The sequence below is a fragment of the Python bivittatus genome, unplaced genomic scaffold (assembly GCF_059951505.1).
Source record: "Python bivittatus isolate LINGU-HERP-01145 unplaced genomic scaffold, Pbiv_v1 ctg000980_np1212, whole genome shotgun sequence".
Lineage (NCBI taxonomy): Eukaryota > Metazoa > Chordata > Lepidosauria > Squamata > Pythonidae > Python > Python bivittatus.
In genome coordinates this window covers 33,314,268-33,386,356 of record NW_028277125.1, presented here as the reverse complement: position 1 = coordinate 33,386,356, position 72,089 = coordinate 33,314,268, and positions in this window count along the sequence as shown.

Sequence of the window (72,089 nt, the reverse complement as noted above, 5' to 3'; positions counted from 1 at the left end):
TCAAGTGAAGTATTTTAACTATGGGAGCCCTTGTGCTCTCAGTGAGCTCCTGTATTTGCTCTGTATTGAATTCACATCTCTCCCTCTCCCTCTCCCTCTCCCTCTCCCTCTCCCTCTCCCTCTCCCTCTCCCTCTCCCTCTCCTTCTCCTTCTCCTTCTCCTTCTCCTTCTCCTTCTCCTCCTTCTTCTTCTTCTTCTTCTTCTTCTTCTTCTTCTTCTTCTTCTTCTTCTTCTTCTTCTTCTTCTTCTTCTTCTTCTTCTTCTTCTTCTTCTTCTTCTTCTTCTATAGCATTATGCAAATGTGCCTCATCTGGTGAAATTAATGGAACAATCTGTGTGTATAAAAGAGTTCTATAGTTATCTAAAAGTGTACAGCTAGGAAGGGAAAGGAGATAAGAGGCTCAGGTAATAGATTTATATTCACTCCAGATAAATAAGCTACCCCATCCCTTTTTTTCAACAGTACTTCAGTTATTTTCAGCCTCTTAAATCTACAGTTTTGAGCTTCAAATGTCAAGACTTTGGTCTAAATAGAATCATGGCTACCAGACTCAGATATTAGCAACAGTAGTCAAGATTGAAAGTCAGTGTAGCTTGCTTAGATTTCTAGTTTTTGTCAAAGACTTTGAAAACTCCTACTGGCATTTTTATGTGAATATGTGACATTAAAATATCTCCCAAAGGACTGAAAAGAAACATACTCCCCAGAAATATATTTTGTCATGGAAATTGCCAAAGTAAGGAGTGTAACACTGAGAAGAATGACCATGTTTATTGCAAGGATAATTGGGTGCCTGCTTTACAAGAAAGAGGGGCCCTGAACAATGGAAAAGCAAAGATTTTTATAGAAATTGAGAGCTACAAGGTGGGAAATCTTATGGATCTGATTCACTGGCCAGTTAGACAGGTCCTTGCCGGTATACCTGGGGTGAGTTCTACTGTTGGGGAAAATGAGCCTTTCAAGAAGGCAACAGAGCTGAGGAAATCTATTGTTTAAGGAGATGGTATGTTGAGGTCATCAGCTGATGGAAACTGGAGGGCTGGGGTTTCTCTAGGTTGCAATTTCCTTATAAGGGCTGCCCTTGGGCTGTGCTGTGAGCTGGTAGTGAGGAGGCCTCTATTCTTTGGTTTAGATGGGATTTCAGGAGGGCTTTTTCTGGGGGCAGGGAGGTTCAATTTGCATCTGATGGAATTATGCAAAGAAATCCCAGGGTTTTGACTCTGGTCAAATCCAAAAGACCGGGGGTGTGGGTGGGGTGGGATGGTTGGGAGGCAGAGAGGGTGCAGTCTCCATTTTGTTTGCTAGGTTTATTTTCTCTACAACATATTTAGCCTTCATATTTTTTTCTTTTATAACAAGGTAAACCTAGTGGAATGACACAGAGAATGAACATTTGTCTTCTAAGGTGTCAGCCCCACCCACAGATCAGACCAGGAAATCAGCTCCACAGGAAGGCTAAAACTACTTAATTGAGAGCATCTATAATTAACAGAATCTTGTAAGTCTGTTTGTGCTGTACCTCCTCCCCCTTCTTATACTCCTGTGACTTAGGAAGATGTCTATCTGAGTGTCTTTCAAATATTTTCTATCCATTGTGGACTTAAAATATGTTTCATCCCTTGTTGCCCTAGAAACAGATCTTGTGTATCTCCATCAAGGTCATCTTCCTTACTTTCTACATAAGGTAACTTTCTCCGACCTAGTATCCTACCTTCAGTTCCAATGCTGGCTAGAAATGATGAAGCTGATGATGAAATATAATCAGAACACTCTCATTTATAAGTTTTTTGGGGCAGGAGAGTGACAAAATGTGTGTTATTATGACATCACAACACAAAGCCAGTGATGCAAGTTCAAAAGCCAGTTTTTTCATTGTGATGTCACACTCCACACACAGTTGTACCAGCCAACTATACATCCATTTGCTTTGTGGAAGATTATAGCATTTAGGACAATTGAATTAACATTACCCTTACTAAGAAACAAAACATTTTTTTTTAATGTTGCAGGTATATCCATACCCACATGCAAAAAACAGGCAAACAGATCCTAGATTTTAAAACAGAACCATGATGATCCAAGCTACAATCATGCAAGGGAAAAAAACATATTGGAGTACAGTATGTTCATTGCACTGGTAGAGATAAATTACATTTTTTCAGTAAAGTTTGGTTTCTAATATTTGTTAGAATTGCCAACTAAAACTATGTTCTGCCCTTTTCTCTAACTCTAGGTTTGGTATCTTCAGAATTTTCCAATTTGTCTTTTATAAATGATTAACATTAGTGAAATTTGCTGGAGAGTTTTCTTTTTGCACTCAGAATTCATCTAGAGTAAGACTTATTTAATGATCACATTCTGTGTGCTATACTAGTTCTATAGCTTAATCTTTATTAAAAAGATATCTTTGAATCTCTGCTTCCCCTGTAAGATGTCATCAGCACAAGCTCAACTAGGGGTAACATTATCCAATGATATTCAATCTTTTTTCAATAACATGGAACTGTTTTGCCTTCTTTGGAGATGCTTTGGAATTTCTCAGACAACCCTGGGATTTTCCACTGGTGTCCCATCCAAGTCCTACCCAGCCTAACCTTGCTTAGCTTTAGAAAGCAGATGGGCTGGCCAGGTGATGCTACTGATGAACTCCTGGGATAGAAAGGGATGAGAAACTTTCTTAGAATTTGCTTAAAATAATTCATCATTAATGGTGTCTATTATTGTCATACTAATTGGGTAAAGAATAGGAGTTGAGAGTAATGGATAGTTCAGTGTGTGGTACACTGCCAATGACTTCACTGTCTATGTTTGTCATACTTTCTGACACAAAATAGGAGAACAGTAACTGCCGTTGGACCAGTAACTCTCACTGTGGGAAGAACAGAAGAATCCACCCTCTCTGATTCTCCTGCCCTGTCACTACTGCTTATTTTAAAATATAAGCCTTAAACTGGAGGTAATCCTTGGATATGAAACAACAGGAAATTCTTCAGCAGCTAAATTTTATAAACATAAGACATTTGTAAAATGAAGCAGAGTAATTCATTGCATCACCTTCAGTAGGAAAAAAAAAAGGTATAACACACTTGTACGGGTGCATGCTTAAGATTAATTAAAAGTAATTTCTTTTGGGTTGTGGGACCTGTCTGAGACAGAATTCATTAAAAGCTCCATTTGTCTTAGTAATGCACCTATTCTTATGTTAATGTTGCTTTCATTTCTCATTCCTAGTAACGAATTTATCCCATTCCCTTTTTTAAAGTCATTAGACTGATGAAAATCAAATGGTTTATTATTTTATTTTATTTTATTTTATTTTATGATTTTATTTTATGATTTTATTTTATTTACAAATGATAACATTAAAACATTTCTACCTAAGTCATTCTGATATAAGACAGTATTTAGTAAGTACAGTGGTACCTCTAGTTACGAACACCCCTCCTTACGAATTTTTCAAGATATGACCAGCTCCGGCCCCAAAAATTTACCTCGACATGCGAACTCCGCCTCAAGCTACAAACCGGATCCACGGCCATTTGCCCTGCTGCCACGCGGTCGCGGCTTCCTGTGGGGGAGATCGTGGTAGCAGGGAGATGTTTGGTGAGGCATGTGATGTGTTTTGTGGTGTTTGGAAGGTTTTTGGTGTGCTTGTCAGCATGACTCCAAAGAAAATGCAGAGCAGGCTGGCAACTGACTTTAGACAGGTTTTTCCCCAGAACTGACCCTGCAGCTAAGAGGCAAAGAAGAGAGGAAACCCCTGAAGGAGATTTCCCCGATGTCCCTTTGGAGGGGGACTCTCCCTCCAAACAATAACTGCCTCCCCACCCCATTCTCCCTCTTCATACTGTGCTGTACTGTACTTTTTTTCATGTATTTGAGGTTTAAAAATAAAATGCATATGTTTCAGAACTGTTTAGCCATATTTACATTGAACCTTATGGGGAAATTTGCCTCGTGGTGCGACCAAATTCAGAGGGCGGAATGGATTAACCGTATTTACATTGAACCTTATGGGAAACTTTACCTCGACTTGCAACCAACTCGAGTTGCAACCAGAGTCACAGAACGGATTAAGTTCGTAACTAGAGGTACCACTGTATAGTATAGTATAGTAAGATAGTATCATCACCATCATCCAGGCTACTAATGATAGATTCGTCTGTTCAACCACTGCTCTAGATCGGAACATCAGAGGAATTCTACTGGTCTGTATTTCTTTCATTGTGTACTTCTACAGTCCTAAGCAACCATGCAGAAGCAAAACACAGCTGAAGTAACAACTGGTGAAATGTTTGCTTATTTAACAGGCAGAGTTTGGGAATTATGATTTCTATTTCTTTATGTCCATCTGATCACAAATAAATTATCTCCTGCCATAAACCATAGACCTTCTGTTTTTAATTTACTATTAATTGTATTTAACTTCATTCAGACTACTTTATTCATCTGTAATTAATTGTTTGAAGTAGAAGTGCTGTTAAGCATATTTATCTACAGCCTCATATTAGCCAATAATTTCTCTTACAAATGGAAGATAAAATGAACACACTTGGATTATCACTGTCCACCTTTTTACATTGAATACTTTTATCCAGTAGTAGTGAGTTCAGTTTGTTTCAGTAGAGTTATTCATAATTATATTTTCTTCTTCCAGAGTAATTTCCATGATTTGAGCTTACTACCTAGTAAGTCTCAGAAACAAAATCTTAATACATAACACTTTTAGCCCACTAAAGGGCTTAGATCACTACTGAAGTCTTTTAGTTAGCAATATATGAACTCCACTGAAAAATATCAATCAATCAATCATACCTAACATTATTATTAAACCTGCTTTATAGTGAGTTGTAATCAGTTGTGCATTTGCCTTGGCAGAAAGTGTGTCTTTCTAACAACTCAGAATATCCAATCTTCACTAGTCCTCTCTACTAGTGGTTTCCTTTGAGCCACATGCCATTTTTAGAGCTACCACTCTGGGCTCCAAAAATCCAGATTACCATTAGATGGACGGAAAGAGTGAACATTTTCTATATTTCATTGCTCCCATGTAGTGGCCATTTATAACCCAGAACTATCCTTTCTGTTCCTGAACACCCTCTCTCAGGGACAGCTTTAGGAAGAGAAATATGATTTTTTCCAACTGGTATGAATAGAAATTCTTTCTACTAAAACAAATGTTATCAGAACCAACCCTGGGTTGGATCCTGCAAACTGGAACTAAACAAAGTTTTGATAATTGACTTATTTCCATGTAGTGGTCCAATTTGATTTGGAATCATATAATGGGAGCACTGTCAAATAACTTCAAGACCCTACTTAAGCAGATGACTGTATCTAAAGACAAACCAATCTGTCAGCTGCAGATTTGCTTGGTTTCTCACTTATCCAGTTCTCAATTATTCCAATTTCTATCATTGCTATATTGATTTTTCTACCATGAAAAAACTAATGCTTTTCAAATACATTTCTCATAATATAGACATTTTTCTTAGCAAGTTTGCTTTTCCGTAAATATATATTCTTTTGTACTGATTTTTAAATCATTTTTCCACTGAATATATTTTTATGTGCACGCTACCTCTAGTAACTTTTTTGTATGCATTCTTTATATGCAGGACTAAAATTCTGAAAGATACAAATATAAAAAAATAATTGTATTCACGTATTGATTAGCAAAAGAAGCAAATTCTAATCAAAATGCAAACTTCATTAAACATGCAACTCAGAGATTAGAATGAATAAAATACTGACACTTCAGCATCCTTAGAGACATTTAATAAAATTCCTCCTCCAGAATTTTCCTTCCATTTTGGAGTTCCAAAATTGATTAGGAATTATGTCTTTTATATACATAAATCCCTACTACCAGGGATGGAGTCCGGGTTGTAATGTGGAGTTGGTCTATCTCAAGTTGTGAGAGCAGCTTCCTCTTCACTATGTTGAAGCGCTGGGTAACTAGTTGTTTAGTAGGAGTGGAACTACCAGTGGGCCACATAGCAGACATAGAGACCAGCTATAAATACCTTGGTGTCCCACAGTCACACGGGAACCTTGAGGAGGAGGCAAGGAAGACAGCAACATCCAAGTACCACCAAAGGATAAGACAGGTCCTGAAGAGCCAGCTCAATGGGAAGAACAAGATCCATGCCATCAACCTGTATGCCCTGCCAGTCATCAGATACCCTGCCGGTATAGTGAGCTGGCCAAAGGAAGACATGGAGGCTGACGATGTGAAGACCCGGAAGCTCCTCACAATGTATGGAGGTTTCCACCCCAAGCCCAACACCCAGAGACTGTACACCAGCCGCAAAGCGGGTGGGCGGGGTCTGATGAGTGTCAAAGCCACTGTCCTGGATGAAACCCGGAGTATCCAGGAGTACATCAGTAAGATGGCACCCAAAGATGAGCTGCTGAGAGAATGCCTCAGGCAGCAGCAGACATGGGAGGAAGTTCAAGCGGAGGAAATACCATGGCAAGACAAGCCCCTGCATGGGATGTACCATCAACAGATAGCTGAGGTGGCTGACATTGGGAAATCCTATCAGTGGCTGGAAAGGGCCGGAGTAAAAGACAGCACTGAGGCACTGATCATAGCAGCACAAGAACAGGCACTAAGCACCAGATCCATAGAAGCAGGGGTCTACCACACTAGACAGGACCCAAGGTACAGATTGTGCAAAGAGGCCTCAGAGACAGTCCAACACATAGTGGCAGGGTGTAAGAGGCAGGCAGGAACAGCATACACTGAACGGCACAACCAAGTAGCTGGCACTGTGTACAGGAACATCTGCACAGCGTATGGGCTAGACCCCCCCCAAGTCCAGATGGGACATTCCACAGAAGGTCATGGAGAATAACAAGGCTAAGATCCTGTGGGATTTCCAGATCCAGATGGACAGGACAGGCAGCCAATCAACCAGACATTGTGGTAGTAGACAAAGACCAGAAGACAGCAGTAGTGATAGATGGAGCAGTGCCAAGTGACAGCAACATCAGAAAGAAGGAGCATGAGAAGCTGGAGAAGTACCAGGGCCTGAAGGAGGAAATAGAGAGGATGTGGAAAGTCAAGGCCAAAGTGGTCCCAGTGGTGGTAGGCGCACTCGGGGCCGTGACTCCTAAGCTGGGAGAATGGCTCTAATAGATCCCAGGAACAACATCAGAGCTCTCTGTGCAGAAGAGTGCAGTGCTAGGAACAGCTAAGATACTGTGCAGAACCCCCAAACTCCCAGGCCTCTGGTAGAGAACCCGAGATTGAGGAAGACACGTACCACCCATAGGTGTGAGAGGGGAATTTATTTTAATTTATACCCACACACACACCCACACACACACATATACGTACTGTATATATCTATCTTCATGTCTTATTATAGAGTATATATTACTTTTTCATATTAGCTTTCATGACTTCTCTCATTCTAAATAACCTAAACAACAAATAAACCATAGCTTCTCCCAAAGGAATTTTCTTATTTATTTGATTGTATGCATAATTTCAACAACATCTGTTCAACATCATACTTTACTAATTAAGTACAATTTAGTTACTAGATTGTAGTTATTAAAGTCTAATTGCATGCTTTGTGGTAGTATTCATCATAGGGTAAAGTGGAGCCCTTCAGTCTTCTAGCATGATATACCCATTTCTTACTGGATACAGTGTGACCAGTTAATCAAGCAGCTATTTTTTAAAACAAAGTAAGGAAGCATACAGAGCATCAACCTTTTGCAACACCTTTATCAACAGTGGCAACAGGAAGCATTTGTTCTCTAACAAAATAGCATATAAGTGTGTATTCCTGCCTTCTTCTTATGTTGCAGCTGTATGTATTTCCCATGTGTGCACTGGGAAGCATGCAGGCTGGACCACATGGCCAGGAAGGAGAAGGGAGGCAGCTTAGAATGGAGAAGTTAGCAATATTTCCCAGTCATTTCCTACCTGCTTCTCCTTGTACAGATGCATTGAATTTGTTTTTCTTCTGGAATGTTGTTTTCCACAGCCCTTGACTGGATCCAGCTTAATGATCTTTCTTTTGCTGGCTTTTTCCCAATCCAAATTTGTGCCATTTTGTTCAATTTTTGGAAAGTTATACTGCTGATGGACAGATAGGTAGACAAGGCCAAAGCTCCTTTACATTATTTTCAACGTTCTATTAGGTTGGAAAGGATAATGGAAGAAATGTTTTGCTGCACTGCATATTTCACCGAAGATATGGAGACTCTCACTAAATGCCAGTGGCTTCCACCTTCTTCCACATGACAGAAGTAGCACCTAGAAAAGCTATAATCTTCACAATGAGATTCTATTGTGCAAACCTAACACGTTGCCTCTGACAGTGTGATTAATAGGGATGCTGGAGAATTTCATTGGGTCCACATTGTTAAGTAAACTAACAGTACAGATCAGACCACATCTTCTATAACTGCAGATCTTGCAATGCAATTCTCCTTAAAATGTGTTTCTTAGGGAAAGATGCATTCAAAGCAGCCATGTGAAAGAAAGTTGAGGCTGAAAGTAAATAATAGGGGATTTGCTTTTTCTTTAAGAGTCCAGGTTTTGAGTTACAAATTTAACAGGATTAAGATTGAATATAGGCAAAAGTGGACTGGATATAAAATTCATAGTGATATAAGGCTAATTTCATGATGAATTATGCTGGTAAAAGATAAAAGACTTATTGAGACTCAGGCAGCATACAAGTTTAATAAATAGCAGTATTATTACAATATATCATTCTATGGCATATTCAGTTATGATAGGCTAATACACTCCTAGTGTACCCTCTCAAAGAGCTGATTTGAGATCTTAGCAATTTACTTCAAATCTATTTCAGATCTTCACACTAAATGCAGAGATGCATGCATGTATGTGACAGTCATGAGCATGTTAATATTCCCATTCTCGTTTTATCCATCTTACATTACACGTTAAATGGTTGATAGTGGTAGTATATTTGAATTTTCAAATTTGATGCATTAAAAATGGAAATTTAGTAACTATTCAGTACTTATTCCTTATATGGAAACATATTCCCAACCCAAGTTATGTATTAATGAAAACAATCTCAGTCAGGAAAGGACAAAATAACAATTCTGTGCATGAAGAAAATAAATTTCGATGTGTCTTACAAGGATATAGAGGATTCCTCCTATTAAACTAAGAAGTGCTTACTTTTAGGTGAACATGCATTGGACTGGGTTGTAAGACAGACAAATTTTAACAGGTGCTTTTCAAGTTATCTTATGTTTGATGGTAGAACTTATTTTAGAAGTAATTCCATTGCACTTCGTTAGTATTTACATTTATTGTTAAAAAAACCCCCTCTTTAATACTGTATGAATGAAAGAGAATTAAGTAAAATATCATAGAAATTCCATCAGCTGCTTTGAAGTACAATTTTTATTCAATTTTTTTATTCCATTCCTATTCCCATATTTGATTTTAGGGCCACACAAAAATTGTATTGAAAAAATGAATATAGAGTCAGCTTTCAATAAATGGTGAAATATGCAGTGGTTTAAGGTGCTTATTATCTAAATTCAAGTGAATATTTATACTTCTTTTTATTCAAGAAGTACATTTCATATTTTATTTCAGAGTTTAGCTTGATGTTGGGTCTTCTCTGTCAGTGAATGATGTTGATAGTATCTATTATTTTTCTTCACTTTCCATTTCCTCTTCTTAAAGTGTGTTTCTGTAAAACTACCATAGCAAGATTTTTTGGCATTTCAATAATAGGGCTTATATAGCAGATCAGCTTCTGGAGTCCAATCTGAAAGAAATATGCAGGACTGAGAATGAACAAAATAGATTGCAATAAAATGCTTGCAGACAGGCAGAACTTTTAATTCTTAGTCAATCTTCAGTATACCAAGTTGGGAAACAGTTATCTCATCCACAATGCCCACAATGTTGCTGCAAGACATGGTGGAAAAATAAAATGGTAGCTTCCCATTTCAGTGACACAGCATCACAATACTGATTTTCTTTATTATAAGCCAAAGGAATAATCCTACTTGCTCTCTCTCCTTTTTCTACAGCCTGATTAATATTATTATTGATATAATTTATTACATGCCTTTCTCAAGGTACAATAGAAATCAGAAAAACAGTAATTACAAACATCCATCCAATAAAATGAATTCATAGCTTAAGGGCTAAACCAGTAAACATTAACGATTAGGACAAACCAAACACAACATCCATACATATTTATTACACTCTGCAATATGACCATGTGTGTCATATTTTAATTTAACCATACTTTAATTTAATCCATAATTAAAACAAACAGGTACCAGGAACTGCCAAGATTAATGACAGTAGGTAGGATAATCAGGTCGTATACTAAGGCTCTAATCAAATGAAAAGATATTTAAATCCTTTTTAAAGGTCATCAAACTTTTTCAGAAATGAATGGAAGGTAGGAATTGATTCCAGACTCATGGACCATGGAACCTGAAGGTTATCACCCTGGAGCAAGGAACTGAAAGAAACCCCTGCTCAGAGGAATGTAAGGAGCAAACCAGATTGTAAGGAGAAAGAAGGGGAGAGGACATGACCAAAAGGTTCTAGGCACAAACACCAATAAACTAAAACACTGTAATAAGGCATGATAACAATGTGAGTGGTTCAGAACAGCCAAAATGGCGCTGTTATAGATTAAGATCGGGGAACAGAGGGTGTATGTTTAGACTATTGCAATCTAGGAATAAATGGGGAAGTGATAGTCAGAGAAAGACAAAGTCTTCTGAAGTTGGCTTCTCATTTGGACCAATAGTGGCTAGAAGCCAGATGTCATGAATCAGTCTGGGTGGCTGTTTCATCCAAATATAATTTCATGGCTGTTGCAATATAACCCTAACTGTTTTATACTCCCAGCATTTTTATTTCTATTGCTTTACTTGCAATCTTATGGTTGTTTTTATTATAGCTTTATTCCCCTCTAGGTTTACAGAGTTTATTCATTTATTTTTCTGTTGTTACTTATATTCTGATGAACGACAACAAAAAAAGATAATTACAAATATGAATTCTTAATATGAAATTCCTCTTTCAAATTTCATGTAACAACGCTCAATAATTAATCAGAGTTCAAATATTTGTATTGGTTCCATTCAACTTGTTACTACTGAGTTGCCATTAAGCTTGAGCAGCTCGGCCTAGCAGATTTATTAGTCAGGAACTAGAGCTGGGATTCCAAATGACCAGAGCCCCTCCAAGACTGACATTAAGCTGCTTGTGCCACCCAACTTTTATTTCTTTAATTCTAACACTGAAATTATGGTAATGAAAAAGAAGACAAAAAGGGTGTTTCAGGGTGAAATGGATTGTGCAGCTATTTCACCTTCTCCTTAATAGAAGAAGTAATTGGAGAATATGGGAGATTTACAAATGAAAGAAAAAATTGTGTGAACCCAGTAAAACTTCACGAATGAAGTAGGTATAGGGTAAAAACTGATAAAAAATTATCTGCCATTTAATGGCACTATACTGAAATAACAATAGCAAGATAGCGCATTTAGCTTTCATGCCTATTAACCATATCAATGGCTGTGAGAGCTGGACCATAAAGAAGGCTGAGCACCGAAGAATTGATGGCTTTGAACTATGGTGCTGGAGAAGACTCTTAAGAGTCCCCTGGATTGCTAGGAGGTCAAACCAGTCAATCTTAAAGGAAATCAACCCTGATTGCTCATGGGAGGATTGATAATGAAGCTCAAGCTCAGATACTTTGGTCACCTAATGCGAAGAGAGGACTCTTTGGAAAAGACCCTGATGCTGGGAAAGATTGAAGGCAAAAGGAGAAGAGGATGGCAGAGGATGAGATGGTTAGATAGCATCACTGAAGCAATGAGCATGAGACTGAGCAAACTCAGGGAGGCAGTGAAGGACAGGAAGGCCTGGCGCAACATGGTTCATGGGGTCACGAAGAGTCGGACATGACCTAATGACTGAACAACAACAACAACAACCATATCAATCATACATTCACACATGCTCAAGAGTCTTTTCAGGAAAACAGATAATCTCTCATAGCACAGAGTTCTCCTGCTTCTGGAAGCTCTCCATGTGATTGAAGACCCTCCAAAATCTGGATCCTGCACTGCATGGAGATCATTTGTGGACCCAAAACTACCTTCTGTTTGGAAGGTAATGCACAGAGACTGGCCTGGAGTATACAGCCGCTGATTTTCTCAACACCTGAAGAGAGCTAGTTTTGGGTTTTAAGGTCCTAATAAAATTAGATGTAGAATCTAACCTCACTATATTCAAGAAATATATGGTCCAAATGTACTTGGTTTCTGTATGTGCAGATTTTGAGTATGAATACTCTGTAACCTAAGAGTCAGGAAAACAAATAAGCCTTTCTTTTTTTCAAGATTCTTCATGTTCTTTATCAGAATTGTTTTGACATTTTTCCTGAGGTTTGTGAAATTCAGTTTCATCTTATTTCTTCTTCACTTTATTTTCATTCTCACTTGAGTTTAAAAAAATCCATTACTCAGGAGTCAAATGGAGGAAAAGACAAGCTTGAAAGTGTAATATTGAATTTTTGTTCAGCTGATTACAGATGAATAAACAAAAGTATTTTTTAACAAATGCCAGTGGTGATTTAACTTGACCTTGTGAAGATGTTCTATTATGTGCCAAGGCTGATTTTAATAATGTATCAAAGCTTGCTTAAATGATTGGTATTATTTCTACAGGAAAATTCTATAAGAAAAGTTATGCTACTGGAATTCATTGTTTTAATTTGGGAATCTTATTTTGCTATTTAGCCAACTTTAATTGTGCCCAGGCAATTTTTGGAAAGCAAATTATAGTGCTCAAAAGGAAATTAAATGAGGCTTCCTGCTGAAGCTATTTACTTTTCACCAAATCCAAGGAAGGAAAAAAATATATTTAAGAACTTCTTATTAGTGTGGCTCAGATCCATATTCTAAGCCAGTGTTTCTCAACCCTGGCAACTTGAAGATGTTTGGACTTCAACTCCCAGAATTCCCCAGCCAGCCATGGGAAATTCTGGGAGTAGAAGTCCACACATCTTCAAGCTGCCAAGGGTGAGAAACACTGTTCTAAGCCTTAAGGTATATCATTAATCTTTGCACAAAGTGGTATTTATAAAGTCATTAGTTTGACTTTGATATTGTGTCATTAAATGGAGAATCAGGTAGTAGAGGGACTACTACTTTTGGTAAGCAAGTACTTCTCTTTTTTTAAAGATTTCATGTTAATTCACAGAATTGCTGCTCATTTTGTTATTTTTGATGGGTTTGTTTTGTTATTTCTTAAATGGTTTGAAGATCTGGAATAGAAACAGAGTTTATACCTTCCATGAAGATAATGAGCCCTGAGCAAGATGTCCTCCAATGTCACTGATATCCCAAATCATTGGAGATGCAGCTCTTTACCCCTTTATCCAATTGACCATTAGTGGCCTTAGGAGTAATGAGAACAAGCAAGGTACTTGCTTTTATTCCATATTTTGCCTTTGCTCTGCCTTTCCATGATAGGAAGACTGATCATCTGGTGCTCTCCCTTTCTACCTGCTTCTTACGGGAAAGAGAGCTCACCCTGGCTTTCTCTCAGAACATGTAACTTACTTAACTTACCTGTACTTTAGGACCTGTTTCTAGATATTTTTTTAATGAGCTTGGTTCTTCTTGCAGTCATATGCTCTGCTAAATACTGATCCCAATGAATGAACTGGAAGATTCTAACCAGGGTTACCTCAAACTTTTCTCTACAAATGTAATCTTACCAGAGACAGAAAGTTGGGCAGTTCACAGCAGGAGAAGAATTCCTGCAGGGACTGACAGAGGTATCTCTTCAATTATCCCACTGAAATGAGATATGAAGGGTCATATCTCATCAGTACTACCCTCTTCCTTGCCCTTAGAGTGGCTGCAGGTGGTGGCTGCAGCGGCGTGGCCTGACAGTTGCTTTTTCCAACATGCATTTCTAGGAGCAATGAGGAAGGAAGGAGAGAAACAAAGGCATTTTAAAATCTAAGTTCTAATATTCTAAGTTTGAGATGATGTTTAGTTAGATCATTCTGAAGATATTCCTGTACCACATTTAATGCCTTTTCTCAGTTCGTTAAATAACAGAATGCAACATTACATTGGATTAAAAGAAAACAATGAGGAATTATATTTATGCACATATATTTACCCCATTATGGAAACCATTGTAGTCACTCAAGCAAACATTGTTAACAGATAATTAACTAGCCAATGAATAAAATAAATTTGTAATTAAGAAAGTCATAAAAACATGGTATTAGGGGATGATTGTCTTTAGATAATATAAGAAAATACGGTTACGTGTTTTAAGCATTATGGCCATTTATGGACCCTGTAAAACTATCCCCCCCCCATGTTATTTCCATAAAGCAAGATGTGAGCTACTGTATTGTTTTATAGGAACTGAGTGTTTACAATTTAGATAGACAGAAGGCAGAAGAGATTTGAGAAGGAATTTCAAAGGTAATTATTACTTTTATTGGAGAATAGCTGCTATATTTTACAAGAATGCTAATTGCCAATAATGTGCTTTTATACAGCATTTGCAGAATGTTGCATGTTCATCAGAGTTATTATTACTTCCAAGACAAAGGTAGTCTCATTAAATATATTTCTATATTCCATCCTGGACTCAATACAAGAGGCTCTTCTATTAGAGCCTTATTAAATCCAAAAGTGGTAATGCTTGAAAAAAAAAATCCTTCTTGAGACTCAGGAGATTCATTCCATGTCAGGTATACAAAGCAGATAGTTCTTGGGATATGATGGCAATTCATAAAGTGCAACGTCATGTGATTGCATCACTTAGCAATGGCAATCCCAGCAGTCACGGTTGCTGTTATAACCGCAGGACTTTTAGTGGGAAGAAGCGGGACTCCAAGGCAAGCAGGCCCATGGGTGTGCTGTCCTCCAGGGGGTGAAGGGTGCCACAGGCAGCTGTTCCAGGATGCAGGCAGGTGCACAGGTGCTGCAGGGTAGAGGGAGGGTGCCGTGGGCAGGCATTACAGAGCACAAGTGGGCAAAAAAGCGGTGGGAGTAGGAGTGACTTCCAACTTCCTGCCAGCTTCCCCATTGACTATGCTTGTGGGTAACCAGCATGTCAAAAATCACGATCACATGACCATAGCTTGCTGTGACATAATTATGAGCTGGGCACTGAGCACCCAGATCATGATCACGTGATCATGGGGATGCTGCAATAGCCAGAATTCCAAAGACTGGTTGTAAGTATCCCTCATACAGTGCTGTTGTAACTTTGAACAGTCAGTGAATGAGTGGTCATAACCTGAGGACTACATGTAAATAGTTTTATTTGCTAAAAGCCAGTTTCCTATGCCTTATTTATTAGAATATGACATTTTCTTTCCTTCTTCCCTTCCACTGGAAGGAATTGGAGCATTCACCATTTTTAAATTTTGTAAAGACATGTATTATAAACCAAGGTACAGTACATTCTCTTCCCTGTATTATAGTTATGCTATTTCATCCTGTTCTCTCTCACAAGTACAATTGTTCAGTACTTGTGGATGCAGAATACATGAAGGACCTTGGAAAACATATTGACTGGAATCAGAATTATAGAATTAGAAGGGATGACAAGAATCATCTATTCCAACCTTCTATAATGTGCAGGCAAACTAATTAAACCATCCTTGAAAGGTGGCTGTCCAGACTTTTCTTAAAAACCTCCAGATATGGAAAGCCCATAACTTCTACGGATAGACTGCTTCACTTTTATACAGATCTTAGCATCTGGAAGTTTTTCCATACATTTAAATGAAATCAAGGTAGCTGCAACATATATTATTTCTGGGCCTAGTTTCTGACCATCTTCCCTGTGGCATCCTTTTATATACCTGTACACTGATAACATGTTTTCCTCCAGTCTTCTTTTCTCCAAACTAAACATCCCAAGTTCCTTTAGCCTATATTCATATGGCCTGAGCATTGTACAAACTTTGTCATCTCCTCTGGCGCTGTCAATATCCTCCTGGAAATGTACAGGGTTGTACACAGTAGTCTCACCAATGCAGTTGAAAGGGGTAAGGACTTCATACATCTTGAGTAACAATGTTTCTTCTAATGCAGTCCAGAACTGCCTTAGCCTTTTTATCAATTGGCTCACACTGCTGGCTCATGTTCAGTTTGTTGTCAGTGATGATACCCAAACCCCTCTCTGATGCAGTGCTTCCAAACCATGAATACTTTGTCTTGTACCTGGGCTGTATTTGTTTCCTCCCTAACTGTAATACCTTATACTTTTCCCTGTTCAAAACATCTTTTTCCTCTCAGCCTAGTGTCTCAATCTTGTTTTGTCATCCTAGGTATTAACCATACCTAATTTTGTGTCATCCACAAGTTTGATAAACTGTCAATCTAGTTATCCAGGTCATTAATAAAAATGCTGGATAATACTAGCCCAAAAACAGATTCCCAGCTTTGATCCCAAGACTACTGTTCCTTCCTTTGTTCCTTCTCCTGTCTGTAATATGATCAGTATCAGCCTGAAAAGGTGAGGAAGGCATGTATTAGTATGTGCATGTAGGTTTCCCTCTATGAGGATGGAGGCAAATTAGGGCTATATTTTGAAACCTTCCATTTCACTGTATTTTCCTTGTCAATGTGCCAAAATGAATAATCAGAAATGGGCATCCTTTCCCATTTAAATAAAGGCTAATACATTTCTCTGACTTTCTACTCATTTGGAATCCATTAGATTGCCTGCTCAGAATTCAGTGGGACTTACTATCAGACAAGGAGAAAGAAAGAAAGAAAGAAAGAAAGAAAGAAAGAAAGAAAGAAAGAAAGAAAGAAAGAAAGAAAGGAAGGAAGGAAGGAAGGAAGGAAGGAAGGAAGGAAGGAAGGAAGGAAGGAAGGAAGGAAGGAAGGAAGGAAGGAAGACGGAAGGACATTCTGGGTAAACAATTTTGGATCTAGTTAATTATTGTGGTATCAATGCAACATTAAAACCACACTATCTTAACATTACACAAATATTTCTGATTTTTATAGCCTAATAAGCTATGTAATTGTGGAGTGCCAAATGATACATAGAAAGAAATAAATAAGGTTAACCGAATGGGGGAAAACTATTCTTTTTCTGATAGTTATCAAATTCTGTTGTATTAATCCACAGGCTTTCTACTTGAATGCCACCCTTACATTCTCTTGTTGATATTTTGGAATAGTGTTGACCCATACATTCTGTTATTTCAGTTCAAACCAATACAAAGGTTTATATCACCACATCATAGATTGTATTATGGCTGCATGCTGCATACTCACAGAACTGCAATGTGCCCTTTAGTTTGCCATGAATTCTGGAAATCCTTATAATTTTAATTCTTAGGGTCAGAAAATATTCTCATCTAGCATTAAAAAAAATTCTTCAAATTTTTGTGTGTGCAAACTTATTTTTAATTACAATTTTATTTCTAAAAAAAAATTAAGGGAGACATTTCCAAGCTACTATCATGTAATTTGTGGAAGACAATGAAAGAAGAAATTGATTCAGAAGTCCTGGAAAATCCTTTTAGTATCCTCCAGGGCAAAGTGTAGCCATAGCATCTCTGGCTCTTTCTTATGAGCAGAGATTACATACATAAAGATAGAGCAGGTGGAGAAAGCTTAATCCAATCATGAGAACACTTTCCTTAAAGAATGGCAGAAATATAAATTTAATGGGGCGGGAAGATTGTTCACCCAAGTAAAAGGTGTCTCCCACATGCAATAAAGGTAGATTTAAGATTCTTTAGTATGCTACTGAACTGCTTGCTTCCTTTACTCAGTAATGAGGTTCCTGAGGCATTACCATACATAATGTATCAATGATCTGTGCTCATCCTTCCATTTAGTAGAAGGTATTTGAAAAGTTCATCATAGGCTGTCTTGTGACAACTTAGTGGGCCAGACTTTTGCAAATGGGAATTGCTGAGTTGCTCTTATGAACTGTGAATGTTCATAATGCCTGCAATTCTTGATAGGTTTGGTTTGAGAAATCAGCACTGACTGGTTTTTCTTTTACTTTACACATATGGTATATATGGTATAATAGTTAGAATAGCTTAATTTTTATTCTCATTTAAAAATTGAAAGAAAAAAAACCATCTGGGTCATTGGTTTAATACGCATGTTGTCTGTTTGTCCAGCCATAATTCATAAGGAACCAGAGCTATTCAATCAGGCTGAATTTCATGTCCTTTAATGGCTTGCCACACCTCCTCAAAGCATAGCTGCTAGGCTTTTGTGACATCAGACTGTAAATGTTGGTAGCTATATGATACAGTTGTCCCGGAACTTTAAAATAATTGTACTTGTAACATTGAATGATAAGGTCGACGGGGGCTGCGACGGCTATGGCGGTGGCGGTGGGAGAGTGCTGGTGGTGGCTGCCGTGGCTGTGCTGTTCGAGCTGAGAATGATGCCCGGGCTCGAGGAGAGTGACACTGGAGATGAGAGTCGATCCAGCTGGGTTGGGAATGTCAGCAGAGCTGGTGCCTAAGCCCAACGCTGTTGGTTTCAGCAGTAGTAGTGCTGGTGGTGGGAACACCGGCGATGGTGGCGGAACGGTGGCAATGAGGGCGAGGCTGAGGTGGACCCAAAGGTGGAGTGGAGGCCAGAGCTTGAGGCCCCACAGTACCTGAAGCCCACAGAGACATTGGGACCTTGGGGGTTGTGGGTTTTATCCCCTATGTGGCAAGGGGCTTCCCTACCCCTAGAGAAGAGGCTGGGGGGACTTCAGTGGTTGTGAGGTGTGTGGGTGGATGGTGTGTGCTTGAGTTGAATGGGCTACTCTCTGCCCGGGTGGGAGACGGGGAGAGGGTAGGAGTGAATGTGGCCTTCCTGTCCCTGGCCAGTGAGAGAAGTCAGTGGAAAGAGGGTGAGTGTTTGAGAAAGGGGTATTGGGGTGGTTGAGCCCCTGTTGGCGCTGACAGCAGTTCACTGAAGTGCCACAGGGGCTTGTTTCCCCACCCCCTTTTTCCCTTCTTCCCTGTATGGTGTAGTGTATGGCAGGCCCCTTAAGTCAGAGGCCAGGACGGTGGGGGGAGGAGTACCTTGGGCGGTTCAGGGCGGGTATTCAGGTGGTGATGGGCATGGGTGGTATGATGGGAACCAGAGGGCAGGTGGTTTCAGGAGAAGATGCCCCCAATGTGTTATACTGGTGGTGTGTTCCGGTGCTCAGGGCTCAAGCCCAGACCCTGGTCAGCAGGCCTACAGAGGCCCAGGCTTTTGGCTGCTGCTGCTGAATGCCAGGTTGGTCAATAATAAGGCCCCCCTTATTCACGACCTTATTAGGGAGAAGCAGGCTGACCTGGCATGCATTACTGAGACTTGACTGGCACCAGAAGGGGGGGCGGTAGCCCTTTCGGAATTGTGTCCAGCCGGGTTTAGGGTTTGGCACCAGCCAAGACCCCAGGGCAGGGGAGTGGGTATGGCAGTTGTCATCAGGGAATCTCTGTTGGCCTTCAGGGGCTCTGCTTCACAAGTTGCTGGATGTGAGACCCTGTTCCTGAGGTTGGGCACACAGGATCAGTTGGGAGTCTTGCTATTGTACCAGCTTCCCTGCTGCATAGCATCCTCCCTACCTGAGCTGCTGGAGGCCATCTGGGGGTTGGCAATGAAGTTCCCCAGACTTATGGTCTTGGGGGACTTTAATCTGCCATCCCTGGGGTTGGCCTCAGTGGTGGCTTGGGAGTTCATGGCTACCATGGCAGCCATGGGCCTATCCCAGGTCATCAGTGGCCCGATTTGGGGCAGTGGTCACACTCCAGACATGGTTTTCTTGTTGGAGCAGTGGCAGCGTGATCTGGTGGGAAATTTTATATTATCCCCTCTGTCATGGTCAGACCACTCCCTGGTGGCTGTGAGATTCTCCTATGCTGCCCCCCTCCTCAGGGAGGCAGAACCTATTCGAACGTGACTGATGGACCCACAAGGGTTCCAAAGGGAGCTGGGGTTTGTTCCTGAGGCCTTGCTGCATGGTCCAGCAGAAGCCCTGGCTGCAGCCTGGAATAAGGAGGTGGCTGGGGCCTTGGACAGGATCGTGCCTGTGTGGCCACTCTTGGCCCATCGCCCCCGGCGTTCCCCATGGTTTATGGAGGAGTTAAGGGAGCTGAAAAGGGCTAAGCGATGTCTAGAGCGCCGCTGGTGGAAAACTAAAGACAAGTCTGACTGAACATGGGTTAGAGCCACTATTAAGGCCTACATAGTGGCAGTAAGGGCAGCGAAACACCAGTATTTCTCCACTCTTATTGGATCCTCAGAGTGTCGCCCTGTTTAGGGTCACTTGGTCCCTCCTGGGTAGGGAGGGCTCAGAGGACTATTTATAGGGCCGTGCAGAGGAATTTGCTGAACACCTGACAGATAAAATCGCTCAGATTGGTTCTCAGTTGGAGGCCAAGCATGTGGCGGGTCCAGTGGAGTTGCCCAGGGAACATTCTTACCCAGTTATCTGGGAATGGTTTGATCCTGTTGGCCCTGAGGAAGTGGACTGGGTGCTTGGGGCTGTTAGTGCGGCTACCTGTATTTTAGATCCTTGTCCCTCCTGGTTAGTTAAAGCCACCAAGGAGTTGACCTTAGGGTGGATACTGGCAGGGGTCAATTCATCCTTGCAGGAGGGTGTGTTCCCGAAGCCTTTTTAGGAGGCTTTGGTACACCCCCTTCTCAAGAAACCATCGCTAGATCCCACCCTTCTGGACAATTTTCATCCAGTCTCCCACCTTCCCTTTCTAGGAAAGGTGGTGGAAAAGGTGGTCGCAAGCAGCTTCACAGTTTCCTCTCCTGGAGGAAACAGATTATCTGGGCCCCTATCAGTCAGGGTTCAGGCCCAGTTATGGGACAGAAACAGCATTGGTTGCACTTTTGGATGATCTCTGGTGAGAGTGGGATGGGGGTAGTGCATCCATCCTTGCTCTTCTTGACCTCTCGGCAGCTTTCGATACCATCAACCATGGTATCCTTTTGGGTTGGCTGCAGGAGTTGGGGCTGGGTAGCATAGTGTTGTGCTGGTTCAGCTCCTTTCTCCAAGGTCAAACCCAATCAGTGTTGATAGGGAGTGAGAGGTCCAACCCACGGCCCCTACTCTGTGGGGTGTCTCAGGGTTTGGTGCTTTCACCACTCCTATTTAACATCTACATCAAACCGTTGAGTGAGATCATCTGGCACCATGGGATGAGGTATCATCAGTATGCTGAGGATACCCAATTATACATCTCCATCCTGGGTGACCTAAGTGATGCTGTGACTACCCTCTCGCAGTGCTGTGGGGGCCTGGATGGGGGCCAACAGGCTTCAACTGAACCCTGGTAAGACAGAGTGGCTGTGGGTATGGGGAGCCTCAAGATCCAGGAGTTTATCATCTTTGGTCCTTGATGGGGTCGCACTACCCCAGACAGACCCAGTGTGTAATCTGGACTCACGACTCCTGTTCGAAGAGCAGGTGGCAGTTGTGGCTAGGAGGGCCTTTGCACAACTTCGTGTTGTGTGGCAGTTACGCCTCTTCCTTGATCAGGAGGTCTCTGCATGGTCACTCATGCCCTGGTCACCTCCCGGTTGGATTACTATGATGCGCTTTACATGGGGCTACCCTTGAAGAGTATCTGGAAGCTACAGCTGGTGCAGAATGCAGCGGTGTGGACAGTTCTGAATGCCCCTAGGAGGGCACATATAACACCACTGTTATGCAAGCTGCATTGGTTGCCATTTTGCTTCTGGGTCCAATTCAGGGTGTTGGTCATCACCTTCAAAGCCCTTCATCACACAGGACCAGGTTATCTGAGGAGCCATCTCACCCTGGTTACTTCATCCCATTCCACTTGGTGCAGCAGAAGGGGCATGTTGCAGACCCCACTGGTCAAGGAATTTCGACTAGGCAAAGGGCCTTTTCTGCTGTGGCCCCCGCCCTATGGAACAATCTGCCTTCTGAGGTCTGGTGTGCCCCCACTCTCATGGCTTTCAGGAAAGTGGTGAAATCCTGGCTGTGCCAGAAGGCCTGGGGGCCGGATGGGGGGTCGCACCAGTGGATATGGCTTGTGGGGTGGTGGACCTTGCCCACCCCGTCATCTTGAATGTTTTTAGTTTTTATGTACAGGGTTTGTTGTTTAGATTTTATTTTTAATGGATTATATATTTTAACTATTTATGGGAGATTTTTAATTGTTGATGGGGTTTCTGATTTTATAACATTCTACAATTTATACCAGAATACAAAACTAATGAAATAGCAGCTTTATAATGCTGAAGTAATATATATTTTGTTGGATTGAGTTTAAAATACATTCCACTGTAATTGGTGGAACAAGTCAGTTCTGACTGAGTTCCATTGATTACCAAGGGATGTTAGCTTACCTGACAGGATCCAATTCAAAATCTGCCCAAAAATACAAGAACCTGGGAAGGTCATCTACATGAAAAGAAAGTACCACTTCATTTAGTGCACTTCTGCATGAGGATTTTGCACCAGTTTGAAAGCAGATCCAGAGCTTTGTGTTCCCATGACACTAGCACTTAACTACAATATAGCTGAAACTATTGTGGGATAATGGTGTAGTAATTCTGCATAGTTTTTATAAAAGTATCAATAGCTTGACAGCCTCGCATCTTCCTCTCAGCAGCCCAGACAAAATGAGCAGACAGGAAATTGATAAGTGTTGTCACTTTCTACATTTTTAGCGAGGGATGAGCTGGCGGGCAAATTACCAAATTTGCCAGACTTCTGTCAAAGTGGTAGTGTCAAAGTATCTTTAATTTCTTCTTTCTGGGCATACATGCATTTCTGCACAAATTTCTCATTTCTAGCATTTATTTTGTGCTCAACTATTCTTGAACTCCCTTTACAGGTGGCATAAAATTCACCTTCTTGTTACTCTTAATACAGATTTATGAAAGTGTTTTATCCCTTTTCTTCCCTTTAAAATGTTTTGCTTTTCTTCTTTTGGTTATTTTACATCATTTCCAAAGTATCTCTTTTCAATTTTAATGTCACTTTTCCAGTTCATTCATTCATTCTTTTCCAAGATATTTGAATTCATTGCAAATAAAATTTCTTCCAAGTTCTTCTGCATGGCTATGTTCTGTTAATCTTACAAAAAAGATTATCTTTCTTTTGCTTTTTTATGCCCATTGCACTTGTTTATTCCTTTACCCACTTGACTATCAGTTTCTTCTTCCTTTCCTCCTTCAATGTCCTTTTGATTCTTTCTCTTCTTTTAAATCTGAAAACTGCTATGCATCCAATTATATATCCTGTGTGTATGTATGTGTGGGTGGGTGGGTGGGTGGATACACACACACACACGCACACACACACACATGTATTCCACTACATCCACTATGTCTATTAGGCAGCCAGCAGACTCCCTAGCAAACATCTCATATCATTTGCTCCTTCAATTCTTTTAGCTAGAGGTGAACTTAGGGATTTGGTTGAACAAATTGCTGATTTCCACCAATATTTCTGCCTGGTTGCAGAGCTCACTTTGAACATCATGCATAAAATATTATAGTCTTCAGACAAAATTTTGCTCCATTATATCTTCTGACTATCTTCCTTCCCAATATGACATATAATTAACACAATGACATGGGGCTCAACATCTAACTAAATGTGTTGGAGGAAGACATTTGGAGTTTTGAAGTGGAATATGATCTGTATGCTGACTTTCAATTTGATTGTTTCTTACCATGCAATTCCAAGAAAGCCTACAGTACTTTTCAGGGTTCCTTATTGTGATAATGGATTAGGTGAAGGAGAAAAAGAAAAGAAAAAAGAAATGATATCCAGACAAAATGGAGTGGCTGTTGTTAAATAATAAACCGGACTTGGGGGACTGATGCTCAGCTTTTTCTGGATGGGGTTGCCTTACCCTTGAAAGAGCAGTTCAGGGGTGCTGTTGTATCTTCAGTGGCAACTGGATTTGTAGATGGCAATTTTACTGAGGAGCATTTTTTCCCTACAAATATGCCTGGTGCACCAGCTGCAAAACTTCTTAAATCGGTCAGATTTGGTAACAGTTATCCATGCTTTGATTGTTCCCATCTTGATTACTACAAGTGCTGTATATGGAGTTACACTCATTCTGTCCTCTGCTATAGAAAATGGCCAAGAAAGAATCCAAGTAAAGCCATCATGAATTATGACAAAAACAGCTTGGTACTTCTATCACATATTGTTCTTATTGCATTTAACAACCGAACTTAACCCATATTCAGGTTAAATATTCCATCATTTGAGTCTATTCTCTAAATTAACAAACCACAGTACACTTTCTTTTTCACATGGTTACCATTCCTAGTGACTTGCTGAACTACAAAGATGTGGCCTGCACATTTCCTGCCCAGCATAAAACTGTACTGTACTTCTGAATTTGGTCATTGTCACCTCTTCTGCCTATTTGATCAGAATTCTGCCAAATATCTTCCCAGGCACACTTAACAAACAAACCCCCTTGTAGGTTTTGCATTCGCTCTTGTAACCTTTCCCCTTGTGCAGTGGAACAATGATGCCATTCTTCCATTTATTTGGCACAGTTGCAGTCTCCATGCACTTGTTAAATTACACAGCCATTCCCAAAACAAATCACATCTATATTTTAACATTCCTCCAGTTACATCTGCAACCTTACAATTTTTAAAATATTTTGACAGCATGTATGACTTCCACTTCATCATTTTAATGGGATAATAATATTTATAGCATTTGTTTCAACTTTTTAACATATCATTGTAATTCCCATACGGATCTCTAAAAATACTCCAGCATTTCCTTACTTCAATGTCATCCCAAATCATTTCAGAACCTTTAATTCCACTTACTCTGCTGGAAGCTCTAGAACAATGTTTTCTTTTTTCCAACAAAATCACTGTGCCTTTTCTCTGCCACTTTTAAATTTCTTGTTCTCTATGACTACATTCTTTATCATTATCTTTGTATACATTAGGCAGTATTTTTCTTTCATCCTCATTTTTTGCAGCATTCACATATAGATATTTTTCTCATCCAGAGCCACCTTCATTTTATTATTCTAAGCATCTTTTTTTTTCATTTTTCCCATTAGTTTAGCTCCACATACATCCTTGCACCCTGTACCATAATTCTTTTCACTCTCTTCCCAGAAGCTTCCATGTTTTCTATCCTTACATCAGTTTTATATTTATTCTATCAGGGTATTGATCAATCTTATAACACTTTTTTGTACAGGACTCTATTTTTTGTGCACTCGTTCTATTTTCACTCTAATTTCTTTCCTGTTCTTTCCTGTTTGTTTTCCCTAAGATCAAAATACAGACAATATACAGACAAATACTATCAACATACAGATAATATGTTGGTTTGCAAGATACTCTCTAGATTAGAATCCTAGCTTGCATAAAAAAACATGGTTATATTTGGGATAAAACTGGGTTGTGTTATACTGGCCAAATATGTCTGGTAATTATACCTTGTCTATCTTACTAAACGCTTTATTTATTATTATTCAAGTTTACTATTCTAATTATGAGTTACTAACAACCTGAAACCATTAAAATGGTATTAAAATGTTATTTTATTGTATGGCACCTTTTATTTCCCAAGTCTCAATAAAGCCAAATAAAAAGACTTGAGACGAGGCTTCTTTAAGATAACAGATGTATTTTGATCAAGACACAGCTGGGTGACCCCAATCAACACATTCACAAGAAATGTTGATGAAATCACACCTCACAACACAAACATCAGAGACTTTATAGACATGTAAATCTGTAATCAGATAGTACATCCCCTCACACCCATACAAGGGATTTTTGGGACGGTCTGAGCAAGTGAAAGGTGGTTCTTAGGAAGGTAAACGTAAATGTAACTTTTTCTTCTGGTTACCAAGAGAATGGCATACAAGATTTTTCTTATCTCTCTCTCTGGAATGCAGGGCCCCACAACTGTTGCGAAAAGCTTGGTACAGCAAACAGCTTGTACTTGGCTAATTGCTTATTCGAAGACAATCGGGCATTCAGCAAAGAGATAGGGGGGGGGGGAGAAGAAGAAGAAGCCAGTGCTCTTTACAAAGCAAAAGCAAGTTAACCCTTTAGAAATAAAATAGAGTGCACTGTTACAGGTATGGTTAAACATTATGTGAAGCATATATATATACTGTATATATATAAAATATAAAATTGTGTATATATAGAATATAAAATTGTGTATCAAAATAATGCCCTTCATTTCCTCCCTTTGCTTTTGAACATAAGATGCTTCTTATGTAGTCAGTTTCACAACTTGGGTTGTGACCAAGCCAGCACATCTAGATGTTTGTGTGGCTGGTAAAGCCTATGGTTTCAAATCTTCTGTTCCTGAATTAGGCCTCTACCGGTGGACCTAATTAGTCCTTGAAAAGATCTGCTGGTGAAGCTAGAGAGCGCTGCAATTTTAGTTTAAGTCCATCAACTGAGGAAACTTGCCAGGTATCTGGGGGTTCCTTCACCTGCTTGATCCTGGATCCGTGCACCCAAGCTTTGATGCCTTCAACTTTTACAGCAGTGGGCGTGCTCAGGAGTACTTGCTTCGGCTCGGACCACTTTGGATCAGTGCAAGATGGGAACAGCTCCTTCACTCTGACCCACTGGCCTGGCTGGGCGATGGGTGGTACATCAGGAGCAACTGGCAAGGCGTCTCGAACCTGTAGTGAAATAAAAGATAGGACGTGTGCCAGCTTCTGCAAATATTGAGAAATGTTCTTTTCACCTGTCCATGCAGTTAGCACTTCATGAGATACAAACGGTCTCCCATAAAGCATTTCAAAAGGTGACAGCATCAGTGGCCCTCTGGGCATGGCCCTAATACGTGTTAAAGCAAGGGGCAGCATCTTTGGCCAGGGGAGCTGGGTTTCTTGACAGAGCTTTGCAAGCTGAGTCTTTAAAGAGCGGTTCATACGTTCCACTTTGGCTGAAGCCTGGGGCCAATAACTGGAATGTAGATGCCAAGGAATGTCCAAGAATTTGCTAACTTGTTGAGTGACATCAGAGGTAAAGTGTCTCCCATTATCTGACTCTAACCCTTTCCAAAACTAGTGCCCCATCTGGAGTATTGGGATTAGCCTCATAACTTGGCACCAGAACATCTTCAGCAGCTGGCCAAGCTCCAAGCGGGCGGCCAGCCTGCACATCCAGATTTCTTGCAGCTGTGTATGCTTCAGTGGCTGCTTTAAGTACTTGACGCTTCTCTTCTGATGATAAAAAGGCTGACATCAAAGTAAAAAGATCTGGGATGGTAGGTTTGTGAGTACAAATGATGCGTTGAACAAGATCCACATATTGCTGTGGAGACTCACGATAAGGAGGCAATCCTTCTCTCCAGTTAAATAAATCACTGGTAGTGAAAGGAGTGTGAATAAAAGCCAATTGGTTGCCCATTGGTACTTGTCTAAGAGGGGCAAGGAGATTAGGGTCCTGCCCCCGTAGTGGAGCAACAAAAATATCAGGAGAGTCCGTGTTGTAAACAAGTCCTGTCCTGGTATGTGAAGGGCTACTCACAGCCGCTAGTGACTGTGAAGCTGCCACTAAAAATTCTTGAGAAGCTGGCTGAAAAGCAGCTGCAGAGGTTAAAGGCAGTGGGGGCAGTCCCAGCTGCGGGGGTTGCTGCAGCAGCAGAGCCCGTGGGGGTTGGCAATGGAGATGCCTACGGAGCTGATGCAGGAGGCGGAGGAGGGGCTGTTGGAGTACAATAAGGGGGGGAAATTCCTCCTCCTCCTCCTCCGTTTTGTGCTTTAGCTTTGTTTCTGTGTCCTGCTCAGCTCTCGGCTGCAGGGAAAAAAGTTTTACAGGGTTGGTTTTCAGCCCACATAGAACTTGAAGGTCTGGGCGAAGGAAGAGGTTAAAGAAAAATTTAGCATATATCTCTTCCTCAGTTCTGCCACTTGAAGCCAAAAAGCTGGCAAAAATATTTATGAACTCTCCATCAACAGTACCTTCTGGTGGCCAAAATCCTACATTTGGGCCAATATAATAATGTGGCCAAACGAGTTCACAAAAAGTTTTTAGTTTATTCTTTTTAAAACTCAATTTCATTGCAACTCTGGGTTTTAAAATGTCCCAGTGCTTGATAACACACTGCAGCGGCGTAGGGCTTTTTGCCGGCATAAAGCTTTCTGCCGCGGCTTCCTTCCTTGCTGTTTCACTCAGGCAGCTGTTGCTGTTCCCCATAGTGCCACCTAGTGGATTTTCTTCTTTTTTTTTTCTTTTTTCCTTTTTCCTCTTTTTTTTTTTCTTTTTAAGCCTTCTATTGCTGTGAGTTATGGTGCGTGCTGCCTAGAGGATTTCTCGGGTCTTTCCGTCGACTCGGGATTCTTTGAGAGGCACAGGAAAATTTCTCGGGCTGCCTGCTCCCTGTTCGTCTTTCCCTCGATGCAGGGCCTCAGCTCGGGATTTCTAGGAATTTCTCGGGCTGATTTTTCCTTCAATCAGCTCGGGGTCTGGCCAGAGTACCCTCCCTAATGTGAAATCCTTTTCCATCTAATAGTGCACCCTCCTACTTTGGAATCCTCCTCTAGGACAATATATTCCAACACACACACAAATCAACCACGCGGATCGTCGTGGCCTCTATCGCCTCACATGGGTAATCAGAGGAACCACACTAAGATCCTCACACACTCACTTCATGGGCAGATCTCTAACAGAAGTTTCCCATGTCTCATTCACGCACTCAAAAGGCACCACTCCCCACCTAATAAAAGCATACTCACCCTTCCCAATCCGTCTTTATACAACGGAAGGGAGAAGCCTCAATTTTGTAGCATTCAGGCCCAGCAGGAGCGGAGTCTGCCGACGGCGATCAGCACAAGGTCACTGGAAAACTTCCCAGGCGCGCGCTTGACATTGATGGATGGTCTCCGTCGATTTTCCCCGTCCGCTGTTGTGAAGGCAATGAGGGGGGCTTAAAGCAGCCTCCCCAAGGAATCCCTGCCTTCGGGACTCCTGGCTGGCTCGCCAAAAATGTATGGCACCTTTTATTTCCCAAGTCTCAATAAAGCCAAATAAAAAGACTTGAGACGAGGCTTCTTTAAGATAACAGATGTATTTTGATCAAGACACAGCTGGGTGACCCCAATCAACACATTCACAAGAAATGTTGATGAAATCACACCTCACAACACAAACATCAGAGACTTTATAGACATGTAAATCTGTAATCAGATAGTACATCCCCTCACACCCATACAAGGGATTTTTGGGACGGTCTGAGCAAGTGAAAGGTGGTTCTTAGGAAGGTAAACGTAAATGTAACTTTTTCTTCTGGTTACCAAGAGAATGGCATACAAGATTTTTCTTATCTCTCTCTGGAATGCAGGGCTCCACAACTGTTGTGAAAAGCTTGGTACAGCAAACAGCTTATACTGGCTAATTGCTTATTCGAAGACAATCGGGCATTCAGCAAAGAGATAGGGGGGGGGGGAGAAGAAGAAGAAGCCAGTGCTCTTTACAAAGCAAAAGCAAGTTAACCCTTTAGAAATAAAATAGAGTGCACTGTTACAGGTATGGTTAAACATTATGTGAAGCATATATATATACTGTATATATATAAAATATAAAATTGTGTATATATAGAATATAAAATTGTGTATCAAAATAATGCCCTTCATTTCCTCCCTTTGCTTTTGAACATAAGATGCTTCTTATGTAGTCAGTTTCACAACTTGGGTTGTGACCAAGCCAGCACATCTAGATGTTTGTGTGGCTGGTAAAGCCTATGGTTTCAAATCTTCTGTTCCTGAATTAGGCCTCTACCGGTGGACCTAATTAGTCCTTGAAAAGATCTGCTGGTGAAGCTAGAGAGCGCTGCAATTTTAGTTTAAGTCCATCAACTGAGGAAACTTGCCAGGTATCTGGGGGTTCCTTCACCTGCTTGATCCTGGATCCGTGCACCCAAGCTTTGATGCCTTCAACTTTTACAGCAGTGGGCGTGCTCAGGAGTACTTGCTTCGGCTCGGACCACTTTGGATCAGTGCAAGATGGGAACAGCTCCTTCACTCTGACCCACTGGCCTGGCTGGGCGATGGGTGGTACATCAGGAGCAACTGGCAAGGCGTCTCGAACCTGTAGTGAAATAAAAGATAGGACGTGTGCCAGCTTCTGCAAATATTGAGAAATGTTCTTTTCACCTGTCCATGCAGTTAGCACTTCATGAGATACAAACGGTCTCCCATAAAGCATTTCAAAAGGTGACAGCATCAGTGGCCCTCTGGGCATGGCCCTAATACGTGTTAAAGCAAGGGGCAGCATCTTTGGCCAGGGGAGCTGGGTTTCTTGACAGAGCTTTGCAAGCTGAGTCTTTAAAGAGCGGTTCATACGTTCCACTTTGGCTGAAGCCTGGGGCCAATAACTGGAATGTAGATGCCAAGGAATGTCCAAGAATTTGCTAACTTGTTGAGTGACATCAGAGGTAAAGTGTCTCCCATTATCTGACTCTAACCCTTTCCAAAACTAGTGCCCCATCTGGAGTATTGGGATTAGCCTCATAACTTGGCACCAGAACATCTTCAGCAGCTGGCCAAGCTCCAAGCGGGCGGCCAGCCTGCACATCCAGATTTCTTGCAGCTGTGTATGCTTCAGTGGCTGCTTTAAGTACTTGACGCTTCTCTTCTGATGATAAAAAGGCTGACATCAAAGTAAAAAGATCTGGGATGGTAGGTTTGTGAGTACAAATGATGCGTTGAACAAGATCCACATATTGCTGTGGAGACTCACGATAAGGAGGCAATCCTTCTCTCCAGTTAAATAAATCACTGGTAGTGAAAGGAGTGTGAATAAAAGCCAATTGGTTGCCCATTGGTACTTGTCTAAGAGGGGCAAGGAGATTAGGGTCCTGCCCCCGTAGTGGAGCAACAAAAATATCAGGAGAGTCCGTGTTGTAAACAAGTCCTGTCCTGGTATGTGAAGGGCTACTCACAGCCGCTAGTGACTGTGAAGCTGCCACTAAAAATTCTTGAGAAGCTGGCTGAAAAGCAGCTGCAGAGGTTAAAGGCAGTGGGGGGGCAGTCCCAGCTGCGGGGGTTGCTGCAGCAGCAGAGCCCGTGGGGGTTGGCAATGGAGATGCCTACGGAGCTGATGCAGGAGGCGGAGGAGGGGCTGTTGGAGTACAATAAGGGGGGGAAATTCCTCCTCCTCCTCCTCCGTTTTGTGCTTTAGCTTTGTTTCTGTGTCCTGCTCAGCTCTCGGCTGCAGGGAAAAAAGTTTTACAGGGTTGGTTTTCAGCCCACATAGAACTTGAAGGTCTGGGCGAAGGAAGAGGTTAAAGAAAAATTTAGCATATATCTCTTCCTCAGTTCTGCCACTTGAAGCCAAAAAGCTGGCAAAAATATTTATGAACTCTCCATCAACAGTACCTTCTGGTGGCCAAAATCCTACATTTGGGCCAATATAATAATGTGGCCAAACGAGTTCACAAAAAGTTTTTAGTTTATTCTTTTTAAAACTCAATTTCATTGCAACTCTGGGTTTTAAAATGTCCCAGTGCTTGATAACACACTGCAGCGGCGTAGGGCTTTTTGCCGGCATAAAGCTTTCTGCCGCGGCTTCCTTCCTTGCTGTTTCACTCAGGCAGCTGTTGCTGTTCCCCATAGTGCCACCTAGTGGATTTTCTTCTTTTTCTTTTCTTTTTCCTTTTTCCTCTTTTTTTTTTTTTTCTTTTTAAGCCTTCTATTGCTGTGAGTTATGGTGCGTGCTGCCTAGAGGATTTCTCGGGTCTTTCCGTCGACTCGGGATTCTTTGAGAGGCACAGGAAAATTTCTCGGGCTGCCTGCTCCCTGTTCGTCTTTCCCTCGATGCAGGGCCTCAGCTCGGGATTTCTAGGAATTTCTCGGGCTGATTTTTCCTTCAATCAGCTCGGGGTCTGGCCAGAGTACCCTCCCTAATGTGAAATCCTTTTCCATCTAATAGTGCACCCTCCTACTTTGGAATCCTCCTCTAGGACAATATATTCCAACACACACACAAATCAACCACGCGGATCGTCGTGGCCTCTATCGCCTCACATGGGTAATCAGAGGAACCACACTAAGATCCTCACACACTCACTTCATGGGCAGATCTCTAACAGAAGTTTCCCATGTCTCATTCACGCACTCAAAAGGCACCACTCCCCACCTAATAAAAGCATACTCACCCTTCCCAATCCGTCTTTATACAACGGAAGGGAGAAGCCTCAATTTTGTAGCATTCAGGCCCAGCAGGAGCGGAGTCTGCCGACGGCGATCAGCACAAGGTCACTGGAAAACTTCCCAGGCGCGCGCTTGACATTGATGGATGGTCTCCGTCGATTTTCCCCGTCCGCTGTTGTGAAGGCAATGAGGGGGGCTTAAAGCAGCCTCCCCAAGGAATCCCTGCCTTCGGGACTCCTGGCTGGCTCGCCAAAAATGTATGGCACCTTTTATTTCCCAAGTCTCAATAAAGCCAAATAAAAAGACTTGAGACGAGGCTTCTTTAAGATAACAGATGTATTTTGATCAAGACACAGCTGGGTGACCCCAATCAACACATTCACAAGAAATGTTGATGAAATCACACCTCACAACACAAACATCAGAGACTTTATAGACATGTAAATCTGTAATCAGATAGTACATCCCCTCACACCCATACAAGGGATTTTTGGGACGGTCTGAGCAAGTGAAAGGTGGTTCTTAGGAAGGTAAACGTAAATGTAACTTTTTCTTCTGGTTACCAAGAGAATGGCATACAAGATTTTTCTTATCTCTCTCTGGAATGCAGGGCTCCACAACTGTTGTGAAAAGCTTGGTACAGCAAACAGCTTATACTGGCTAATTGCTTATTCGAAGACAATCGGGCATTCAGCAAAGAGATAAGGGGGGGGGGAGAAGAAGAAGCCAGTGCTCTTTACAAAGCAAAAGCAAGTTAACCCTTTAGAAATAAAATAGAGTGCACTGTTACAGGTATGGTTAAACATTATGTGAAGCATATATATATACTGTATATATATAAAATATAAAATTGTGTATATATAGAATATAAAATTGTGTATCAAAATAATGCCCTTCATTATAAAGCAGAATTTGCTAGCTTCTTATATATTAAGTAATGATATTTTCTTTGCAAGAAAACAACCAAGCTCAGAGAACCCCAAGGACTCCACAATATTTTCTTTAGAAATCAGTGTAGCTGACCACCAAACATACACTCAGATTCTATAATAATGCTCATACAACCAGGTGCAGTCATGGGTTGAATTCAGACTTAGTCACACAGAAGATCCTTTGAAGCCAATAGGATTAAATTGGCCATTCATTTCAGTAGGTCTTCTCTAAGTACAACTAAGTCTGGATCTACTCTTAGAAAAGGCCTGAACACAGGCACTTTGATGGAATGGTAAAAAATGTGGTTGTGAAAAAAATCTGTATTTCCCTGAAAGCACAGCCAGATTGGCACAATTATCTTGTCTTCTTTAAAAACAAATTAGATAACAATATTCTGACAATCATTACTTCTTTGCTTAAAATATTTTATGGGATTAGCAGGAGCCAGATAAAATGGATGATTCCTCATTGATTTAGTGAAAATGTTATTGGCCAGAGACATTAAACAAAGCATACTTGCAGAGAAGATATAGTTTTTTATTATCTCTATAATCGTCATAAGCATATCATTATTTACTGAATAAAAGTTAATGTATGCGTTAAAGCATACGAGCATATTCCAAATGCCACCATAGAAAATATACAATTTAGTACATGATAAAATAAAACTTAAGATGCCTATTCATCTTCTAATCAGGGGTAACAACTGATACCCCCCGTCTTCCACAATGTAGCTGGTGAGTTGAGGGAACCCCAGAAAATGTCGTCATTGAGTATCAAGGTAGAAATTGGGTATGTTGTGATATGCAATATTTTGGATACAGAAACAATACATGTCTATCTTAGACTATTAAATTGGCTCTTATTAACTATACCTTCTATGTAGTTAAAAAAGGTCTGTTAGATTGTCTAACATTCTTTAAGAAATGTTAGAAAGATATTGTTTGCTGTGTAAAACATGTATTTGACACTTTGTTAATGGCATATTCAAAAATAATTATCTTTGATACAGATCAACATGTATTTTAAAAAGTCTAATTCATATACAGTACATAAGTTGAACTCTATCTCTCTGCAGTGAGAAGTGGAACTATAGCTATCTGTAAAAAAATTGTACAATTATAATTCCTGACAGTAGTTTAATAACTAACATAATAACTGCAACATAAAATACAATACAAGGATCAAGAGAAGATCTATTATAGCATAGATAATCGCAGAATGAATTGGCAAGGAAAATGAACTACCCTACAGAATTTCTCAGTTCATTAGAGAATGTATACCCCTTGTTTACTGATGAAATAAAACATGATATTTCACTTCTGATGCAATATTATTTTTGTCAGTTTCCACTAGTAGTGATTCCCATCTGTTTGTCTGCTTTATAGTATGCTTCCAGTATTTTTTAATTTAAAGCAGCTATAGATAAAAAACAGTACTTTGTGGGAGCCAGTCATAACACCTCCAAATTCATGCAATCCAGATCTTAGACTAGACCTCCCTGACAGTGCTGGCTGAGGATATTGGGAATTGTAGTTTGATTATATGTGCTTGTTAGTCAGTCCTATCCCCCAAAAGTCAGGGGAGAATACCCACACTTCAATGGCTTCAGGCAGAGTCTGCTATCTTCATAACAAGTCAGGTAGATAATTGCTAAAAAATAATCCTTATTTTTTAAATTAGGCTTTAATTAAAACTCAGTAAACTTGAAATTCTCTTTGCAACTATTTGCAATCTCCCCAACATCCCTGAGATATGGTTTTAATCATACAGTCACACAGTATATAGTTGAATACTGAAGAGAAGCACGGAATCATATTGCAGATCCCACTTGTACCTCTATAAATCCATTATTTTGGTGGATTTGAAATATCTGCTTTGCTGCTGATATACTACTGAATAAATAATATTGATGATCCTCTGCACTATAGTAGTCCAAGAATTAAAAAAAAAAAAACACTAAAATATATCACAATTGTGGAGTCCTTGGTGTTCTCTGAGCTTGGTTGTTTGCTTGCAGACATTTTATTACCTGACTAGGTAACATAATTACTGTGAGGGAGTGATGGGTATTTGTGCCTGTCTATATACAGTAGCTTGCCTTGCCAGCGTTGGTGGGGTTGTAGTTTTGTCCTTGGTAGTTCCTTGATTAGGGTATTGTTTTCTGCTTGCTTGATTATTTGTCTGGTGTTAATCCATGCTTATCTGGGTGTTGGCTGCTGGAGAGGATATGATCTGGTCTTTTTGCTTAATTCTTAGCTTTTTTATTGTCTCTTTTGAATGATGTGAAAATATAGTTTATTTCTATGTGTCTATTGATAGCTGATTTGTTTGAATGCCAAGCATTTTTGGATTTAGCTTGGTCTAGGATGCTAACAGTTTCCCAGCTGAAACTATGGTTGAGTCTGTCTATGTGTTGTAAGATTAAGGAGTTTTAGTCTTGTGTTTCTAATTTGCCATCATTTCCTCTGCTGATGAGGATATCCAAGAAGGATAGTGTATTGTTGTTTTCTTCTTCCCTTGTGAATGTTTTTCCTTTGAAGGTGTTGTTGGTTGTTTCATGTGTCTTCTCTAGTTGTTCCTTTTATATTATGATGAAGGTGTCATCTACATGATCTATACTTTTGGTTGTATTTGCAGGAGTGCTATAATTTCTAGACACTGCATCACAGTCTCTGCTATGAATCCTGAGAGTGGTGATCCCATGGATGTTGCTCTGATTTGTTGGTATATTTGTCCATCAAACTGAAAGTAGGTAGTGAGGCAGAGGTTGATGAGATCCATGATTCTGGGTATTTCGATCTTAGTGTATTTGGCTAGATTGGATGTGTTGTGTAGTACTAGTTTCACTAGTTCTGGATCTATGGACCTAAAGAGTGCTGTAACATTGAATGAAACCATAATTTCATCTTCTATTTTTCAGTCTTTGATTTTCTGGATGCACTGTAATGGGGAGTTGATAGAAAATTCACTCCCCTCTGTGAGATGTCCAAGCTTTTTTTAAAGTCCTTTGGCTATGTTGTATGTTGGGCCCCCTGGTAATGATACATTTGGACAAAGAAGTATGTTGGACTTGTGTATTTTGGGCATTCATAGAAGCATGGCAGGATAGGTCCACTGCTTTTCATCCACCACTGTTCTTCTTTTGTGATTAGACCTTTCTTGGTTAGGTTGTTGAGGGTTCTTTTGATTGGGTTCTCCAGTTTCTGTATTGGGTTGGTGTTTACTGGGATGTAGGTTTCTTTGTCCTCCAGTAATTCTTTGGCTTTTTATATTTATTGTGTTCTAACCATGATAACCATGGTTTGGCCTTTGTCTACTGGAAGGATAGTGATAGTTTGGTCCTTCTTTAAGTTTTTTAGGACTGCTCTGTCCTCTGCTTTGAGTTGGTTTTCATTCTGTGTCCTTCTGGTCTCTAGTATGATTGTCTGACTTATGTGTTTTCGGTTTAAGTGCAAGTCCTGGGGTTTAAAATGCTGCTTCTAAGGCTGCAAAGAATTCTAACTAATTAGTATCATACTGTATATGTTATGTTATATCACAATTTGTATTAGAGAGATGTTCATTGCTCTTATAAAACTAAGCAGGAATATATGTAATTTGAGCAACTGTCTGTGGAAAGTGACCTTACAAAATATAATCTTCATTTCATCCTGGTGTTTTTAAAATTATAAAAATGGCAGTGCCCATCTGGCAGGCTTTCCAGCATGATAATTTTTGCCTTTGTTAACTATAATTACACATTCTTTTTGCCAAAGAGAGAGAGAGAGAGAAAAAAACCCTTTCTAATTAAGCCTAGGTAATTGACCATAATACATGACTGTTCACACCTGAAAGGTTATATATTGTTATGTAAAATGTCAGTCCATTTTATATGACACTTGATCCTTTTGGAATGAATACAGAGATCCAGAAATTTCCAATTAAGTCTTCAAAAAGCTCAAAACTGGCAACAGTAGATGCACAACTGAACGATCAGCTTAATGGAACCAATAGAATAGGTCGCAAGATTTTCTTTTTCTTTTATTTCTTTTATTTCAATATTTCTTTTATTTAAAATAAAGTGGAGAAAATGAAAGGTTTAAGAAGAGATTTTTCAACCGTATTGTAGAGTACACAAAGGGGAAATGTTAAAAGTTATTGTTCAGGTTTGGTGCTATCAGAATCATATTTCTATTCTGAACAACCAGAAGTCCTATTTATTAATTTGAATGTACTTGGCATGTTTAGGACTAAAGCCCTAATTTCAGTGGCAGCACCTGTCCTGTGGAACAGCATCCCCTGGAGATTTGGGTGGCCTCAACCCAGTTACCCTTTTGCAAGGCATTGAAGACCTGGCTGTTTCCTCATGCCTTTGCGTCAGGTGGATAGATGAGCTCTTGTGTTATCATTTTTTTTCCCTATGAGTGGAGTTATTGTTTATCCTTGGCTGCCAGGGTTTATATATTGTGGGCTTTTTGTGTTTTAATCCTTGTGAAATGCCTAGAATCACTTGTGTGAGATGGGCAGCTATATAAATCATATAAAGGAAGGAAGGAAGGAAGGAAGGAAGGAAGGAAGGAAGGAAGGAAGGAAGGAAGGAAGGAAGGAAGGAAGGAAGGAAGGAAGGAAGGAAGAAAGAAAGAAAGAAAGATAGATAGAAAGAAAGAAAGAAAGAAAGAAAGAAAGAAAGAAAGAAAGAAAGAAAGAAAGAAAGAAAGAAAGATGTTCACTGAATGAAACTTTACACTTACTCTATTCGTCCTACTTTTTAAAAAAAACATTCAGAAGGAACTTGAAATAGGAAAAATAGTTATGAATAGAAGTTCTGAAATACAGAGAGTTAGCAACAGAGTATGGAACTTGATGTAAAAACATTGTATTTAAACTACATTTTTTTCAGATGGATATAGATGAATATATATAGAAGAAAAACTTTCTGAATGTATGAATTCAGCTTGGTATAACCAGGTGACTTGAATGAAACTCATGAATAGTATGCATTATGGCCAGGACTACTGTGTAAAACAGGAGGGATTAGCACATGAGTTGAAATTTGAGGAAAGAATCACTAAGATTAAAATGTGAATTTTGTTTTAAAGTATAATGGGGTGTGCTTACATGTACACAGCTAAGATTCTATGGGTTGGGCCCTCTGATTTTCTCAAGTGGTGTTCCCCATACTTACTCATTCAGTGTTCTGTTATTCAAACAAACATGGAAAGTGATTTGTTCCTATTCTATTCAGACATATGATAAATTCTACTGCATGAATAGTATTGTTATTCTCCTGTATAATGGATACACTGCTCTTAGATGATTAATTTGCATTAATTATTTGGAAAAGTTTACATATAAGTTTTCTTCGGTGCTCAGGCATGTGTCTGTGTATGAACACATAAATATAATTACTGATTTCATATATGATCTTCTTGATGCCTTCCAGTGTGTTGTGAACATTACCAATTAATATAAAAAGATGCACAAGACTATTTATAAAGATTGAATATGCTACATCACTTATCTCTTGGCAATCTTCAAATATAAATATGTGCATTTTGCTTCACTTCTTCCTACTGTCCCAGCAAAATAAATTGGCTGTTCATGCACACTCATGTGGAAACTGTGAGGAATTTCCAAACCAGCCCCATGACCCATGAATGCTTTTCATGTGCTGTTTCAGGTTGTGAAACACCTCTTTTGAATGCTTTTCACAGCCCCAATATTTTGTTTATTTGCAAACTGATAAGCAGAATGTAATTGGATACATGTGCTCTGTACATCTATATTTCAGTAGAGGAATAACATAGCTGCTAATTCTGTACCTTATTCCAAATGACTAGTGAGTTTGAAATATACTCCAATTCTGATAACTCAAGGTAATCTCCCCCTCTTTTCCTGTTCATTCAAAACTTATTTCAAGATTAATCCAACACCTGTTGATGCCAGAGGTGCAATAGCAAATGATATTGCTTCTAGTCAATGTGCATAATACTCAGGATTGATAGAATTATTTTGGCACTTTAGACTTAAATGCTTTCACACATCTGAAATCAACCGCCTCATTCTCCCTAACCCCAGATTGCCTTTTTCTTTAACACTCTTATACCTGCAGACCACAAAAATCTCATTTCTTCAAGTGATGATTTAGAACCTAGTTCTAAAGAAACATGAACCTTTCTTTATTAATTTCTCCACCATGCATTCACACTGATCATATCAGTCATATTATTCTTCTTTGGGCAGAGGGGGTGGAGTTCAGTATTAGAATTATGATGCCACTGAAGAACATGGTGTTAGCAATTCGCATTTAATGTGTGCATTTATTGAGAGAGTAAACAAACCTGTTAAAGCTATAGTTTATTATTTTTTTCCCCTTCTGGAAGCTATAATGTTGTGTTCTTGCAATTTCTGTTTAAGATAAATAGGAATTTGTTTAAATAACTTGTTATTAAATATAATTTAATCCATATAGTTAAATAATAATTCAAATTAAGAGAACCCAAGCCTGTGAATGATTCCAAATCCTTTAAGGTAAACACGGTTATGCTGAGACATATGGTAGAGCATATAGCAAGGAATAGAGTACCCTGCCATTTCAAAGATGATAATGTGTCTCCATATATTTCTTTCCATTAGTATTTGATTCATATGCAGATATGAGATGTGTTAATGATACAAATTGTATTTGGATCAGATAAGGGATCCAGCTTGTTCTATAAAATGGAATGAGAGACAATATAGTAGCCTCTTTTTCCTTCCCCATCCTTCTCTCATTAGCCTTTCAAAGGAATCTGTACAGGAAGGACTGAAGTGTGAGACATTCTGTGTCTTCAAATAGATGTGGGTGGCTACCATGCTATTTAGCCTTGGAAAATTAGAAATAATTGGCTAATATTCTATACCCTTCCTTTCTATAAAGGAGATTTATACAATCAAAAGCTGTGGTGTTGGCCCTATCTCCAAAGCTGTCTGGCCCAGTCAGAAAAATCTATATAGAGGTAGTCCTTGACTTACAACCATTTACTTAACAACTGTTCAAAGTTACAACAGCACTAAAAAAAGTGACTTATGACCGGTCCTTGCACTTATGACCATCAAAGTGTCCCAGCGGTCACGTGATCAAAATTTGAGTGCTTGGCAACCAGCATGTATTTATAACAGTTCCAGCATCCTGGGGTCACATGATTGACATTTGCGACCTTCTCAGAGAGCTTCTGACAAGCAAAGTCAATGGAGGAAGCCAGATTTGCTTAATAATTGTGTGATTCACTTAACCACAGTGATTTGCTTAACAACTATGGCAAAAAAGATTGTAAAATCAGGCCACATTGACCACATTGCTTACTGATGGAAGTTCTGGTCCCAATTGTGATTGTAAGTCAAGGTCTATCTGTATCTGCAATAGAAAGTAATGCATGAAACTTCTGATTATTTAAAGTTCTTAAGAAGCTGAAACGTTGGATCTCAGCATGGGCTCTGAATATCAGATAATTGTGTGACAGGAGCAGAACCAGTGCCAAGGCCCCTTGTTTCTAGCAGCACATAGGCCATTGGTGGAAGGAAGTTTCTGAGAATGGCCTTGCTGTGAGTATGTTCTGCATAGGTGGACTTTCAAGCCTGTGTGCTAATAATTTCTATTACTGATAATGTCCATTACCATGTATTATCTATCTGAAAAAGTCTTTTGAAGTTTTGTGGCTTTGGATATTTCTGCCCATTTGCCTGAATTGACAGATTCAAATTTTCCTTTAACTCTTTCAGTGCCTGGTCCTATTGGAATGGTATTCCCACACCAATTCACTACAGAAACAATTTAGAACATTAATGCTGTTTTTAAGCAGTACCATTGATTTCTTCACAGTGCAAAAGAAAATCGTCTAATTATTTCATAAAGCTTACTAACAAGAGTTTCTTTCCGGTCAGTGGATATTAGAACTATGCCATTTTTCTTAAAGTCATTTTTCTAAATGAGAAATTGCTTTAGCTTGCTATATCAATGTTATTTTCTGGAATAACTCATGATACCAAATTCTAAAGAGTCTCTGTGCCCAGAAAGGTCTCTTGAAATCACTTCATGAATTTACATCCAAAGCAAACTTGAGTATGAAATAGAAAGCACACATAAATAATATACCAGAGTCTACATGGTAGATATTGTGAAATGGCTTATTGTTTCCAGAATGTTCAGACTTATATAAATAATTGATTTTTCTCATAGCCATAGAGCCAAAAATCTTTATCACTGTTATTCTACAGAAAGATAGCAGGGCTAGGTTCATAACTGATGCATATTAATTTTGGAAATAGTACAGGAACAACTTTTCATAATATTTAATTCATAAACACAAATAAATAAAAACTAGGATTAGTGGGTTTTTAGTTTCATTTGCTGCATGCATGTATAGTATAAAACCTTAATATGCATCTGGCATCTGGGAATATCAATGTGTCAAGCAGAGGCCTATCAGAGTCCAAAGCTTTTAGATTTCCATTCTTTGCTTCCTCTATTCATCTACTTGTGTTAGTAAGAGACAGGTTTTTGGAGGATGCGTAGTCCATATGTCCTAGTGCTTCTTCTGCCTATTCTCAAAGTGTGCCATCATGAAGCACTGCTGATTCCAGGCTCTAGAACTGCTACTGGTAGAGCATCAATAGTGGAGGGGAAAGTGGCTATGTTTCTTCCTTCCCATCTCTATCTTCCTTCTGAAGATGCATTTAAGGAGACAGTGGTGATCAGGTTCATTTCAGGATTCCCTCTAGCTCTCAAGGAATGAACTAAGTACTAGCCCTGTCATTTTTCTTCCCTGGGAGACCAGAGTGAGTGATTTTAGCAAATATGAAAGATTCCTCTGGTTTCTAACACATTTGATTCCCTCTTCGGAATGATCCTACCCATTGGCATCTAATGTACCTATGACAATGAAAAATGACAAAACTGCTTGCCAACTTGCAATGAAATCCCTGGCCATATATATATTTGTGTCCCAACATTGAATGAAATTATGTAAGTCACATGGTTTGTATTTGCAATGCATATTTCATAATTTGTCCCTTAATTGTTCCACCCCTGCAGTTCCCTGTGAGCTTATCCCTCCTGATCTTTCTTTTGATACCCATCAAACCACTCTATTTCTTCACTGTCACCACTACTTTGTTTCATGGATATAAAGAAAATGGTTGAAGAAGGTGAGAATCAATTTATTTTGTCAGGGGAAAATCTAGTTACTTTAAGGGAAGGCAGGATGGATATTAATTTATTTTAAAGACTGAGAGCATAGCACTTAATTTTAATATAATCATAATCCTTGGTCCCTTTCTGACTCTCTTGAATATATTGAAATGAAGCTGAAATTGTGAATTTTCCCAATCTTTCTCCATACTCTGTCTCTACCCCCTGTCCCCACTCTTTTAAGTAAATGACATACCTATAAGCAATCATTCTGGTAGTGTCTGTACTGTGTACATGTATGTGTGTTTGTGTGTGTGTGCAATCAGCTGTATCAAAGTAACAATACTCTATAGAACATGGTGATATGGCTATTGTTTCAGCCTCTGCTGTACTATGGTATTTTTCTAGACAAACTTAATAATCACCATTTCCCCTTTATGCAAATTCATCATCCTAATTTCCCAGCAATGAGCACAAATATTGGAATTGTTTCATCCATGAGGCTGCTTAACTAGGAATATAAAATAAATTTATCATAAGTTTCTTAAGGTCTGAAATCCCAAATGATCTGCTCTGCTGTAGTACGTATGACAGCAAGAAGCCAGGTCTACTCCTGTCTATCATTCATGATTAGAAAAAATATGCGAAGTAGCTTAATATCCACAGAAATAGGTTAAAAATAGATATATTCTACAAAGTTGTGTTTTTAAAATATGCTTGGGATAATATTCATGTAAATTTAAATAAATCATACATAAGGGATGTTGCTTACTAAAATTTAATATTAAATAATTTTATTGCTGGTGACCAATCCCGGTGATAACTACATTAGTGAAAGTTGTATAAAACAAAGTGTATAATGGAATGGGGGAGTTGAATCAAATGTGTGTATTCAGAGTTGAAACATCAATTGCATTTAAAATATGTATATTAAGAAAAATGGTATGGCAGCAGCAATTGATTTTTCCTAATATTTCTTAATGATTTGCTAAGAAATTAGGCAGAATGGTCTAATACATAAGCACATGTAGCACTGATATAGATTGAATGTACATTTATCTGCACATGCTTACTATTAAAACATCTGTCCTCTCAGCCTCCACTTGGCAGTGACATGGGATTTTGTTAAATAACCTTCTTGCTCCTCTGCAGAAGGCCATAAATTGAAGTGTAGACGAGCTTCTAGCTATACCAATGCCAGGTGCAACCCCTGATACAACAGTGCTAAGACATATTCTACAAAATAAAATATGCATGCAGATTTAATATTAAAAGATCCACTTAATTGGAATTGTTATTTATTATAGTAGGATATTACTTGACTTTCAAAATATAATAATGTTCAATCTTTGTTTAATTTCCAGGGGCAGAGAGTTGCGTAATTATGAAAGAGAAATAGGATGCATTCTAGCCAATGTTAAGTACTTTTAAATACTATTTATTTTAATGGTAAACAGTTAACCATGATCCAAGTTCTTTTATTGATAAGACCCATGCCTGTTTATTTTTGTCTAGACGGAGTCTTTTGAGGTTTATGGACTCTTGCTCTTTGCATTTGTTCTGCTGACTAGAAAAGCCAGACAGAGTTAGAGTCTTAGTCCATTACTTAATGTAAGGAACTAATCCTTTGGGTATATAAAACTAGAATTATTTAAGATCTTCCACTCAAAATTTTCTATTACATCCAGAAGCTACTACATCTGACAAGCTTTACTGGTACTTAACAGGTGGGTCAATAGAAAGGGCTCAGGCTAAGCCAAGAAGGCTGAAAAAAGCAATATTGGTGATACTGTTGGACACTATCTTGTCTAACTCAGGACAAAATTAAAGATAGGCAGTATTTACCTGAGAGGTAGCAGCAACAAGTTCAAGATGGCTCTTCAATTTCTATTGCCATATCAACTCTCTTGTCCAGTGAGCCTATATTAGATCATTTTAAAATGGCAGTCCCGTTGCCTTCCACTCCCATGTTATTTTGTTAAATTTAATAGGATTAAAGAGAAAAGAAGACTATGAAGGTTTCTTAGAAGTTTCTGTATGGCTGCTTTCTTCCTGGTTGATTGATTTATCCACAGTACGTACCTAGCAGCTTGCTTGGGCTTCTTTACTGCTCAGAATGCTACTCCTATAGCATTATAGGATTCTCTTAAAAAAAAAAAAAAGGAAAGGAAAAAGCAATTGCCAGATTGACAATCCCCATCCCTATCAGTGAGAGATGACTCTGCTTTGTACTGGGTGGGGGAGTATTTCTCTTTTACTTTTTAAAAAATAATGTTCGACTTTTTTTCATCTCCCGTAAGATCATTTTATCTCACAAATGGGAGAGGAAGAACTCTAGTCACCACACTTCTACACTATATAGCCAGGAGATGGCAATATTACAGTTAATTCAAGGTATGCATGCAGATCTTTTAATTATAAGAGAGGCAGCATAGGTGTGAAGAACAACTCTCTCTCATACACCAGATTCTTCCTGAAATATAAGTGATGGCAGCACATATTACCAAACTGACACCCAAAGCAGGAGGTAGGACCATAGTGTAAAGTCCCAGAGGCTTCTGGGAGAGGAGCTTTGGTACATCCAGTCTTCCATCCTGTGGGTTTCACTCATCTGCTGCCTCATTTTTAACTATAGGATGCTCGTAGCATAGGCAAGTAAATGTCAGGGCAGAAGTTCTTCTGTTGTATTTTGGTGTATAGGATAGTTTTAAACATAGAACATGTCAGTCAAGAGTAGACTGAATATGAGAGCCAGTGTGTGGAGGTAGTTAAGGTGTTAGACTAGGCATGGGGAGAACCAGGTTCTAGTCTACTCTTAGCCCAGTCACTCTTTCTCAGCCCAGCCTACTTCACAAGGTTGTTGTGTTGTGAAAAAAGTAAGGGAGTGCTATATATGCCACTTTATGCTCCTGACTGAAATGCATGATGTAAATCAAAAATTAAATAAAAACGCAGTAAGAGAGCGACACAGTCTGAGTTGGGGGCCTTATAAATCTTTAAATAAGTACATTAATAAATGTCCACAGTTTTCATAATATTTGGAGCATCAACTTCAGTTGAAGTGTTTTATTGGACTGAATCTTGTTATCTTAAAGCCAAAAGCTGAATATGCTCATTGATAACTGATTGTCCAAGAGGAATGTTGATTATAGAAGTATTCCCAAGGTATGAACTTGAACCTTCAGTGTGTGTAAAATCCATTTCAGAATGCATTCTAACTTGAATTCTATGTTGTCAAGATCAAGAGAATGTCCATGTCATCTTATTGACCCTGCTGAATTTGTTGTCCCCCTTGGACAGCACTTACTTATATATATGTGTGTGTATGTACTGTATGTGTGTATGAGTGTGTGTGTATATACACATACATACACACATACATGTGTGTGTGTATGTATGTATGTATCTCCAAGAAAGGAAAAAGTTGGCTCCAGTCTTCCAAAGAACACGTCCAATCCTTATTAAAAGTGGAAAAGTGGATTGGTCAGTCACCAACCCATATTCTCAGTATTGCATTTAAGTTCAAAATGAATGCAAGAAAGTTCTATCAGCAAAATGCCTTTTCATATCACCACATAAGATTGCTAAGAACTCCCAGTAGCCACTTGGGGGTTCTTGGGGAGGGTCTCAGAGAATAACAACTGTATAATAACCCCCCAAAAAGACACTGCATGACACTATGTTGATGCAGTGAGGGAAATATTGTGCTAGTACAATGATGGCAGTGAAAAACGGCTTCTTCATTAACAACAACATCAAACCGTAGGCTTTTAAAATGGCTTTTAGCCTTGTTCAGTTCGATTAGCCCTAATCTCTCATTGCTACACTAAGTTCCTAAATGTTCTAGGCTTCTCAAGATTCCCAAATCCCAATGTCTACCCCTTGAAAAGGATACTTAGGAGTGATTATGTCAACTACATGGGTCATCTACTGTTACATGAACAAAATGTATTGAAATTATTAAAAACATCAGAAACATTTTCACGAATAACAAATGAGTGATGTACTTATTTAGGGCTGGAAAATCAATGTGGTACTCTTTTAGCTCCCTTTAAAAAAGAATAAAAAGAGGGCTCATTTGCCCTGAATATAATTCAGAGTACAATGTAATTAAAGCCTAATTTTCTTGATTTTTTTCAACTCTAATAAATACCATAACAGCTGCTCAATTTGCTTTTTTAAAGCTTTAGTTAAATTTCCATGAACATTTCAGATCTGGAAACAATTGTCAGTAATATCTTCAGTCAATTACATTTTCAGTCAATTATATTTCAGTCCACCCCACCTCTAAAATGCCCATTGACTAGTTTGAAGTGGAGAGCATATCCTGTCCTTTCCTGTAATCTTTAAACTGAAAGCCCATTGCGTAAGTGTGTGAAAAGGCCAAGGATTCTTTTGTACTGAACTCAAGGCTTTTAAAAACTCCATATGACTAAATCCAATGCATAGTTCAAATGTTCACTTTTATCCTTCTAAGATAATTTTTTTTTGCTTCACATATAATTTCAGGTAATTATCATTTATCTAAAATACCCTAGCAGCATATCCCAAAGTAACAGGAGATTGCATTAGTCATTTCTGTCTTCTGCAAAAAAACTTTAGGATATGTTAGTATACGTTGCATCTGGAAGGCAGGAGTGCTGGGACAGTAGTCCTATTTAATGTTTAAATATAAAAGTGTTCTGATGGGCCCAAGCTTCTCTTGGGCAATCTGCAGTATTTTAAATGTCATATGCAAATCAGTGAAACACATAATATTTGATACAAAAATTGTGAGATGAAGCAAACTATTGATTAAAAGGCCATGGCACAGTTGAAGGCCATGGCCAGTCTACTTTCCTTTGCCAAGGACATGTTTCTGAAAAGTATTTTTCGTATGGTAATTCAGTGGGTTTTTGTTCAGAACCAAACATTCCTTACTGCACAGAATCGGCCTTTCTCTGGAATGCCATTGGTTGCACAAACAATAATGAAGCCCATTGGTGGTAAGAGAAATAATATTTTAGGCAATCACTGGCTGTCTTCACTTAATGATAAATGAGAATTGTCTGAGGCAGTACAGACAGGACAGTACATGCCTGTGGATGCCTGTGGATGCAGGCCAAATCAGCTTGCACAGGAATGGTATAATCAATAGTGTTATAGTATCTTTAACAGTGCAATAGCACATGGGATTCTGTCTTTGACTTTTGCTACTTAGAAGTGATGGGCTTTTATTTAATATTGGATATTCACATATATATTGCCACAACAAATGCTTATAAAAGAGGGTGAAACAGGGTGCACATTTACAGAATCTTTGCAATTGCAATTGTGAAAAACAGCAGAGTTTTAAATGATTATTACATTTTAATGAAAAATGCATCCTAGCACAGTGAAGAAGACTTTCAGAAATGATTTGTTTCATTATTCATTATGTTCTTTCTCAGTCTTAGCTCGGAAGGTCAGAAAAGGCAAGAAGATACAAGCCCCACCTCTTTGTACATGAGTATGGCATCAATGGATATACAAAAGCGGTAGGGCTTGGTTCACAGTGTTGCAATCACCATTTTGCCCATTTTGACTCCCCACCTCACGTCCGGATGCTCCCTCCTCCCATGGATACCAAACACCAAAAAATATCATCTTCAAGGCCCAACTTTTCTCTTCCCATGATTCTTTATCTTAAGACTTGGACTGGGTGTTCCTTTGTATGGAGAAATATGGCCCTTTATCCTTTCTTGATACACCAGCAGGTGCCACTAAATAGTCTTCCACTTGGTATACCATACCTTCCAAAGTATTCTATATTTTAAGTGTATTGGTATGGCCAATCCTAAATCAAAATTAGCTACTACAGTTGCAAACATTTTTATTTTTAAAGAAATCCAAAAAATGTTGAGTTCATAAACTCTTGGATAATTTCAATATTCTTGTATGGTATTGTGGAATCAAAATGCAGGACTCAAAGGCAAAGTAATCAAGGCTTCACTGCAGTGTTTATTAGGCAGTAGATACTGGAGGGGGACCCCATCAAAGGTTAGTGGGAGACACTCCCCCTGTAGGCAAATGGATGCCCTGATATTTATACAGTTTTACAAGAAAGGGGAAGGGAAAAGAACACATATGTATACATATTCATATGATGATGCAGGCATACCTAAATGAGCAATATTTCTCAAGTTACTTCCTGTCCCTGTTCTTGGTCGCTATCTACAAGGATGGAGCAACTGCTATCTATAAGGAAAGCAATAGTGTTAGAGAAGAAGAAACAAATTGTTCAAGGTGCCAACTGCCAGGACGAAGACATCCTCTTGTGATAAGGGGCTTACAATCAGCCTAGTTCATGTCAGCTTCATTCCTTTATGTTTCAATTTTATTAAGGCGATCCCATTCATCTGAGGCCTCTAAAAACTTGCTTCTTTCACCCAAAGATTCACCCAGAGATATATTTTCCTCATTTTCCTCACAGTATCTCAGAATTGAGATCACAAAAATCTCATGAATTTTTAGCAATTTTCAAATCCATACTATCACATACCTGCCGTCTGAAAAGTTAGCAACTCCTGCTTTAAATTAAGAAGAATATGAAATAGCAGCTTTTTTTTTTTATCATATGGTAATCTTATTCTTATTATTTGAAAGGTAATTGTCTTCATGCCTTGAAACACACTGTAAATTTCTAAGGATTTTGAAAATAAGGAACTAGGGCTGTAAACTTGTACATTTAGTATACTGTGCCTACCTAATTCTTTTGCAACTTTACTACTAAGTATATTAATGCATTTTCACATAATGTCTTTCTAAGATAATATTAAGCATTAAAACTATAAGTAGAATAAAATGAAGGAAATATGAGGGCAGGCTTGATTATATAGTCTATTTACAATATATCAGTTCTTTCACACCAGTACAGCCATTGTGTCACTGTGTCATTGAAAATACACAGAATTCTGCCATTCATTGTCAATACATCATTTCAGAAGTGTATGAATCCATAGTTTTATAGCCAATAAGAATTTCACAATTTAAAAAAAAATCATACAAAACCTAATTTCCTTGCTAGAGAAGTGATGAGGATATTTAATCAAAAGCTGTATCAGCTCTAGGTGCAAAAGCTATTCATCCCAACAAAGAGAATATACAGTAATATAAAACAGCAACAAAACAAAGTCCAGTCTAAATTTGTTTTGCAGTGTTTTTCCAGGGTATGGGTAATAATAATATATTTCTTTGAAAATCTGCCAAATGTAAATGACATTTCAGACACTTTTACAGTCTGCAACTGACATTGGTATTGGCTACCTAAAAACTGACTTGTTTAAAAGGCCTGAAATTTCTGTAATGGGGCTCCACTAGAGAAATTTGAGGCAGAGATGAAGGAAAATACTTGTGACAAAAAAAGGTCCATATTATTCATAATGATTAAAATTAGAGATTTTATTAGCAGTACACTTACTGAAGTTGCTGGCAACAACTAATTTCAAAATCCAAATTTGTTTTAAAATAACCAGGATAGATAAAAGTGTTTTATTTAGTCTTTACATGCCAGAAAGTTGGGCTTGATCCTGCACATATGCTTGTCTTCTCAGCCTGTCCCTAGTAGTAATTTACAGGAGCAGTGCCATAATCTTTTTGATCCCACCATCCATTCATCCTATCCAAATGTCTTCCTCTTTTTCTACTCCTTTCAACCCTGCCAAACATTGTTATTTTTTTTTACTCCATCATTTGTTCCCATCAGTTTCTGTTTGATTATTACTGCCTCAAAGGAGCAGCCAAACTTTATTTGATCTAAGTTTGATGGATTGCAAGAAGAACCAATCAGTTTTACTCTTACTAACAATCTCCATGGATTGTTAACTAACAATCCCTTCATGGATCACTGCCTTGTCGTGGCGAAGGGGCTTGCGTAACTCAGTGAAGCCATGAGCTATACCGTGCAGGGCCACCCAAGACGGACAGGTCATGACAGAGAGTTCTGACAAAATGTGGTCCACTGGAGAAGGAAATGGCAACCCACTCCAGTATCCTTGCCAAGAAAACCCCATGGACAATGTTAAAAGGCTAAAAGATATGATGCCGGAAGATGAGCCCCTCAGGTCGGAAGGTGTCCAATATGCTACTGGGGAAGAGCGGAGGGCATTTCCAAGTAGCTCCAGAAAGAGTGAAGCGGCTGGGCCAAAGCCGAAAGGACGTTCAGCTGTGGATGTATCTGGAAGCGAAAAGAAGGTCCGATGCTGTAAAGAACAATATTGTATAGGTACCTGGAATGTAAGATCTATGAACCAAGGCAAGCTGGATGTGGTCAAACATGAGATGACAAGATTGAACGTCGACATCTTGGGAATCAGCGAACTGAAATGGACGGGAATGGGTGAATTTAATTCGGGTGACCATTATATCTACTACTGTGGGCAAGAAACCCTTAGAAGAAATGGAGTTGCACTCATAGTGAATAAGAGAGTGGGAAAGGCAGTAATGGGGTACAACCTCAAAAACGACAGAATGATCTCAGTGCGTATCCAAGGCAAACCATTCAATATCACAGTCATCCAAGTCTATGCCCCAACCACTGATGCTGAAGAAGCTGAAGTTGACCGCTTCTATGAAGACCTACAACACCTTCTAGAACTAGCACCAAAAAAAGATGTCATTTTCATCATAGGGGATTGGAATGCTAAAGTAGGAAGTCAAGGAGTAATCGGAATAACAGGCAAATTTGGCCTTGGAGTACAAAATGAAGCAGGGCAAAGGCTAATAGAGTTCTGTCAAGAGAACAAGCTAGTCATAGCAAACGCTCTTTTCCAACAACACAAGAGACGACTCTACACATGGACATCACCAGATGGTCAATACCGAAACCAGATTGATTACATACTTTGCAGTCAAAGATGGAGAAGCTCTATACAGACAGCAAAAACAAGACCAGGAGCTGACTGTGGCTCAGATCATGAGCTTCTTACTGCAAAATTTAGGCTTAAATTGAAGAATGTAGGGAAAACCACTAGACCACTCAGGTATGACTTAGATCATATTCCTTGTGAGTACACAGTGAAGGTGATGAATAGATTTAGAGGATTAGATTTGGTAGACAGAGTGCCTGAAGAACTATGGACGGAGGTCCGTAACATTGTACAGGAGGCAGCAACTAAAACCATCCCAAAGAAAAAGAAATGCAAGAAAGCAAAATGGCTGTCTGATGAGGCTTTACAAATAGCTGTGGAAAGAAGGAATGCGAAAAGCAAGGGTGAAAGGGAAAGATATAAGCAACTGAATGCAGATTTCCAGAGAATAGCCAGGAGAGATAAGAAGGCCTTCTTAAATGAACAATGCAAAGAAATTGAGGAAAACAATAGAATGGGGAAGACTAGAGATCTCTTCAAGAAAATTGGAGATATGAAAGGAACGTTTAGTGCAAAGATGGGCATGATAAAGGACAAAAAGGCAGGGATCTAACAGAAGCAGAAGAGATTAAGAAGAGGTGGCAAGAATACACAGAAGAACTATACAAGAAAGTTCTTAATGTCCCTGATGTCCACGCTGGTGTGATCACTGACCTTGAGCCAGACATCCTAGAGAGTGAAGTCAAGTGGGCCTTAGGAAGCATTGCTAACAACAAAGCTAGTGGAGATGACAGTATTCCAGCTGAGTTATTTAAAATACTAAAAGATGATGGTGTTAAAGTGCTGCACTCAATATGCCAGCAAGTTTGGAAAACGCAACAGTGGCCACGGGATTGGAAAAGGTCAGTTTACGTTCCAATTCCAAAGAAGGGCAACGCCAAAGAATGCTCAAACTATCGCACAATTGCACTCATTTCACATGCTAGCAAGGTTATGCTCAAAATCCTACAAGCTAGGCTTCAGCAATATATGAACCGAGAACTACCGGATATACAAGCTGGGTTTCGAAGAGGCAGAGGAACTAGAGATCAAATCGCCAACATTCGCTGGATCATGGAGAAAGCACGAGAGTTCCAGAAAAATATCTACTTCTGCTTCATTGACTATGCAAAAGCCTTTGATTGTGTGGATCACAACAAACTGTGGCAAGTTCTTAAAGAGATGGGAGTACCAGACCACCTTACCTGTCTCCTGAGAAATCTGTATGCGGGCCAAGAAGCAACAGTTAGAACCGGTCATGGAACAACCGATTGGTTCAAAATAGGGAAAGGTGTACGACAAGGCTGTATACTGTCACCCTGCTTATTTAACCTATATGCAGAGTACATCATGAGAAATGCCAGGCTGGAAGAATCACAAGCCGGAATTAAGATTGCAGGGAGAATCATCAACAACCTCAGATATGCGGACGATACCACCCTAATGGCAGAAAGTGAAGAAGAACTAAAGAGCCTCTTGATGAGGGTGAAAGAGGAGAGTGCAAAAGCTGGCTTGAAACTCAACATTAAAAAAACTAAGATCATGGCATCTGGACCCATCAATTCCTGGCAAATAGAAGGGGTAGAAATGGAAGCAGTAACAGACTTCATTTATTTGGGCTCCAAGATCACCACAGACGGAGACTGCAGCCATGAAATTAAAAGACGCTTGCTCCTTGGGAGGAAAGCTATGGCAAGCCTAGATAGCATATTAAAAAGCAGAGACGTCACCTTGCCGACAAAGATCCGCATAGTCAAAGCTATGGTTTTTCCAGTAGTAATGTATGGCTGTGAGAGCTGGACCATAAAAAGGCCGAGCGCCGAAGAATTGATGCCTTTGAACTGTGGTGCTGGAGAAGACTCTTAAGAGTCCCCTGGACTGCTAGGAGGTCAAACCAGTCAATCTTAAAGGAAATCAACCCTGATTGCTCATTGGAAGGATCGATAATGAAGCTCAAGCTCAGATATTTTGGCCACCTAATGCGAAGAGAGATCTCTTTGGAGAAGACCCTGATGCTGGGAAAGATTGAAGGCAAAAGGAGAAGAGGACGGCAGAGGATGAGATGGTTAGATAGCATCACTGAAGCAATGAGCATGAAACTGAGCAAACTCAGGGAGGCAGTGAAGGACAGGAAGGCCTGGCGCAATATGGTTCATGGGGTCACGAAGAGTCGGACACGACTTAACGACTAAACAACAACAACAACAATCTCCAAATTTATCATTTGAGGGTGTTTATTCTCTCTCTCTTTCTCTCAGTCTCAATCTCTCTCTCTGTGTCCAGCTTTCCACTGAAAAGACCACAATTTTAATGTTTCTGATCTCCATTGCCATTGAAATATATTTTTTTGATCTTGTCTAATTTTGCCATTACCTTCTTCCCTAGGATTAATCTTCTGCTTACTTCTCCAGCATGATATCCATGAAGTAGGAATAGTCACACTACAATTCATCTGGTTCTTCGTATGTGTAAAAGAATAATCAAGAAAAACTAGAAGAAATTAGTCTTGGATTTCTCCTTTTCTTCATGGCCTTTGAAAGAACTTTCTAATGGGGAGGTTTTATGTTTGATATTGATATGAATTTATAGTCTTATTTAATCATCTAGGTTATATTTATTGAATAAGTTATTTGCCAAATACTAGGAGCTCGCTTAGTGGATTAAAAATATCTCTATCACAATCTATAGATATTACATGGGAGGCTTCAGATTTTCTTCTTTTTCATCCAATACTGGCTGAATACATTCCTGGAAAACTGAGTTAGTGATGTACTATCAACAGCAGCTGTTTACACAGATAAAAATCCTCAGGTATGTACTCAAAGCCCCTTAATTCCTATGTTCAACAGCCTGGCTTAGGTCTACCAAATGCTAATTTCCTTTTTACTGGCTTCTTCATTAGTGTACTGAAAGTTTAGAGAAAGGGAAAACATCCTTCTCTTCAAAAACAATATACAAATATAATATTATACATGAAATATTAGTACTTGCTTGAAAATCAAATGGAGAAATACATTTTATTGCTGAACTGAATGCCCACCCTATTTTCATAGATTCATCTATCTGTGAGCAGAAATGGATTTGTTCAAATGCTGATGGTTTTCTGACAATTTTTGCTTGAAGTGAATAAGCTTACTTTATAGGATAAATTGGATATTTTATTATATAATTCTTTATTGCACTTTCTTCTGTACTAGTTGGTAGTTCTATCATATCAAAACAGAAGTTTACATAATCTTTAGCATGAGAGAGAAAGCATTGTGCACTGTGAATCTTTCTACTCCCTTGTTTTTCCAATGAATTCTCATTTTTCCATCAATCCATGATTTCAATTTTCAATTTTTTTTTTCTAAATCTTGAGTTTATTCTTTCTGTTCTTTCCTCTGAAGTTAAGTTTCATTTATTGTTGCTGGATATGAATTTTGTATCAAGTTAGGTTTTTTTTTTTTTTTAATCCAATCAATCTTGTCTGATTCTTGAAGACTGCCTGGACAAGTCCCTGCAGTTCTCTTGGCAAGGTTTTTCAGAAGTGATTTGCCCTTGCCTCCTTTCTATGGCTGAGAGAAAGTGACTAGCCAAGGTCACCCAGCTGGCTTTGTGCCTAGGTGGGACTGGAACTAATGGTCTCATGGTTTTTAGCCTGATGCCTTAACCACTACACCAAACTGGCACTCTATCAGGTTAGGTAGGTGGAAGCAAATCCAGTGTTTCTCATTCCATTCCAAAATTATGTTTGAAGTCAGAGTACTTATATTTTGAAATCTGACACATTTATTACCAAGGGGTACCTTTACATAAAAATTATTCATTAAAATAATGGGAATTGGGAGGGACTAATGAAGAATTTCTACCCAGCTCCAAATAACAGAAAATTCTCCTGCATAAAATCTTCTACATCTTTGTGTCTGAAATGTGACATTCTTTAACTCCACAAAAAAAGAAAGTAATGCTTGCAAATTTTATCCAGTTCAGCCCAAAATTATGTCCTCTTTAATTTTGAAAAATCAAAACTAACATTGCAACAAAATCCATGGCTTGAAATTTGCCAGTATTCAGGAGAGGCTATTGCATTTGAAAACACTGTCTGATTCCTTTAGATAAATTAGATTATCTGCAGCATCTCTCTTGCTCTCTCTCCTTTTTGTTTTATCAAATCAAAGTCATGAAGCTTCAAGATTTCAATTTTAGTTCCAGAATGAGAAAATTAGAACTGGTCCAAAGTGAATCAAGCTGTTTTCTTACTACTGAATAAGGGTCTGAACCAGATCGTTTAGTTCACACAGTTTCCTAATATTTTGCTATGAAAACGTACTGAAACTTGATTGACAGTTCCTGATATCTGCAAGCATGTTAATTAATTTAGTAAATAAAAGTCATGGTTGAATGCTTTTGGTAAAAGGTTATTTTCCACTATAGCGAAACATGTTTATATGAGATGACTACATTTTAAAAATATGTGGTTATTCTAACAAGAAATTGAATTGGATATACAAGTGTACCATTATTCAAATATTTTCCCAAACTTACCCAGCTCAGAAAAGAATGCCATTTTCTACATCAATAGAGCATGTAATGGTTTGTCATTACAAGTAAAGTTTAATTTACACAAAGACTCACTCCCACTCATTGCAAGTCTTTTTAGAAGCAATGAATCTCCTTCTTGGTGACATTCTTTATTTGTGTATGACTTGTTTTTACTGCAATTTTGGTGAAAGTTTTTTGCTGGGAGAAATGCTTGTCTATTAGGATTAATCTATTTTTTTTATTATTTTTATTTAAACAATTTATATGGGTGCTCATCTCATAGCAATGACTTTGGATAATGTACAAGAAGTAAAAACCAAGCAACAATAAAACTGAACAACCAATAATCCACATAACCAAAATCTGGGCTGAAGAAAAATCATTCCCAATTTACTATCAAAAAGCAGAAATAATATTATGATTACATTATGTTAAATGATAAATGTAAATAGCTGGTAATGAAGTCCATTTATTTTAGAACAAATGGGTAATTAAATTGAATAGAACCTGTTTGGTTCAATGTCCAAAGACATACATATGTATTTCATACATTTATATCCAATTTTTCTTTCATGATGGCATTCAAAACACCATAACCCAGTAACTGGATTCCTGCATGGTCATTAGGCTAATATTTAAGAAAGGTAACATCTAATTAATCATCACTATTAGCCTCCTAAATATCATCAGCAAATTGTATGGGGGAAAAAAAATCCTGTTCTAAAAATTACAGGAATGAATTGAAAAGAAAAAAAATGATAAAGAACAGGAGGGATCTTTTAATAATCCTTCAATATCTAATTGAAAATATACTTCCAGTTTGGAATGGTGATATACCAAATTACAACTTCAGATCACTCCTAAGCTAAATGGTCATCTCCTTCTTTTCAGCAATGCTTTATTGCTTAACTTTTCCTATATAAAGTACTGGCTAGGTGTGTCTCTCACCTAGTTTTTAGTTTTTGTTTTTTAAATGAGTCCAGAATATAGAAGATAGAGAAAACAAAAGTATCCCACCTCATTTGAGGGAGAACATCCTGCTGAGCTGGCTCCAGAGCAGCTAACAGCCTCAGCTGAATTTAGTCCAAATCGTAAAAGAAAACCAAACTGCATATCTCATCACACTCTAAGCTCTTTTCTAAAATATACAAACTTTTAGAATTATTGAAGGTCATACAAATGAGAACCTCTAGGTAAAAACTGAATCATAAATTTAGGATTTGAATTGGGTACTTAATACTTTCAATAATAATTAAAAAAAAAACAGTGGAGTCTGGTGATTCATAGAATTATAGAATGGGAAGTTACTCTAAAGACCATGTAGTCATTTTGTCTTGGACTTGCCCTTTGGACCAATAGAGAATAAGGCTGCTTCCTCTTCTGTGAGACAATCCTTCAAATATCTGATGATCACTATCATATCTACACTTACATCTTTTCAATAGACTAAACATATCCAGTTTCTTTAGCCATTGCTTATAGGGCTGGGTTTTGAAATCTTTCATTATCTCTGTTATTCTCCTCTGAACTTGTTCCAATTAATAAATGTGGTTTTTTAACTGGACCCAGAGTTCCAGATGGTTCTAACCAATACATGGTAGAGTAGAACAATTAATTCCCATTATCTATGTTCTTGTTAATGCATCCAATTTTAGCATATGTCTTTGTAGCAGCTACATCACACTGCTGGAGCAGGTTTAACTTCTCAGAGTGAAGACACTCAGATGTTTTTCAGAGGTACTCTGCCAAGCCTGAACTTTCCCATCCTATACTTGTGCCTTAAATTCTTCTTCCCTAGAAGCAAACGTTTATATTTCTCCATGTTACATTCTATCCTGTTCATTTCAGTCTGCTGTTCAAGCATAGTGTAGAGACCCACAACTTGGAGAAGTTGGGTGGATACCATTAGCAAAAAATAAATTAAGCCCTGAAGCCATGAATTCATTTAAAATAACGTTCATTCATTTAAATTAAATTAAAAAGGGCATTCTTTATCCTCTTCTTATCTATTCTAAGTTATACTTCCCTCCTTTTCCCAGTAACACTGTGGTAACCAGAGTGGATTTAATTTGTCTTCTGAGAGAAGACAAATGCAAAAGTTAAGGAGGTCTATATTCTTATTGTCATCCATTACTGGTTCACTACTTTTTCCTCACAATGGACCTGTACCTTCTTTATTTTTCCTTTTGTTTCTAACATGCTCAAAGTGTCCTTTTGTGTGTATGTGTGTGTGATTTTTGTTATATCTTGCAAACTTTAGCTTATTCTGTACTTCAGCTTTTCTGAGAGGATTCCTAGAGTTTCTGGAGACTCCCTTGTATTATTTTTCTGGGTATGTTCCCCCCTTCTTTTCCTGTACATTTTCTTAAGGGTACCAATGAACTGGTGGGCAGTATCACTTCATGTTACAAGAGGTATCACTTCCTGTAATAAGAAGAGGACTAGGCATTGTATATGACTGTTCCTAGGTTGCCTCTCTCCAAATATCTATAGATATAAATATACAAATAGATCTATAATCTTTAATTATAGTAAAGTTGTCATTGGCAAGATTAATATCTTATCTATGATAATATGATTTGGAAAATACAGGGAAAAAATCCATATCGTTTCAAGTTTGCCGTTATGGCTTTGAGAAGTTTGGTACAACAACTAGGCTTTGCTTTTTACAAAGATATATATTAGCCTCTGAGTGTCTTGATATTGTAGTCTTGCAGTAGTAAAACATTGATATGTCATAATTTACTGTTTTGCTTGCTATTTCTCTCTCTCTCCCTAAGCTTAACTTTTTGCAGTAGCCCATAGGAAAAAAGTACCTCTGTCTTTTGACTGATATAAGGAAGATTCCATAGTTTTTGTTCTGTTTTGTTTTATTTTATTTTTTAATAAAAAATTGTTTTAGATTTTAAAATCTATATGCTAATAAATTTATATTAGCATATATATTTATGCTAATGTATATTGTGCACGTGCCTGTAAATGGATTGACTAGAGTTATTACTTATCTTCCCTTGTGAAAGAGCTTTTTACTTTTCTGCAACAGTTCATGAAATTTTAGAATGTTTCTGTTTGGTAGGAAGTGTTGGGCCTATGCTATTATTATAAGATATTAATTACAATGTCTTTCTGTAGTAGGATCTATTACCTATAACCTCCAGATGGTTTGGATTCAACTTCCATCAGCCTTTGCCAGAGTGATCAAGGGCAAGAGATTGTGACATTCAGTTGTAGTCAAAATGTCTGGAAATTACCAGACTGCCTACCTTGCTCTGTAGCCTTCCTGGCTGTCTATACTTCTTCAAGGAAGTATTTTTTGAAGTTTTCTCAAGATTTCTTCCCTTGAGGTTTAATTGAGGCTGGAGATTGCTGGAGAAGAAGATTGAAAGACAGCATAGTCTTTTAGAAGAAAGACAGGATAGTCACATGTGCATCTTAGCTATCTTGTAACTCAGTGCAAAAGGCTTGCAGACACAAAGTTTACAAAATTTTACAAAATTTCTTTTCCATTAAATAGAAAAAGGATATACAAGGTGTGAAAAAAAATCAGCACAATAATCATAGTTTATCAGAGGCATTACACAGAGATTGGCTCTAGAGGGAAAGATTTAAGTTAGTATAATTTAAGTTACATTGATTTCATGGGTTGATTCCAGGTTGAATTAAATATAGAGCCAACTCGTAATAAGTGGGGAAAAAAGGAGTCCCAAGGAACAGAATTTACCAAAATGTTTTAAAAATCAGAGATGACCTTTGAGAAACTATGCAGAGGCAGTTTCTGCAACATGTACACAAACATCCTATAAGCCCAAGAAATAAAGAAAATGTTGACAAGAAACTCAGACCGGCTCTGCCCTAATTCCCCAGAGTATGAGATGGAGGGAAGAGAAAATGCAGTGAGACTTTCAAGATTCTGTTACAATAGCCTATATCAATAAAAAATAGTTCCAGTTAAACTTGTGGTTTTATTTTCCTGGTTTGTCCTACCATATATGCTTGCAGATAAGCTTATCTGTGGATAAGCAAAATACCATGAAAAATGTGCCACCCACAGATAAGCCAACCCTTGAAAAATTTGTATCTTGTTCATTTTCACAATTTTGTAGCTCAAGGGAGTGATCATGGGACATTATGTCCCCATCAGGCATGGGACTGTACCATCAACTTGTTGCCCAGATTCCAGCTAAGAGACAGTATCTCATGTGTACTTGATATTTAGCCACCATAAAGGAATTTCTGGATGACAATGTGAAGAAAGGATGTATTTGTCCTTCCAAATCTCTGGCATCCACACCAACGTTTTTTTGTTCTGAAAAAAGATGGTTTTCTTAGGGCTGTTAATGATTATAGACTGATTAACCAGGTGGTTATTAGAGAGCACTATCCATTGCCTCTTATTCCAGATCCCCTGAATTTCCTTCAAAAGGTATACATTTTCACAAAGTTGGACCTGAGAGATACCTATAATTTGATAAGAATAAAGGAGGATATTACTACTTATATGACACCAGATATAGCAATATACAATACAGGTAGTCCTCACTTACTGACCACTCATTCAGTGACCGTTTAAAATTGTGACAGTGCTGAACAAGTAGTACTTACAACCATCCTTGAAGTTCTAGCCGTTGCACTACCCCTGCGGTCACTTGATATGGTATATTCAAGAGCATGCAACACTTTTTCTCTTCACAGCTGCTACCCAGTTCCCACCCACCAATTTGTGATATAAACCCAGACCTTGGAGGTTGCAGTTGGAACCATTCTTGTGCAAATAGAGAAAGGGAAAGGGGAGGATCTCTTGCCACGTGCATTTTATTCCAAGTTGTTTCTACCACCTGAAGAAAACTATGGCATTTTCAATAAAGAGTTGTCTGCAGTGAAGACAGCATTCAACAATGCAGGCATTTCCTAGAAGCAATCCATCCAGTATAAGCATGTATAGATCACAAAAATGAAGAAGTTCTGAAGAAATCACAATGTCTAACACATTAAGATCAGGGGGTTACAGTTTTCTCCTGTTTCAATTTTTTTATCTCATTTTTTTTCCTGGCACCCAGAACAAGTTTTCAGATGCCTTATCACACAACCCTGAATATGACATCCCTATTCATCTCTACCTACAATATTGTAGTTGATAAATAGAGGTAGTCATATCTCAGTGACATTGCTCATAGTTTATACACAGAGGGTTTCATGTTCAGTTCCTGGCATCTATAGATTTTATGTGGGATTCTAATTGATCAGCCCTTTCTATAGCATGTAAATGACGTTCCATATGAGTAATATCTTCAATAGCATTTGCACTATGTTAGTTATATCCTCTTTACTCCTCTCTGTCATACAGCAGCCTCCAGTTTTGAGGTCTCTTCCAATTTCAGATTCAAAAATCTATTCAACATTAAATCTGACCTGCTGAAACCTCTGCAGGCTTAAGCCAACTTGCATGTTTTGTAGACATTAAAACATTGATTTTAGTTTGCTTATTGTCTTTACCTGTAGCAGTATCCTCTGGACTCATTCTTGGTCTCTTTTTTTTTTGTTCTTCATCCTGTTGGCAAGTCTTTACAACTCAGTACCGCTGAAATCAAAGAAATAATCATTATGGGACATTCCAGATGGAGAGAAACCCCCACACACATTTCCCTCATTTCTTTGTTTCAGGATGGAGTGGAAATAAATGTTATTGTGACTAGAAGTTACCTTTCCATTAAGGCCTGGAAAGCTAGGCTCCTAAGCTGAGCAATAATTGTAGAAAAATCCAGTTCTACATAATTTTTGAAGAGTTTTGTTGAAGGAAGTCCCTCAAGACCTGGCTATGTTACTAGGCCTGGGGCTCCCAGGGAACAAGAGACACATTCAGATGGTTCTACTACTGAGGTGTAAATACTCACTGCCTCTTTACCTGGAGTTTATATATTCTGTTTTTAATAATATTTAATCTTCAATACTGATTTTTATAGTTTTATGATTGTTTCATATTTGTGTTGTTTTTATCTGATTGTTGCATGCTGCCCAGAGTCACTTTTCATGAGATGGGTGGCCACATAAACTGAATGAATGAATGAATGAATGAATGAATGAATGAATGAATGAACGAACTTTTAATAACAGTCAGGTTGAGAGCTTGGCAGAAATGCTTAAAATAACATATTGAAATATGTCAAAATGGTATGTGCAAAAGTCTGTCAGAAAGTAGATTTCAAATTCCATGTCATCTTATATTAGCACTGTGATCTGTTCTGAATCTTGCACAGGTTCATACAAGAGATTAAATTAATGATTTAAAATCTTCTGCTCAATAAATAAAGATATATTAGTTCATCTATAACTACCATTATGTTCCTATTTTTTAAATAATTGTATTATCTTGGGGGTAGAATTAACTTGAGAGAAACATAACTAGAGTTTCTACAGCATTTTCTTTTAAACTGAAGTATGATTTTCTGAAAATATGCACGGGAAGCTCATAAAGATATAATTAGAACTGTAAAATAGTTCTATTGATATAACATAATGCAGTTCTAGCAAATGGGAATGGGACCAAAGTATACAAATGAGAGAGAGGGAATATGGTAGCAAGGACAATCACAAAAGTATGAAAAGTTTGAAAACTCCTCAGGGTTCTTTATTGTTGTTGTTGTTTAGTCGTTAAGTTGTGTCCGACTCTTCGTGACCCCATGAACCATATTGCACCAGGCCTTCCTGTCCTTCACTGCCTCCCTGAGTTTGCTCAGTTTCATGCTCATTTATTGTCTTTATTGTAGGTCAAGTGAAAAATCTTCAGATCAATATAACCATGAACCAAAAGAAAACACATGACTTGAGATCAGTGAAAATGTAGTGTGAGCTTTTGAGGCAACTAATAAATATAGCAATGTCATTATGCATTAACTGAAATATTTACATTTGGATCCCTAGCAGAATAAATCAGGAATAATTTATTCAGGTTTATAAGTAATAAACAAATGTCAACATAGCTTAAAGCACAGGAGTCAATCTCAGAATGACTCTAAAAGCTTCCAGATTTGTCTTTTATATAAATAAATAAATATTGATGACTTTTTTTAATAATAATTTTTATTAAAGATTTTTATCAGATATAAAAGATAAACAAAGTAAAATTTAAAAAAAGAAAGAAGAAAAAGTAAAGTGAAAAAGTGAGAAAAGTAGAAGAAAAAGCAAATAGAAACAGGAACAGAAAAGTATATAAAGAAGCAACTCCCGATCTCCTTTATAGCAGTTACAAGCAAACAAATCTTCACACCACTCTTTAAAATTACATCCTATTTCCTTTCTTCCCATTATTCAACCTTTTTTAGTCAACAAATCCATAAATCACCAATTCATTTTTTTCCATTTTCAGCAAAATGTCCATAAAAGGTTTCCAGTCTTTTTGACAAGACAAGTACTTCTATTAATGTTCATAAAAGGTTTCCAGTCTTTAATAAAAGTTCTTGTTGTTTTGTCCGTGATCAAACAGGACAAAATTTTGTCATTTCTGCTAATTCTATCATCTTCACAGTCTCCTCCTCCACTGTGGATATTTCAGTATTTTTCCATCTTTGTGCATATAATAACCTCACTGCAGTCACCATATACAAAACCAGTCTTCCATAGGTCTTTTCTAATTGGCTGTCCACAAGTCCCAATAAAAAGAGTTCTGATTTCATTTGAATATTAATCTTTAAAATTCTCTGTATCAATGTGTGTACTTTTATCTAATTTTTTCGCATGCATAGTAAAACAATCCTTCATGTTTTCTACATTTCCAACATTGATTGCAAGTAGCCTTATACATCTTAGATGATTTCTCAGGTGTCATATCAGCGGTACAGCATATCATACAAATTATCTCTTAAATCATAACAGAATGTAAATTTCAGTCCTTTGAACTACATTCTCTTCCATTGGTCCATCTGCATATTATAACCAACATTCTTAGCCTATTTTATCATGCATTCTTTAACGTATTATTTCATTTCAAATCTCAGCAAAAGTTTGTACATTTTAGCAATCACATGTTCATTTGTACATAATTCAATTTCAATACTGTTGAATTTCCAATGTGATAATACTTCTAAATGCAGAATGGCTATTTGGCTGTTTGGCTCTTTGCTTGGCACATCATATGTGGGCTGCATAAGGTTTCCAGATGCTCTTTATATAGTCTTCTGAGTTTCCAGTAAGCTACACCCACCAACCATGCTGAATGAGAATTATGGCAGCTCTAGTCCCAACACATCTGGATGATACCACATTGGGCTAAGTTGTATTATAATTTGTATTATAATAATGCATCAGAATGGTTGATATTAATCTGGAGTCATCCAATTATGTTTAAAAATAACTTTGTGATTTGAGCCTATTTATCTCCATTGACTTATATCCAAGTGCTTAGACTAGTAGTATAATAGGTTGTTGAAATAAAGGAAGTACAACTATTTCAGTTGAATTTACTGCAGCAGGACAATAAAATCCAATTTAGAATCCCTTTGTGAAGAAAATGTACTTTTAGTCTAGATTCCCAGAAGAGCAAAAAAAGCTCTAAGGAGTAGTGCTGAAAACTCTTATAACATTTGATAAGAATGTTTTATTGTTTAAGATGCTTTTAAAAGGAAAATTGCGAGTGAATAAAACATTGCGTTATATTCACAATGCATGATTAAATAAGAATTGTCGCCGATTATCTTTCCCATATGTACAAATTCATGTACCTATGAAAAACAGTGCACTTTTTCCTTAAGCATCTGGCAGACATAAATGCTAAATAACTTTGAACAGAGACAGCTGCCTGCCATTGTGAATCTTGGCATACTGATAGAGGTATTCTATATAAGAACAGTTTATCAAAACTGGACAAAGAAAGAATGGCATTTGAGTGGAGTAATCAATCCATTAACATTTAAAATAGGACCTCTGTCTTCTTCTCTACATAGATCCACAGGCAGTGGCTTGGATATTGTCTCTAGAAATGATACTTCCTTGGGACTTGAGTCTACTGTTTAAACTAGGTTTTAATCACAGAGGTTAAAACAGAATTCTTTCTTAAATATAGGATTAGCATAGGATCCACGTTACCCCTATCCCTTACATTTTTTTTCCACAATTGTTGACATCTTGAGTAAATGTAATATGAAAATTCAAGTGATCACTTAGTAGCATCAGTGTGATTTGTGTCCTAATTATATAGACGCACCTCCTGAGGGTGGACCCTGTGTGGCCCATGTAACTTTTACTTTTTTCAGATCAGAATGATATAGAAATCACTGAAGAAAAAAAAATGGAATACCGTAATACAGGATTGCTCAATGAAACAATACAGAAATTCTTTTATATCTGTTTTATGCATCTAAAAGAGGTTTTCTCCATTTTTATTATGTTGTTTATTTAAAGAATCCAGAGTGTGACTCTTTTGCAGCTGTATCTGTAAGGTTGATTCAGCACTGCCCCATGTTAAAACAGCACTAATGTTTCAGAGCAGCTGCATCATATTACTCCTACAATTAGTATATGACATTGCAGGCTGAATATTTTTCATCTAGATAATCATAAGTAGTCAGTAACCACACAGTAAAGTAAGTTTTCTGAGCTTTCTTTTTTTATATACATACATACATACATACATACATACATATATATATATATATATATATATATTTGGGAGTTTTGTTTTATTTATTAGCAGGACTAAAATGATTCCAAGTGACAATGAGACTTGTCACTTCCAAGTGACAATGAGCTAATGAGACTTCCCACCACCCATACCCTCAAAGAAAACTAAGAAGCTGAGTTGTTTCATGGTCTTGGTCTTGGTCATGAAAGTAGCACAATTACCTATTCAATTGTTCAAAATATATCGGTTGTCAAAAATATGCAAATTAGTCCAAAATGTCAGTTGACCAGTATATAAAGCGTTTACCTATCAAGTGTTTTTGGGTTTTTTTAAGTTTCATAAACCAAGGATGACAATTACTAATCAAACTTTTTTTTTTGGTGAAGATAAAGAAGGAAGTGGTGTATTTCCATAAACACCTTTCTCATATCTCATACTACATTTTGATAACTTTGAATTTATCATTCTGACTAAATTACAAATTATGGTAGTTTACTACCACTAATGAAAGGAATCAACATTTTTTTTTTTTTTTGGCATACTCATGATTTCTACCATACTTTATTCCCTTGGCATGAATTATCTGCAATGGTTTGCTTTGACATTGACTAATATTAACTTGATTCCTACTAGAAGAACACTGTAGCCTGGTAATATGACCAAAGTATCCAAAAACAAAAACAAAAAAATCTAATTTTATGACTTCTTAATATCTCACAATTTTATAATTATAACAGCAATTTTAAACTCAGCAACCTGCTCCTAACTCAAATTCAACTTGTTAGCTATAATGCCCAAAATAAATTTCAAAGTTGTTCATCAGAGAAATTTAATTATTAAAATTCCTCTTAATTTCCCCTTCTCCTTATTTTTCATATATCCTCTATGTATTTTTTTTTCAACAGAAACAATGAAGCCCTCTTATTTTTTTGTTCAGAATAATCTTTTGAAATCCCACTTCTGAGATTTTTTTGCTGTAGCTTTTGCAGCAATGCTTATTGCATATGTCACTGTTTCCTGGCATTAACAGAACCTTTCTCTTCATATATTTCCAACACATTTTAAAAAGAAGTTATTTTGGGCAGTTGCAGTTAAAAATTTTCACACTTGTGCAATTTTCACATGTTTGAAACCTCAAATAGGTTACACTATCTGAAATGAAAATTCTCACCTTGGTAAGGCTAAAACAGCTAGAATAACTGTGAATAGCATTTATGACAGGTGAATTTAAAAATGCAGTTGATAAAATTTCATCCACTAATATTTGTGGTTCTGTTAGCACTTTTAATACATCTCTGTCTATGTCTCCATTTCTATCTATATTTATATCATTTCTCCACTTAATACAAATATGCATTCAAGTAAAATTATTTATGCTTGCATTAATAAAGGCTCTAATATTGCACTAAAAATTTAAAGTGGTTGGAAGTGTGTGAATGGAAATAGTAAGTGGAATGATCTTTGAAAACAGTTGCTAACTTAAAACTTCTCTATTCAGGACAATAGATTTGTTAATTGTTTTTTTAAACTGTTGCTGAATTCATTGCTATGGAAAAAGAGGGAAAGAAAATAGTTTTCATTTCTTTCCACAGGGAAGAAAACATTTTCTAGAGTGCAATATTAGTTAAGAAGAGTGTGACAAAGGTGGCAAAGTCCACCTTTATTCTGTCAAAACTTCCCTCATTCTCATTTGCTTGTCAGTGCTGTGGAATAATTCAAATGATTGGATGCTGCAAATCCTTCTTGAAAATGGTGTCTTCCAGATGCTTTGAAATATATTTCTGATTGCTTTCTTCAGGTTTATGTATTATTTTGCTTATTTTTAGACATCTTTACTGGCAAGTGTTGTCTTTCAAAGGGATTCACAATGATTTAAAAAGAGAGATGATCCTGACCTTCAGACTTGTATCTGCCTGATGTTTCTTCTAGGTAGCAACTGGCCCTTCATCCACAAGCAGATGACTGAGACCAAATGTGCTGCCCTTCAATTCTCCATTCCCCAGGGCATCATTTAAGTTATGGTTGTGTGGCCACTACAACATATTATGTCAGCATCTTTGTCTCACACAACCTACATTACCATTGGCTTTCTACCAAGTTCAGGGTACTGACTGGATGAAAATGGGAAAAATCCTCTCCCATCATCACTGGATCATGCCACATGAAACATCCCACATTGCTCAGTACATTTCAATTACAGCATGGCCAAGAAGTTAAGAATATAAGGTAGCTGACCTTATTCCAGGTAGCTGACTCCTAATGCAATTGCTAAGTGAGTTGTGCCTGATTTTACAAACTTTATCACCATGGTCATTAAGTGAGTCATGCAGTCATTAAGCAAATCCAGCTTCTCCAATGACTTTGCTTGTCAGAATACCCCTGGGAAGGTTGCAAATGGTGATCACATGACTCGGGGATGCTGCAACTGTTGTAAATACATGCCAGTCACCAAGTACCCAAATTTTAATCACATGATTGTGGGGATGCTGTGATGGTTGTAAGCACAAGGACCAGTCCTAAGTCACTTTTTTCAGCACCATCATAACTTTGAACAGTCGTTAAATGAATGGCTGTAAGTCGAGGATTACCTGTACTGTCTACTACTTGGGTACAATATACTTTGCTACATCCTTTTTGACTATGAAAGCAACACAATTCCTTCTTTGCTATTGTGTCTGAGTAATAAGCAGCATGATCTGACTGGAAGCATCCAATTCTGGTCCATTTCAATTTGCTGATGATGTCAGTGTGTAGTCAATGTATTTCATTTCTCACCATGTGAGCTTTCCCATGTTCATGCTTCTTATATGCCACTGTAGTTCTGTCTTTGCAGATTTGGATTTTCTTTTCCTGCATGGTAACCTCAACACCTAAACTTCTCAAAGGTTTACCCAGCCATGTCATAAACTCTATATGGACTGTGAAAGTAGCTCATCTACTTTCTACTTTCAGCTCTTCCTCGACAGCATATTGAGTGCCATCCAACCCAAAAGGCCATTCATCCAGCACTATATCATCAATCATTTTATCTTGTCTATCTATTACCTTGTCCTGTGCTATATGAAATGATGCCCTTGCCATTGTCACTAAAGTAATCATTGGTTTCCAGCATCTTCCTACATTGCTGTTGCCTGATATGTATGCCTGCTTGCTTTAGCTGGACAGCTAGAATGATTTTCACTGCTAGGATTATCTAGCCTTGGCGTACACTCCTAGTATTCTTCAGTCATTCCTCCCAGGAACAGCCTCTCACTACCACCACAAGAGGGCAGCACACAAGGTGAAGATGACACTGGATATGAAAGAAAGAAAGTAGCTAGTGTCATGTTGATAAGGATGGCTCTGAAAAGAGCAGATGTGACTTTCAAGGAGCAAGACAGCGTGCATACATTGTACCTGGGCTCTTAGTTATAGTTCTGCTCCTGTGCCTATGCGCATTCAATTTAAACTGCATTCATGTACATTCATGAAAAAGAAACAAAAACAAAACAGAAGGAACCAAATGATGTTGGTAGCAAATGGAGCTTGCAGGGCTATAGGTTTTGAAAGAGGCAACACTATAGAAATACATCCTATGGACAACACTACATCTTAATGTTTAGCCCATGTTTAAACTGCAAACTTAATGGATATTCTATTTTTTTGCATATCATATCCTCACTGAGAACAACTGTAGTAGTAGCATGGCAGCCACAATTGTGTCTTACAAATGAAAAGGACTACAAAATAGGTTTTGCTACAAATGTTCACCACATCTGAGCATTGATGATAGTTTAATTGCTGGAAGACAATACATGTAGCATTGAGATAAATATGTCTTCTGAGATGAAAAAAAAAAAGTAAGGGTTAAGGAAAGAGAGCTGGTGGGCTATCACTGCAGTCCTTCAACATCTTACACTTCAGGTAGTTGGTTCATTTTGTCTAATGGCATTGCCAGCTGTGTTTATTTGGCATGACGCTCTATCTCTGTCATCTTGCACATACACACAAAAAGAGGAATTGTATCTACATACCTTTGGGGACAATACTTAATTAAAATTATTCATGTGAACAGGAAAAGTAAACTTGTTTCACAACTGAATTCCCAGAATATAATATAAATGATCCATTTAAGTGTTAAAGAGCGTCCAAATCATTAATAAAATATTTGCCTGGTCAAAAGAATAATTGTTTTTGCATTCATTCATTACAACATTTGTCCTCCAGTAGCTGTAGAATGGCAAACCATTTAATACCAGAAATCTTCGGTCTATCATTTTTAATGTTATTATTATTCATGAACTTCCTAATCGAGCTCAATTGCTAATGTGACATTCTTAATTGTTTAATGTTTTATTAATATCTCATCATGACATATTAATAGTGACCTTTTGCAGTTACAATAGTTAAGGTCTTATTGCATTCAACATCGTTCCTTTTTCCCTTAATAGATTTTGATGTCATTGCTTTAGTTGTGGTAATGGAATATCAGAACCGTAAAGGTGACAGAGAATGAAAATTATGGAGCACACATCCACTTAGCAGTTACGGAGGAACAGAGTACAGCTGACAACCTGAAAAACACATGAAGGAGGAATATTTTTTTGCATCATGGGCTTTTCTTCTGGAGCATGATTAATTTTCAGCAGCAAGACTCCAGCATTTAGTCCACCCTAATGATCTGCCAAAGCAAGATTCACAAAGCACATGGGAATAAAATGTGAAATGGCAAAATCACACTTCACTAAAACAACGCTAACAAGTGAGGTGCTTACTTAATTACTACAAGGATGCAATCAAATAAGTGTGCATTATTAATAGAAAAGCACAAAAGCTGAGCCAAGTTCCTCCTCCTCCTCCTCCTCCTCCTCCTCCTCCTCCTCCTCCTCCTCCTCCTCCTCCTCCTCCTCCTCCTCCTCTTCTTCTTCTTCTTCTTCTTCTTCTTCTTCTTCTTCTTCTTCTTCTTCTTCTTCTTCTTCTTCTTCTTCTTCTTCTTCTTCTTCTTCTTCTTCTGGCATAAATATTATATTCTGCTCTATTGTCATCCATTTCAATAAATATTTCTTATTCTTTTTATCATGATATAAATGTAACTTCTCCCCATATTTAGGTACTTAAAAATAATAATAAAAACAATCTTTTATTCATTCCTCTGCAATCTCAGATATCTGCTATCACACATCTCAAAAGTTTTATCTTCTCAGATTTTCTTTCTTAAACTCTCTCCTACAGGAAATATGCCATTTCCAGTATGTATCTCTGAATCCAGAAATATGATTATGGCACAACATTGTCCCAGATCCAACTGGTTAGATGGAACAGGAAACAGAAGGCTAATCTAAATTAATTGATGTTCATTCACACTTTCTTATGGTATCAGCAATTAGGCCTCATTAGAATCCCAACTGGGCCAATGGCATTTATAAAGCACGTAAGATTTGTGATAAATCTTTAATGAGAGTTATGGACATAATTTGTCTGACAAATATAATAAATAAAAAAGAGCAAAGATAGTTCTCCCAAAGTTTTTAGAAACTGTTATTTTTTTGTTTCTCATTTCAACAAAGTTTATATTTTCTTTCTGATTTTTTTTTTTTTTTGCTACATAACATGAAATTTCTGTATATTCCATTTTTTAACTAATACATTATATTATATGTACTCTATTGTCACCAGAGGTTTCCCTAATTGCTAAGCTAAGTAAGTGCTAAAATGCTTTCTTTTTGAATTGAACTGCTGTTTAATTGAAACAATTAACACTTTTTTCATAGGCATAATCATATAGAAGTGTGAAATAAAACTGTGTTGAAATTTGAGATTTCAGACTAGGAGAACAATGCATAATACACAATGTCTTCTAATGACTCAGCGATATTTATGTATCAATAACAGCATAATAGTAGGTAAACCATAACACAAAGTTGAAGTATAACATATACACATACGCAAAGACTGAATCTCCAGCACAGGGAATTGTTGGAAGATAAACATTGTTTTTCTGACAACTTTCTATTATGAAACCATTTGAATTGCTGCAAAATTTTTATTTTATAGGTTCTCCTATATCACCTAACATGAAGGAATAGAAAAACTTCAGAATAAAAACTTATTGTGTTGGTAACTTAGGTTGTTAAAAGTTAGCTGTTGCTTCCTGATTTATTAGTATAATTGCAAAGATTTACACATACTGATAACAGAATTGTATTCTAGAAATTGATCTGTCAGGGATTAGCTATGGAATTCATTTTTAGTGCCACCCACACACGTATGTGCTACTTTTGTCTCAGTATTTCCTAGATAAAATATAAAAATTTAGCTATTAATTTTGTGAGTTGCTCACATGGTTTGAGATTAAAAGCTTTTCATCAAAGTCTTAATCAAAAGTGGAGCCTGATTATTTTGGATTCATGAGTTTCCTTATATCAGGAGCTATGGAATCTTATGCCCTGGTAAGCACTTTGAACCGAACTGGAAAGAAGACTGTGGGACAATTCAAACATTTAGCAAAGAAATATAATAGACAATATTTATAAAACCAAACCATTTCATGATGATAAACCATATGTTCAGAAGCAAAATTCTAAATCATAACTACCCTGCAGCTATAGCCATAATGTTAGATGAGTTTTAGCATAATATTAGTGAAACATAGAATTATAGAGTTGGACAGCATCATTTAGGCCATCAAGCCCAAACCTTGCTTAATGCAGGAATCCAAATTAAAGCATCTGAGACAAATGGTTGTCTAGCCTCTGCTTCAACATATCCCACGGAGGGGAGTTCAGAGCATTTCCACGTAGTTGGTTGCACTGCTAAAATGCTATTAGTGTTAGGAAGTTTTTTTTTCCCCTAACGTTCAGTC